The sequence below is a fragment of the Zophobas morio genome, unplaced genomic scaffold, assembly GCF_036711695.1.
Source record: "Zophobas morio isolate AGI-343-1 ecotype UQ-CSIRO unplaced genomic scaffold, CSIRO_AGI_Zmor_V1 ptg000019l, whole genome shotgun sequence".
Lineage (NCBI taxonomy): Eukaryota > Metazoa > Arthropoda > Insecta > Coleoptera > Tenebrionidae > Zophobas > Zophobas morio.
Genome location: NW_026972124.1, coordinates 284,650 through 356,738, shown reverse-complemented (window position 1 = coordinate 356,738; position 72,089 = coordinate 284,650). Strand labels below are relative to the sequence as shown.

The 72,089-nt window shown below is 35.5% G+C and overlaps 1 protein-coding gene and 2 long non-coding RNA genes across 10 annotated transcripts; all 3 read right to left on the bottom strand.

Annotated features, from left to right (window-relative positions):
- Window positions 1-30,074: 30,074 nt before the first annotated feature.
- On the bottom strand, window positions 30,075-36,092 carry LOC135131190 (uncharacterized). 8 transcript variants are annotated; one of them, XR_010280888.1, is made up of 10 exons: window positions 35,889-36,092; window positions 35,632-35,799; window positions 34,945-35,082; window positions 34,805-34,891; window positions 32,947-34,748; window positions 32,622-32,891; window positions 32,246-32,573; window positions 31,462-32,037; window positions 30,872-31,319; window positions 30,075-30,447 (listed from the first exon to the last, which is right to left on the bottom strand). It is a non-coding gene; the product is annotated as an uncharacterized LOC135131190 (long non-coding RNA). The 8 variants fall into 8 exon arrangements; XR_010280890.1 differs by having other exon boundaries at window positions 32,486-32,573; XR_010280887.1 differs by having other exon boundaries at window positions 31,462-32,573; window positions 32,622-32,785; window positions 32,865-32,891.
- Window positions 36,093-55,829: 19,737 nt separating this feature from the next.
- LOC135131161 (uncharacterized) lies at window positions 55,830-62,064 on the bottom strand. The gene is made up of 7 exons (XM_064058740.1): window positions 61,681-62,064; window positions 61,550-61,605; window positions 59,684-61,468; window positions 58,921-59,588; window positions 58,244-58,875; window positions 56,104-56,241; window positions 55,830-56,027 (listed from the first exon to the last, which is right to left on the bottom strand). The coding sequence occupies exons 1-7, from the start codon at window positions 62,062-62,064 to the stop codon at window positions 55,830-55,832; spliced, it is 3,861 nt and encodes a 1,286-aa protein (XP_063914810.1).
- A 6,203-nt stretch (window positions 62,065-68,267) lies between these two features.
- Window positions 68,268-69,234, bottom strand: LOC135131237 (uncharacterized). The gene is made up of 3 exons (XR_010280901.1): window positions 68,704-69,234; window positions 68,469-68,653; window positions 68,268-68,410 (listed from the first exon to the last, which is right to left on the bottom strand). It is a non-coding gene; the product is annotated as an uncharacterized LOC135131237 (long non-coding RNA).
- Between the last annotated feature and the right edge of the window lie 2,855 nt (window positions 69,235-72,089).

The following is a 72,089-nucleotide window of genomic DNA, read 5'->3' as shown; positions in this document are numbered from 1 at the left end:
TCGTCCATTGTCTCCGGGTATCTGCACCCTCGTAAATCATATTGCACTACTGCCATCAGTAAAATGTTTTGCAATGTTGGTTGCCTACTTTTGTAATTAAAAAAAATGTTAATTGCCGGTTCTTCATTGACAAAAATATAAGTTTAATTTAACACCTGTGTAGATTTTATTCATATAACCAAGTGTGCGACAGCTGAATTCTGAAATATTACTATTTTTACTGAAAACCCGAAAAATCGATTTTACATTTTTTCCAATTTAAAGAAAAATCCTGTTTGTCGGCAAAAAAATAATTTAACTCCTGCTTAGAACTTTACAAATTGCGTTAAATGTGTTAATTTCGCTTTTGCATATTTAAAAATAAAGCCGTAATCTCACATGAAAATTTATATAGAAACAGAATACGTACATCCACTGCAGAGGAGCCTTAAATTTGAACAAATTTTCGCCTTTGACAGAGGCAGAATTGTGGGTATGCGAGATGCTGGTTTGTCGTACCGTGAAATTACAAGACGAATCGGTCGAAGTGCCGGTGGTTACGCTACTGTAAAGGAATTGATTATGACCATATCAATAAAACAGTAGAGGATTCGATGCTACCATTTTACGCATTTACGTCCAATTTCATAACTTTCCCGCAGCGCGTCAAATCTATCAACTCAACCCATAATCTGATTATATCTGGCTACTACTTGTGGACAAGAAACATCAATTCTGGTCCCATTACTTTTCTTCCGTCTCAAATATGTTGTATTACGTAGTGAACAAGAAGTCTAGATTCCTCTAGACTTGTTGTTCACCACGTACACTGAATTATTGTCCATCCACTTCACTAGTGCGACATTTTCTTTTGTGCTAAACATGAATTCGTCACGATTTAATTTTTCCTTACTTTTAACAATCGAGGATGGAAGTCCTTTGCGATTTGAACGTAAGGTGCCTATGGCATAGATGTTGACGCTTTTCAGCTATTTCATTAGTGAAAAAGTTATCAAAGACGACTGGGGTGTTATCTTTGACTATAGAAGTTAGCTTTGAAACTACTCTTTCTCCTAGAAGTTTTCATTTATCAGCTGTATCGTCTTTCTCAATATACATGTCAATCTTCCTTATCTCATCTATAGCCATGCAGGAAGACGGTTCATATTCACGCATTACCGACTCTTTTGGTAAATCTATAAGTGATCTTATCTTGAAAAGTTTATCATATTCTGCTTGGTTTTTAGGCACAACTTTGGTTTTTTATATCTTTTCGAAGACATTATTTGAGAAATAGCTGGTACACCTAATAGAGGACCGTTTGACCAATAATTAGAAACTAGAATCATTACTCCAACTAAAGCTTTCATTTCTTCAATCGTGGTGTCATTCCAATTTTTACTTCCATTTTGTCTTGCGTATAGATTTGTTTGGTCAACCAGCAATTTGAAAATATTAGCATCATAAATTCTAAGAAAATAATCTATTTCCGTGGCCGTATTGGAAAATTGATGTGGAATTTTAAGTAAATCATCAAATTTGAGATCAATCTTTTCGAAGTACATATGTTGTATCCTGAGTCCAGTTTTCGGGAACGTCGAGAAATTCGTCTTCTGTTGGTGTTTATTCTGTCGGTGTTTCTTCTACAGAGTTTACAATGTCGTTATCAGAATAAGTATTTTCTATTCCTTCATAAGACGAAAATACTTTAATAATTTCAAAATAGCTAGTACTAGGAGATGTACTGCTGTTATTTGTACAACTAAATGTACCAAGGCCATTTAGCTCTACATCAGCTTCTTCATCTAAATTTTCTTCATTGTCTGGTAGACTGAAGCAATATTCTAGGATAGCTTCTGTTTGTCTTGGATCGTTCAAGTTCCATTTTTTTTTCATTGAATAATGAATCTAAGAAAATCAAAGACGGTAGTGTTGTAAATATCTGTTATTGACCAAGGCCGATAATTTTTGAGATCAAAAAAATTTAGAACATGGAAAAGGAAGAAAATGTAACAAAAATAAAAGGAAAAATGATTTACGGGCGATCTGAGGTCGGGAAGTGGAAGGGGCTGAGCTTTTAAGGGTGGAAAACGGTTTATCATGATTTCCGGCAAAACTACTAGTCCTGTGGGAAAAAGTTAATGGCAAAGTTCTAGGTAACGAAAAGATCTACAACTTTTGTATTTACACTTTTTTCACATAACCTCAAAATTTATGCGAAAAATTTAAATAACCGAGTTTTTGGTTTTTTATTTTTATCTTCCACAAAAAAATCACCAAATTTGGTGAAAACTTACCTTTTAAACTCAAATCCATAAGGTTGTAACCACTCCCAAGTGTAAATTTAAAAAAATTATTCAGTGTAAATCTGTCTTTTAGTAACCTGGTTACATGCCTGGTGACCTGTCAATATAATGTCAGTTCATTCATGTATTTGCGATCGTGATTACGTTCGGTTTCATTGCAATTCTTGCATTCCTGCACAGGTTATTTCATAATTTTCATTGTAACTTGTCGCAATATTGTAAAAATTGATAAACAATTTTACAATAAAAACACGATAACCTGAGTCTTCATGGTAATTATGATAAAAGAGCAACAATAAATAGAAACGTGTTTTATCTTCCATCTGTAGAAAGAAGAATGCCACCTGCTGTAATTTAGACTTGCAGTCGATACGTTTACGAATTACGATAAAACGAACCCAAAAATATTGTGGTCACGAATGAAATCAGATATTGGGCTGGTAAAAAAACAAGGTGAATTGATTTATTTATAAATCAATTCACCGCTTCATAAAAATAGCTTTAGAGATGGGGAATAACTGAATACCTAATTCAGAATTTGTTTAAATTATTGTACATGAGTGTACGTGATATATGTGTGGCTAACCATGATCAATCAACTAACTGAAATGATCAATCTCGCGAGCAACACCAAAATTGTCTATAATGGGTAGATAACTGTTCACCTTATTAGTCGCAGCGGATGACCAATTTTTCATCAAAAAAATGAGACACCAACAAGTCTTTAGTGTTATGTTTAATAACTCAAATTTGGTAGTACTTATTATTTACAAAATGTACAAGGAATTTGGTTGAAGGTATACTCCTCCGTCGTGAGGATTTTAGTGGTAATAATGAACAAAATGTAACTTCACAAAATTCGGAGGTTAAAATAATATGTATGTTGAAAATAATTTGACGGCTTATTTAAAATTACTGTTACAGGAGTGGTTAGAAACATTGGGAACACATAGATCAAATAACCAAAAAGCAATTATTTTTCTGTTGTTAACTTTCTTAAATCTGAATCCCATGGATTTCTCTCTCAAGTGTTTGGTTTCTTTCCACACCAGATTTCGTACGGTGTCTTCCCATTTAGACTCTTTGATGGACATCTGTTTCTCAGATAATTCGGAGTGTTTACGGCTTCGGCCCAAAAGGAGGGGAGTAGGCCCGATTCGATTAGCAAACATCGAGCCATGTCTAACAGTGTTCTGTGTTTACGTTCGGACACTCCGTTCTGTTCTGGATTGTACGGAACAGTCAGTCTTCTGGAGATACCCTTTTCCCTCCACAACTGATCGAACTCTTGATTGACAAACTCTGTGCCATTATCGGACTGGATGCATTTGAGCCTCAGTTCTTTCTAATTTTCCATGAGGGCAATCACCTCACGTGCCTTCTCAATGGCTTCCCCTTTGGAGTGCAAAATTCTCACCTCGCACCATCGGGAGTGGTTATCTATAAATTCAATGAAATATTTTGCCTTACCAAGAGACTCAGTGCGCATTGGCCCACACACGTCTGTGTGAACCAAATCTACGGGCTGCGATCTTCGCTCGGATATCTTTGGGAAAGGAGTCCGCGTCATCTTCCCTTGGTGACAGACTTCGCAGGAGAATTTGCTCCTATTAGATTTGTTTAGCTTTGGTACGCACACTACTCTGCGGTTGAACGCGTTCGTCAAGTCTCTAGGATTTAAATATCCGAATCGGCGATGCCACAGTTCAAGTGTCGAATTGTTCCCTTGACACGACACGAGAGCCGATTCTCTCGGTCCGCTATCACCTTAACTTTACCGTCAGCGCCGTATACTAACGCGCGGTTGCGCTTAAACACCACTTCGCATCCTTTGTCTGTCATCTTGTTCACCGATAACAACTTGGAGCGTAGATCGGGCACATGCAATGCTTGGTTGAGACTGATGTCTACGATTTGTCCAGAAACTTCGGTGATGAGTGACGCAACACCAGTTGAGGAGATCTTGGCCGACTCGTTGTTGGATAAACTCAACTCTAACCCAGCGACTTTTCCATCTTCTTGAAATCGCGCAAATCGTTGCTCATATGCGAAGTCACACCACTGTCTAGACACTATCTAGGAAGGTTTAGCTTGCCTTTCGAGGCGCTCAGGGAGACGTTTGCGACTTTCGCCCTGTGGCTACGACATTCCGCCGTTTTGTGTCCCTTTTTCTTGCATTTAAAACACCGAATCTCGCTTCTGTCTCTCCGTTTCGTGCCTTCTGTGCTGCTCCCGTCTTTGTTCTCGTTCCGGCGCCACTGGTTCTTGGCTAACATTGCGTCCGAGGAGTTCAGTCGACAGTTGTTATTGCCGCGTCTATTGTTATTGCGCGCGTTGCTTTCTTCAATGATTTTAACACGCAGAACCTCGGGCGTGGAAAGTTCGTCCCTCGATTCGATTGCGCAACGGAACATTCCGAAGTTCGTGGGCAAACTGTATAGCAATAAAACGGCTAGGAGGTCACGATTTATTTCAATCTCCATATCACCGAGCTTGTCTACCGAATCGAAAAATTCCCACAAGTGCTCGCGTACGTCTACATTTTGCACAAAATCAGGTTTTTCAGTAGGGTGGCTTTTCTGGCTGGTCCCTTTGATTGGTAAATCTCCTCTTCTCTTAGCCATATTTCCCGAAACGTACCGCAGTTTTTGATCTGCTTTAATTCCGGCGGACTAATCGACAAAATAATGTCTGATCTTGCTTTAGCGTCGTTCTTTTCCCATTCTACAACTTCAGCAGCGTTCGAATTAAACGCCGATAACTTCGGCTTCGCCGTCTGCCCATTCACGTAATTCCAGGTGTCACCTTTGGAGAGTACCGTCTCCCTCCATTTGCAACTTCCAGGTATCGAAGTTGTCCTTGCCCAAGGCTTCGATTCTGACCGAATTTGATGCGATCTCGTTTTATCCGCCACACATGATTTCGAAAAATAAGGAGAACAACCCGCAAGTGTCCACGCTAGTTTATCACGGCACATACAATTCGAGTTTTCGACTTAACACCGCGTGTTAGTCCTCGATGGCCGACGCGCACGGCTTCCGATTCACAGTTTCGCGGGCGAACATAACCTCGACGTTTCCGCACGTGCAAATCTTTGCATTTTGTTTCGAATTCGCGCATGTAGTCCACTCTGGGCCCATAACCTGTTAGTTATACCAGGCTCGTGGATCGAAAACAGCAGGGTACACTTAATTTTTCAAAATACATATTTAAGCTTTAGCCACTACATTAAAATAACAAAATAAAGTCTGAGACTTTTTAAAACTAAATTAATTTTAAATCTCCTATCAGTAGAACCGCAAACTACCTTTGCACTTTTTGTTCATACCATAAGAAATGCGACAATATACAATCACTTTGATAACTTAACAATAGGTTAAAGATTTAGACAACTCAATGAAAATCTGGAGATTACAATTTCGACCTCCTTAGGTCTCACAGTACAGTATATCTCAGTGGTAATGTTCGAATATTTAACCTCATATAGCCATCATTTTCTTCTGGTATGCACAAAACAATGCTGATTAACAACCTGCAAAATACAAAATTATACAAATGTTCTACTTTATTTTAAAACGTAAATATAATTTTTGCATTTCTGTTTCCAACGAAATTGATCTGTTCGGTTCTTGCCTACCAAATACTATATTACTCAGTTTTTTCATGTATCCAAAGATAAACACTCTTACAAATAAATGAAAAAGTTTAGATTTTAGTTCTTCGGTATGCAAGTATTCCTGAAAATCAAAATCAATTTATGTGTTTCGCAGGTGGCTTATGATCCTTCTAGAAAGAGAAGTTGATCCCGAAGAAGTTTCCTTGCGGAATGTAGGTCATTTCTCCGCTTTTCAGCCTGCTTTTGCAAGCGGCCTACTTGCTTTTGCAGGCGTTTTGCTTCTCGGTAGACTTTTACTTCATTAGACGTAAGTAAAATTGGTCGTTGTCCGTTGTTTTACGCCTATGCGCTCCAAAATTTTACGTGCAAATGTACACAGGTATTAATTAATTGCATCAATTTTACTTTATGTACAGTTCTATTCAATGAAAATTATGTTACATGCAGTTATAAGTTTCTTTATTATCCTTAAACAAATTATTCTTATCGTTATTAGCTCAAAATTAGATAGACAATCAAAAATTATTAGTAAAACGAACATAAGAGTTTTCATTGAATTAAAATACATACGTGGAGTCGTTGTAGTTCTCAGAGAAACATCCCGGGTCTGTCTAAGTGGTGTACTTCTGCTTCCAACAAAATCTAAAAATAAGCAATTTGTTATTGAGACTAATAATATTTTATTAAGATTTATTCCAGTCAATTATATATTTCTTTCAATTAAAATATTGAGTTATTTGTATCAATTTTAAGGTTTATTTAAATTATGAAAGGAGTGTTTTGAATAAAACTAAAGAGTATTTTATATTGTTTATATATAAAAAAGGAAAACAATGTTGATTTCAACACAAATAGGAATGCAAAAAATATACTAACTTAATACTTTTACGTAAGAAAAATAAAAACTTACCAATATAAAATGTATAAAAGTAAGATAAGGTGATTTTTACAGTAGATCTAATAATAAATAATAAATAATAAATAAATTTATTGCCCAACAGACTTTATCCATTTATAGATCTTGAACATATGGAATTTCTAAGTCTGTTTTGGTCTGTATTTTATATATATCAACCACTGAATCAAATACCACACATGCTGGCATTCAAATGGGTATCGTGCGTCAAGAACATGGATAATTTTAAAACAAAAATCAATTGCATCTAACACCGAAATATTTTTATAGATGTTATTGTTAACAACAACATATGCCGCTGAAATATTATTCAAACTAGGTCCTACTAAAATGATATACGGTTGAACAGTTGTGCCTCTGCAGTAATTAGAGTCAATTTTTCCTGTTTTGCTTTTTCAATATCTCCAGGCACCTTTACGTGTAAAAAGAATCCATCACGACTTTCTGTTCTAGAAGGTTTCCAATGTTTTTGACCAATTCTGGTTCTCCCTTTAACTGGTACTAAAGAAAACAGCAAGTAGAGTTTAATGGCATTCTTTGAATCTGAAAATGTTAATATGTATTATATACCGACCAAAAAATTGCTACTTCAACTTTATGTGTATAAACAATAGTTACATTAGATATGGTCATGTATGTATTTAAATACCTGTGGTAATATTCCCAGCAAGTAACTGTATAAACGTTTCATCAGTTGCATTTAAACTACTCCTTCTTTTATGAATTACAGAATCAAAGAATTTTTCAAAAGCATTTTCTAAATCAATTGCGGTTAATTCAAGTTGGAACATCTGTTTGAAGTCGTATGAGACCTAAAAAATATGAACACTTCACTTGAGGATTTCATTTTGTATTTAAAATAATATTCACCAGTTCTATAGCTATCTGCTCATTCAAAATCGGCCATTCATTAACAAAAGATTCTATTTTCGCGTTCTTGTTATTATAAAATTTTCTTATTTCATAAGCATTTTTCCAATGTTGTAACACATCTTCTACAGTTTCACGATTATGCAAAAGCCAAATTTCACTGTTTTTAGCACTCTGTGACGGTTCTGGAATATTTTTAATAAAAATTAAATACCGGAAAAATACTGCAACTCACCATTAGAAGTAGGTTCAGTATTATAATTACTTGGCACAGGTTGGAATTCTATTGTTCTTCTTAAAGCTGTCAGTTTATTCCTGTGTTTGTCCACAAGTTTTCCTCTTGCTACTTCGGGTTTATTAAATCTGGAACTAATTTTTTTGATGGGGCTTACGAAATAAGTAGTTTTTTTTTCAGTAGGCATGATCTTTGTAATTTCATCCGCAATGCGCGACAAAAAATCGTTATTCAGTTTAACAGATTTGTTCAAAAAATAAGAAATTACTATTTCACATAAGCTGTTTCGATTTCTGTTAGTTACTGGGACATTCGTGTTGTGTTTTGTTAAAATTGCTCGCCCAATAACATCTCCCTCTAATATAGTACTCAAATTAAAGTCGTGAATTTCTTGTGCAACAGACAAGAACGATGAGTTTTGACCACAGTCACTATTTCGTAAGTCTGTAACTGTTGAGGCTGACGCGATTCCTGTTTCTGTGCCAGAATTACCAGGACCAGGAGCTTGAGAATTAACGACGGGTAATATTGCTGTTGACCCATCAATTTTTACTTCCCGAGCGTAAGCAAAGGAAGTATTGTAATCGAGTCCGTCGGCCGACTCTCTACTTTCACGTTTTCTCGATCTTTCATGACCCCTAGAAGACGCAGAAATAGGTCTCCCATTTCCGTCTGTCTGTCCGTCTGTCCGTCTGTCCGTCTGCCGTCCCGGATTTTTATTAGACAGATAATCTCCGAAAGTACTCGACCGATTGTTGTGAAATTTTGTACTTATATTAAGAATATCATGTAGATGGTAAAACGCTAACCAAAATTTGTCTAATCATCCCCACCACTAATGCGATGACGTCACTTCAAAATTGTACATAGGAAATGGGTTTTCAATTGTATAAAATAACATAGTCCTACACATGTAGTTTACAACTCCGAATCGACTTTTCACCCGAAACGTCCAGATTTTTAGAAAAAAAATCAAAATTATAAAACAACATTTTGAAATTTAATTTTTAATCTGCTAACCAGAATGCTTTGAAATGTTGCAGATGTTTTAAGGCTATAAAGAGCATCATAAATCTTTAGTCAAAAAATATTTGCTTATCCCCTCCAAAAACTTGATGACGACACCTCAAAAGTTTGTGGAATAAATCATATCTAAAATGTACAAAATATGATGAGTTTGTACTTGTGATCTATCAGTCCATTCATATTTTTTGGATTTGCATATACAGGGTGACTCAAAAGAATTAATGAATGCGTAAATTTATTTTACTGATTTACTCAGAAACTACAAAACCGAATGCTTTGAAATCTTGCAGATGTTTTAAGGTTATAAAGAGCATAATAAATGTTTAGTCAAAATATATTTGCTTATCCCCTCCAAAAAATTGATGACGTCAGCTCGAAAGTTTGCCGAATAAATCCTATCTAAACTGTAAAAATATGATGAGTCTGTACTTGTAATTTATCACTCTATTCATATTTTTTGGATTTGCATATACAGGGTGACTCAAAAAAATTAATGAATGCGTAAATATATTTTATTGATTTAATCAGGAAATACAAAACCGAATGCTCTGAAATCTTGCAGATGTTTTAAGGTCATAAAGAGCATAATAAATGTTTAGTCAAAATATTTTTGCTTATCCCCTCCAAAAACTTGATGACGTCAGCTCGAAAGTTTGCCGAATAAATCATATCTAAAATGTACAAAATATGATCAGTCTGTACTTGTGATCTATCACTCCATTCATATTTTTTGGATTTGCATATACAGGGTGATTCAAAAAAATAAATGAAAGCGTAAATTTATTTTACTGATTTACTCAGGAACTACAAAACCGAATGCTTCGAAATCTTGAAGATATTTTAAAATTATCATAAACATGGTAAATTTTTGATCAAAATGTATTTGGTCGTCCCCCCTAAAAAATTTATGACGTCACCACAAAATTTTGCTGAATAAATCCTATCTAAAATGTACAAAATATGGTGAGTCTCTTCTTGTGATTTATCATTCCATTCAAATTTTTTCGATTTGCATATACAGGGTGACTCAAAAAAATTAATGAATGCGTAAATTTATTTTATTGATTTAATCAGGAACTACAAAACCGAATGCTTTGAAATCTTGCAGATGTTTTAAGGTTACAAAGAGCATAATAAATTTTTAGTCAAAATATATTTGGTTATCTTCTACAAAAAACTGATGACGTCAGCTCAAAAGTTTGCCGAACAAATCGTATCTAAAATGTACAAAATATGATGAGTCTGTACTTGTGATTTATCATTCCATTCATATTTTTGGATTTGCATATGCAGGGTGACTCAAAAAAATTAATGAATGCGTGAATTTATTTTATCGATTTAATCAGGAATTACAAAACCGAATGCTTTGAAATCTTGGGAAGATTTTAAAGTTATTCTAAGCATGGTAAACTTTTGTTCAAAATGTATTTGTTCATCCCTCCTAAAAAAATTGATGACATCACCCTTAAATTTTGCTGAATAAATCCTATCTAAAATGCAAAAAATATGATGAGTTTGTACTTGTGATTTATCATTCCATTCATATTTTTTAGATTTTCTTAAGAGGTGGTTCAAAAAAATTAATGAAGTGCCAATTTATTTTATTGATTAAATTAAAGGCAACACTTATTATTAGTATTACACCCCAGCCAACCCAATTTGGTAGACACAAAATTTGTTAAAGGAAAAACTCGGTTGAAACATAAGGGTAGCACGCTTATTTACATCGACTTTAACATTACAGACCTGCATTTGTTTTATGCGCTCACTTGGTTCCGCGAATGTGGAATAGACATGTTTATAATCAACCAATTGTGAATTTCACCGTCAAGAATTAAAATAAAACCCAATGTTTTATATAATAAGCGGAAGTCGAAGCAATAAAACCGATGGTCGTTTTGTTTACAGTTTCTCTGTTTGACTCTCACGTATGCTGTTACGCTTGTCATCTTAAATTAAGAATGTTTATACATAAACGATTTTCAGTTGCCTTTCATATTAGTAGACAGCGGATTTTTGTCGGGCTACGTCACGATTATAGGTGGGGACGCGCTGGATCGCCGGGACTCAGTAGCGGGTGATAGATAATCACTGAATTTAATTGGTACTAATTCCATAAATATAATTATCGACTTATTAATCAAACGGCTAAGTAAATGAGAACGGGAATTAACAGCAGAGTGCAACGAAACAGCGTTTTTCTAATCTCAAATAAACGAAGTGCAGTCCGCAACCGCAATGAATTCGTATCCCGTACGAGCCGTACCGAGTTTGGCCTTGCCTAGCCCGACAGAAATCCGCTCTCTAGATATTACACACCGGCGCCGTATACGTGAGTAAATTGTTTCGTTATTTTATTGATTATAAGAAATCAATATTCAAAACGACCCAATTCATTTTCCCGAAAATTTGGGAATACAATAATTTTATTCTTAGTATTACACTACATCTATCCCAACTGATATACGTGTCCTTGCAAAAATGTTGATGACGTCATCACAATTTTTTTTTAAATTCCCACTACAAAAATGTAATGAGAAAAAAAAACACAATAGGCATGCAGTCGTCAAGTTTCCGACAGCGAGGGAAGTACTGTCTAAACTCTTTAGACCAATTTTTTTAAATTTAGATTCTGGTTCAGTTTCATCAATACTAATAGGATTATTTTCAAAAATGGCTTGTTTCCTCTTGTTTGAAACTACCAGCTCATTTTCATTATGATATTGCTGCAAAGAAAATAAGTAGGTACTTATTCCATAGTAGTTAAAAATATGTTGGCGTGAAATGCGACCATTGGCCGGGTCTCGAGGGGAGCCACCGGGCGCAGCCTACGTCATACCGTGGTGCGGCGCTGGGACCCGATGGTACCCGAGAACGGCTGGACAACACCACGCGGTGGGAAGTCCAGCATCAGCGCAGCAGCTAGCGAGAAACCTCGAACTAGAGCAGTCACATGTTTCTTAAATAACGCTAAATAAATTTATACATTTGAATTCGGTGATTAATTTCCACATCAGAAGTGGGATTGGATACTGGGTGCCTTGTTGGCCGTATAGTGGAAGTGTGGTGAAATTCTGTGTTGTCTGAGTGCGAAAAACAATGCCTCGAGCACAAGAACGCAAATCCCGTAGACGCGAGAGAAGTCCTAGCCGAGATGAACGTCGTCATCGACGTTCTAGGAGGGATGGTACTGGTACAACAGTCGCAAGGGTTGCTGGTCCAAGCGGCGACGACACCAACACTAGGCGTGACCGCTCCGGTGATGCATCTCGTGGCAGCGACGCCAGGGGAAGTACCGGAGGCACCAGTAGCCAAGGGATGGCCGACATAGGTGCGGCAATCGTGGAGGGCATCCATCAGTTGGTGCAACAATGTAGGCCTCCTTCGCCGCGGTCGAGCGTAAGTACGACGGCGGCAGGTAAGATTATCCCGGAATTTGATCCGCGTGAACAGAGTATTGCGGAGTGGATCGCTGCCGTCGACGAATACGCTTATATTCATCATTGGGACGACAAGACAGTAAGTCATTTTGCGCTGGGAAAACTGCGGGGACCAGCAGAAGTATGGTATCGCAGTCTTCCAACTCGATTGTTTTCATGGCCCGAATGGCGGGAAATGTTAATCAGTAATTTTAAACGCAAACGCAAGCTGCATGAAGCTCTGACAACAATGTTAGCGCGCGTCCCATTAGTCAGTGAAACTTTATACGAGTATGTTTTTCATAAATTAGCCCTTATACAGAAATTAAAAATTTCCCTTACTGGTGAAGATATTATTGATCTGATAATGGGGGGAATTGATGATGATCAGATAAAGTTTTCGGTTGAGACGGCAGGGATAACGGAACCAGCTGTTTTGGCTAATCATTTACGGACCTTTGATGCTAAGCGCAAGCGGGACAGGTCGACGCAAAAAACAGACCCTATAAAAAAAGCAAAGTCAGACGTAAAATCACAGCCACAGTCGTCGTCATCTAAATATGCTGCATCGACAAGTGCTGCGGCCATAACACAACATTCCGAAATCAGATCTGTTTGTTATTATTGCAGGAAATCGGGTCATTTTGCTCGCAATTGTCCCGAAAAACGAAACACTAGGTTGTCGCGACCTGATCGCAGTAACGCGGAAAAATCACACAAGCCTTTGTTAGCACTAGAATACAAACATGTAAATTTTGCGACTCACGGTGGTACTTCTGCTAAATATTTTAAGGACATCGTAATTAACAAAAGTGTCAACCCCTGCTTTATCGATTTCGGAAGTCAGTGTTCATTAATTTCGGAAGCTACTGCGAAAACTTTGAATTTGACTTTACAAAAACCCGACATGCCAATTGTTTTGTCCACCTTGGGTGACCACACCGTCGTACCAGAATTTGTCGTTCGTGCTGGCGTGGTAATTGATGGGATTAACAAAGAATTGGACTTCTTTGTTGTTAAGAAATGCGTCATGAATGTGGGTATCCTTATCGGGCAGAATTTTACGGACCTGCCTGATATTCAATATTTCAAGGCTGGTGACGTCTTGCAATTCTCGCAATCTCAAGTGCAAGAAACCGTCAACAGCGTTATCTCAAGTGGCGTTAATGTAGGTGTGACTGATCCGGTGGCTGTTAACGCACTTCTTCAATTGTTACAAGAGTATCCAATGTGCATAGTTACTCAAATGTCGGAAGTGGGTAAAACGGATACTGTAAAAATGAAAATACAATTAACATCTACACAACCAATTTCTTGTCAACCCCGGCGGTACGCTGAGTCGGAAAGACAGGAAATTCGCAAAATTATTGGCGAATTGTTGCGATACGGTATTATTCGCGAGTCCAACTCACCCTATGCGTCTGCCGTTTTACTGGTCGGGAAAAAGACTGGCGACAAAAGGTTATGTGTGGACTATAGGGCTCTGAATAAGATTACTGTTAAAGACCGGTACCCACTTCCCCACATTGAGGATCAATTGAGTCGATTAGCGGGACACAGGGTTTTTACAAATTTAGATCTCTTCGCTGGGTACCATCAAGTACCAATGTCGGACGAATCCATTCAGTATACGTCCTTCGTTACCCAGGACGGACAGTACGAGTACTTACGGATGCCGTTTGGGTTATGCAATGCTCCGGCTGTTTTTCAGCGAATGGTTAATAGTGTTTTGGGCGAACTTCGTTTTTCAAAGGTTTTATGTTATCTTGATGACATCCTCATCCCTGCACCATCGTTTGAGCAGTCGTTAGCCGTGCTCCGAGAAGTTCTCGACATTTTCAAAAAAACGGGATTGACACTTAAACTAAGCAAATGTTTCTTTTTACGCCTGGCAATCCAATATCTGGGGTACATAATTAGCGAATCATGCATTCAACCCTCACCGCAAAAAATTGAGGCTGTAGAGAACTTTCCCGTACCGAAAGACGTGCATAATGTTAGGCAGTTCCTCGGACTGACCGGTTATTTCCGAAAATTTATTTTCCACTATGCTATAATCGCCAAACCCTTAACAATATTACTACGTAAAAACGCCGCTTTTACTTGGGGCAAAGAACAAGTTGAGGCCTTTAATGCATTAAAACAACACCTTATTTCGCAACCAGTGCTTGCTCTGTTTGACCATCAATTAGAGACGCGTCTTTACACCGACGCTAGCCGGATTGGACTAGCGGGCATTTTGGTTCAAATTAATAATAACAACAAAGAATGCGTGGTCTCTTATTTTAGTCGACACACCACCCCTTTAGAGCAGAAATACCACTCGTTTGAGCTCGAAACATTAGCGATAGTAGCATCTGTTAAGCGATTCAGGCAATTTCTTCTAGGGATACCCTTTGTCATTTTCACGGATTGCGCAGCTGTGCGAAGTACCTTTCTCAAGAAAGATTTAAATGCTCGCGTAGGTCGCTGGGTCTTGGAGCTTAGCGAATACCAGTATGAAATCAAACATAAGGGCAATCAACAAATGCGCCATGTAGACGCCCTTAGTCGCAATCTGTCCGTTCATGACTGTGGGGTACATGCCGTCGTTATAAGCGATGAAGATTGGCTTCTCGCGGCACAACAAGCCGATAAAAGCATAATGCAACAAAAAGCGATCCTAGAGACTGGAGATCGGCAAGGTAACAAAGAGATTTTTACTAACTATGCGCTCAAAGGCGGAAAAGTCTATAAAATAACAAGTACAGGTTTACGCTGGGTCGTGCCTAAAGCAAACAGATTTCAATTACTGCGAATGGTGCATGATGATGTAGGGCATTTTGGTTTTGAAAAGACGTACGAACTTCTCTCGAGTAAGTTTTGGTTTCCTAAAATGCGGAGATTTACTACTAAATATATTCGAAATTGCTTGAACTGTCTTTTCTTTAAGTCTCCAGGCGGAAAACCGCAGGGTTACTTACATCCGATCAAGAAAATTCCTCAACCGTTTCATACGGTTCATACAGATCATTTGGGTCCATTTGTTAAAACAAAGCAAGGAAACACTTATCTCTTAGTAATTATAGACGCATTTACTAAATTCATTCTACTGTACCCTGTCAAAAGTACGCAAACAAAATATGTCGTCTCCTCGTTTCGTAAATTCATCAAAATCTTCGGGGTCCCAAAGCGCATTATTAGTGATAGGGGTAAAGCGTTCGACAATAAAACTTTTCGCGCTTTCTGTGCAGACCTTGCGATCACACACCACTTGAATGCAACTGCCATGCCACGGGGCAACGGCCAAGTGGAGCGGTATAACAGAGTAATCCTTGATTCATTAGCGACCATGGGCGGCGATGTCGACGACGACGAATGGGACTCTAATGTAGATAATATTCAACTGGGCATAAACGGGACACTTAATACTGCAATTGGCGTCCCACCAAGCGAAGCGCTTATGGGTTATAGAGTATGTTCACAGGGTGTCATGCAAACTGAGGGCGTAGCTGCACGTCCAGTGGATGTTACCGAGGTGCGGAGACAAATGATCGAACGAGTAGAGCGGTACCAGGCTCAGCAGAAAAAGCAATTTGACAAAGGGCGGAGTGTAGCCAAGACCTATCAGGAGGGAGATCTGGTTCTGATCCGTGTAACATGTAACGCTGCCACAGGAGTCAGTCAAAAGCTCCTGCCAAAATGGAGAGGCCCTTTTCGGGTGGTGAAAGTCTTGGACAACGATCGCTATGAGGTCAGAGATATCCCAGGTGCTACCAGGAGTCGAGTGGCGTACCAAGGAGTTTGCGGCGCTGAGAATATGCGTCCGTGGATTCGTCTTGGTGATGACTAAACAAGAGTAGCAGTGGGTAACGTATGAAGGGGTAACTTGAGGACTGGCGGGTGCGATGCCTGTGTACTTTTCTCTAGTTACGTGGTCGAAGTTGTGCAGGTAGCGATTACCAAGGCTTAAAATTGCGGGTAGAGATTACCCGGCCGGCAAACAACCAGCGGTAGGGCAGGTGCGATGCCTGTGAATACTAACTTACCCTGTGTTGATCTCGACCATAAGTAAGGACTACTTTTAAGACATATGGGGCCCCACAATATCTCGTATTATTATCTTGTTTTGATTTATGTTTTCGTTGTTCTTGTTATGTTTCTGTATGTTATGCTCTAGTATTTAATTCGAGAGGCCGACGTCAGATCTGCAGCGTTTTTGTCTTATGTGTTATTCGCCTGTAGGTTACATTCTATTTGATACTTAGACGTGTTGAAGTTCTAGCTCAAGAAATACCCTAAGTGAGGACACTCAGGTTGTCAGGAAGGGCCGTGTTGGCGTGAAATGCGACCATTGGCCGGGTCTCGAGGGGAGCCACCGGGCGCAGCCTACGTCATACCGTGGTGCGGCGCTGGGACCCGATGGTACCCGAGAACGGCTGGACAACACCACGCGGTGGGAAGTCCAGCATCAGCGCAGCAGCTAGCGAGAAACCTCGAACTAGAGCAGTCACATGTTTCTTAAATAACGCTAAATAAATTTATACATTTGAATTCGGTGATTAATTTCCACAAATATTTTGTTGTAAAATGAAATTACTGACAGCTGATAGTACTTTTTAGATTTTATTGTATATACTAAAAATAATGTTAAAGTATATAAAGGTTGTTACTGGCAATATACGAAATTTTGGTTACCTATATTAGAAACTTAAAAATACTGATAGTATTATTCATGAATGTTTCCCTGTATACTGATATCTACAGTTACCTTTGATTGGAATTCAAAACTTTAATCTAGCTGTGTAAAATTGGTAGTGGTCAGTTCAGTTAAAATGTGGTAACTTGAATCACGGAGGCTGTGGCAACGCTGAATCGTGGAATTTTCTGAATTTCTAATTGATAGATCGAGAGTTTGCTAGCCAATTCAGTGCTTGTTCAGCTTCATAGTAGATACTTACTATCTTAGAACGGCAATGCTTTACAGCTATAATAAATACATACCTGGTTATTGTCAATGCAAGGATTTGAATTGATTCTTTTCACAGCTTGTTTAAACCTGATTTGGTCTCCAACTGCTGGAATAAGTAATTTAATTTGTTCTTCACTGATCAACGACAACAAATCAACTGAGTCAATATTTTGATCTGGAACAAGATTATACGGATACTTCAGTAAATCGTTTTGTACGTAGCAGCAGTAATAAAAAAAATAGAAATATCCTAACTTTAATTGTAATCTAAACATGCAAAAATTGCCTTGTATTGAATTAAAATTTATAGCTCAATTACGGAGAATGTTTTGACCACCCAAAATCTGCATCCAACTTATATAAACAATTTTAAAAGTGCAGAATCCCGTGCGTCACAATTTTCAAGTATACCAACTGTAGATTTGTTTACTGGCGGGACATGTACACTTCCTAGAGTTTCTGCACTGTATCACCGGTTCGGTCCGGTTAGGAGAAATTTTATAATCGACACTTTGTTCACTTCGCTGATAATTCAACATTACCAGTATTACTATCTAGTATTTACCACATGCGAATACACATTCTTCAGTTTTTTTTAAGTCCCATCAATATAAGATATACGAAAATTGCCGTACACCATGCATGCTAACTGCATGAATTCTTCCATTACTAATCATTTATGTACCTACCTTTAAATGTTTGCAAAATGTGTTGCAAGCCGTTTTGAATAAATAAATCTTCCATTTTTTACACAGCACTTCCACATCTTTTGCCAATGCATGCGTTTTCATAACAAGTTTCACGGCGAAATGAGAAGCTGCATCATGATTGGTTAAAACATATCACGTGATGCACAGTCCAATTAAATATTTATTTGATTCAAATAAAATGCAATATTATTTTCGAAAAATATTTATCAAGTCTACATTTTTTTGAAGTAAAGAAATCGTCACATTGTCTTAACATATTTGAATTGTTTCTGAAATCTAATTAAATATTTTTTTAGTGTGATACTCTATCGTCTTGGGTGAAAGATGGCCAATTTTTTAAACACAAAAAAACAAAGAATATAAGTCAAACAAACTCATTTATTCCTATCAAAAATATTAATTTTCATACAAAACAAATATTTTTCCCTCGAAGAAATGAAATTCAAATAAATTAAAATTCTTATTTCAAGAAAGTGTTTTTCTCTGGGTACCTTGCCTTTTGAAAATCCGCGCGAATCAGCGTTTACAGGTTTTTTTCCATGCGACCCCTTTGAGTGGGGAAGAAAATGCGCAGTGAAAGATACAAGCGCAGTCTATATCACATTAGCTTCTATTGTAGGTTTTTCTATGGTTGTTCTTCTTAGCCGTGCTCGCGCACGCGCCCGATCGGTTCTGCCGGAAGTGTCACCGGTACCGCCTACGTTATTGACGCTGTCGTCGTCTGCGTTAATACATCAACGCAGACGACGGACGCTGTTACTCGTACACTATACCGTCCACTTCTAACATGTCCCAAACTGACTGTAATTTTTTTTATTCGGAATATTTATTTTTTCCCCCTATTTTGATTTAAAAAGTACCCTAATTTTCAATCGAAAATTCTCACGTCGAAATATCTGCTTTAAAAAAAAAAATTGGTGTGCTTTTTGTTCGCTGAAATCTGTACTTTCTGATGGTGTAAAAAATGATACATTACTATGGCAAATTTTCACAGGAATCGCAAAAAACGAAAAAACTCGAATTTGAAAATTTTTTTTTTACATCGTGAAAAATTTTGAGCCATTTATTAAAATTTACACTTTAATTGGTGTAAAAAATGATACATTACTCTGGCAAATTTTCACAGGACTCGCAAAAAACGAAAAAACTCGAATTTGAAAAATTTTTTTTTACATCATGAAAAATTTTGAGCCATTTATTAAAATTTACACTTTAATTACTCGAAAAAAGTAAGATTCCATGTTACAGTGATAAACAAAAAAATTGCAAATCTATGAATCAAACGCCTTGCGTTGGTGGGAGATTTGCCAATATGAAAGATGATTTAATTCTTGCTAATTGATTTTCGAAATCTTAATTGATACAGTGTTATGTTGTCATTTCGACATTTTTAAATCGATTTGATTAATTCTAATCCATTTTTTGCGATATCTTCTTTGTTTGCATGTTTTTTTTTATAAAAAATATTGGCCAAATTTTATAAATTTTTATCGTCTAACTAGCAGACCCGGCATACGTTGTTTTGCCATATAAATATTTTGGTAGTTAAACAAAAAATTAAATTAAAATAAATAAATAAATTAATTATAATTAAATTAAATTATAAATTATACATAAAAATTTATCGTACAATGTTTTTCTTTTCTTTTCCGGAAAATCCAGATGTTGTATCGCAACCAAAAAAACAATGCAGAAATGCAACGATATTTTTGAAGGATTCATATTTGAAACTATTGCACGTGAAAAATAGATCTCTTACATTTCCAGAATGTGGCTTGAGAAAATAAATGTCATAATTATTTGAATTCAATTGATTCAAAAGGACCAAAAGTTCAAAATCTTGACCTACAACTATGACAGTTTTATTAGTGTCTCGGCAGTTTCTACTGAGGTCTTAATTATGTCAGCATCAGCATTAGTGTTGGGCATAATCGACATATTTCACTAATCGAATGAATCGAAATAATCGTTTAAAATAATCGAATAATCACTCGAAAATTCGATTATTGTCCAGTGCGCATGCGTGGCTTGACGGAATCTAAATCGAACATTCAATTACGATTTATTTATTGATTGAAAATTGTTTCATTGTCAGTGGCCCGTATTCTTTTCCCTTAATTAATATTTAGAGATGTTCGTTATTTTTTTTTCTCTTTGATATATGCTTTTATCGTAATTCTTTTCTCACTCATTGTAATCGAAATTTTAGAAACCGATTGGCTTAACAAAAGGGAAATCATACGGCCCAATATGTTTGTAAATTATTATATTATGTAGTTAGTTATAACACAGAATATCATACAGTAAGGACAGCTCGTCAAATATTGGAACAACGTGTCCTTACCCAACCGTTTTGATTAGGCGGGATTTTTGAAACGAAGTGGAATATTGGTTGCCTAAATTACAAATACAGCTCGTCCGTAAAACTATGTAAAAGGAACGGATATAAACATCGGATGAATATTAATAAACTGAAACCAATTTTTGGAGTGTGGTATGAAGACTACGAAGAAAATACCATTTTAAACAATAAAAAAGAATTGTACTTATATTTATTTTATTCATTAATAAAAGTCACTTTACCGAGTTAATTTCAACATAAACGTATCAAGTACCTTCAATTTTCGCCAAGTGTGAACCGTTTGAAGAGTCAGAAAGTGAACGCTGTTGTTTTCATCGTCCTTGGGAAAAGTACTTTGATGTTTTTGGTTGAAATTTTGTTGTTAGTTACATTAGTGAAGTGATTCTGAGAACCTTTTCATAGTAACATGGACTACAGTGGTAGACCATCTCGTGATTGCAGGCACAATGAAAAAACCTGCTTCAGGGGCTTCTTTAAATTTCTCTTGGAATCTGTAAGATAAGAAATATAAAGAAGTATATTATTCTATAATCAATAAAAAATTATTTGTTATGCAAGTTTTACAGCACAGTGAAAATTCCAATAGTTGTAATGATTTAGGATCTATTTTACTAGCAATTGAATCTAAGGAAAGTAACCAGTGTCAAATTATTAATACAGTTTTAAGCTGAACAGCTTTTGCACATAAATCTGTGGAAGTAAATATGACAAACTACAGACATCTGGACATGGGGGAACAAAATTCTTTAAGTTATGTCTGTGGATACTTAATGAAGAAATGCTTGATGAAATATACCTGTGAAACATGTAGTTATTTTGCCGTTGCACGTAATGTCATCATATATGATAAACTTCTCTGTCACTTCAACGCCTTTGATGATGATCCACCATTTTGGTAATCCTAAAGCTGGCCATTCACGTTCCAACGTCCCAGTACGATTGTATTGGATGCAACTATTGTACAATTCTGTTAAAAAGCAGCAGTACACACACACGTTACGACCTTGCAGTTAAAAATTTGCGATCGTGATGACAACATGTCTGACGAAATGACGAAACACGAAAATGTACTTTTATAGCTGCTCTCACGGTTTGAATAACATACACTGTCGAGTCATGTCCACACATGATCAAATTTCCATCCAATACAACACGATTGCTGCTGCAGACAGACTTGTTCACCAACCGTCCACATCCAACCGATTTGCTTGATCGCATACACAGACGTTCAAAAACACTTCAATTTCGTCGTATCCAAAACAATTGTACTGCGGCGTTGGAACGTGAGTGGCGGGCTTTAGATGCTACATGAAGCATTCACCTTTTATGTTGCAGCCCTAGAAAAACGATTTGCTTCACTATTTTCTACCAACTCAATTTTACCTTCATGTGGCCGACATTATAAAAGCAGCCCTCGTAACTGTGTCCAGACCAGCATACCGCACCCCTGTGCCCTGTGTACAGTTTCCACAAGATTATTTATCCTATTTATTTGTTCGAACGCGCATTTTCTATTCAGTAAAAATAATAAATCACAGTTACAATATTAAATGCCAAACATCTAAAATTTCAAATTTGACGCACAATTTTGACATGGTGGTAAATTTTATTTAGTAACCAGGTTTGCCACTACAGTTTCAAGCCAAAATTCAAGGTCATGTCCTTACCCAACGGTCGATTATTGTTGTTCTGGTCCGTTACATGTATTTCTTATGGGGCTTTCAAAAGCTGTCCTTACTGTATGATATTCTGTGGTTATAATCAGTCACACTTGTAACACACTACCACCAACCTAACAAATGAAATTTACTAACGATTTCGATTATTTTCCACGCTTTGTTGCCTGAATTCGAATGAATTATTTCGAAATCTCGAATCGTAATCGGTTCGTGTACTCGTGCGCAATCGAAACGAAAAACGAAACGAATAATCGAATAAACGAATGATTTCTAAACGATAATCGAATGATCGATTATTCGGGTATAAGCGAGATATCTCGATTATATCATTCGTAATCGCCCAACACTAATCAGCATCTTCTTCTGCTTGTTTACAGGAAAATCCTTGTGACTGTAGATTCTAAAAGTTTTTTTTTAAATAAGTCAATTCGTCACGATTCTCCTCAAGGAACTCAGCGTGCACGTGTATTTTTATAAACGATGTTCATTCTTCTCATGGGCTAAAATTTTCGCTAACTGAATAACTGAAATGTGGGAAATTTTAGGATTTAGAAAAAAATGACATTCAAGTTGAATATTTCAAAAATCTTGCTCTGAGACAATATAACATTTATATTTTTTAATTTGCACGTTGAGAACACATCACAGAATTTTTTGTATATTCGTTTTTGGTAATTTTTCGACAAGGGTGGAAATACAACACGGATTCATAAATCACAAGTGCAGGAGTATACAATTTTATAAAATTTACATAATATTTATTTGGGCATATTGTAAGATGATTTGGGGCGGGGGAAGGGAGAGATAAACTTTATTAATGATTTACCATGTTTGTGATAACTTTAAAGGGTTTACAAGATTTCAAAGCATTCGGTTTTGTAATTTGTAATTTAAATTGTAAAATATTGTTACATATTTTTGATTTTTTTCAACAATATGGATATCCAGGGTAAAAACTCAACACGGATTCATAAATCACACACACATGTGGAGTATGTAATTTTATAAAAACTGTATTCGACAAAATGGTCAAATGACAATAATTTTGGGGAAGCATAAATTAAAAAATTTTGATTAACTATTTACTATGCTAACGATAACCTTAAAACGTTTACAAGATTTCAGATCATTTGGTTTTGTAGTTTCAAAGTTAAATTGTAGAGTATCTTATTTTATAATGATATAATAAGTATATGATTATCCAAATTTTGGTTAAAGTTTTACCATCTACACGAGATCTGCAATACACATATGAAATTTGACAACAATAGTTCCGGAAATTATCTGTCTAATAAAATTCGAAACAATTTTTTTTTCATTATCGTTGTCCTAAAACAATAAAATGTACTAAAAAGCGCATTGAATCAGTAAAAAGTTTAAGATAAATTCTAGGGATTTAATTAGTGTAATTTCATACTTGACACAAAACTTCTATACTTGGAATTAATGGTATTATACGATTGTCCATATCTTTTATGTTATTTTCCCTTTCATTTTTTTAATTGCGTTCGAACATTAGTTTCGAACTTTAGTTTCAATTGGACAAACGTTAGTTGTTAATATCGCTATTCTACTTCCCTCAGAAATTTGGATCACTAAGTAATCACAGTATTTTCTAGAGGAATATGTATTTCGAACTTTAGTTTCAATTGGATAAACGTTAGTTGTTAATATCGCTATTCTAATTCCCTCAGAAATTTGGATCACTAAGTAATCACAGTATTTTCTAGAGGAATATGTATTTCGAACTTTAGTTTCAATTGGACAAACGTTAGTTGTTAATATCGCTATTCTAATTCCCTCAGAAATTTGGATCACTAAGCGATCACAGTATTTTCTAGAGGAATATGTACTTCGAACTTTAGTTTCAATTTGACAAACGTTAGTTGTGATTATCGCTATTCTAATTCCCTCAGAAATTTGGATCACTAAGTGATCACAGTATTTTCTAGAGGAATATGTACTTCGAACTTTAGTTTCAATTGGACAAACGTTAGTTGTGAATATTGCTATTCTAATTCTCTCAGAAATTTGGATCATTAAGTGATCACAGTATTTTGTAGAGGAATATGTATTTGGAACTTTAGTTTTAATTGGACAAACGTTAGTTGTTAATATCGCTATTCTACGTCCCTCAGAAATTTGGATCGCTAAGTGATCACAGTATTTTCTAGAGGAATATGTACTTCGAACGTTAGTTGTGAATATTGTTATTCTAATTCCCTCAGAAATTTGGATCATTAAGTGATCACAGTATTTTCTAGAGGAATATGTATTTCGAACTTTAGTTTCAATTGGACAAACGTTAGTTGTTAATATCGCTATTCTAATTCCCTCAGAAATTTGGATCACTAAGCGATCACAGTATTTTCTAGAGGAATATGTACTTCGAACTTTAGTTTCAATTTGACAAACGTTAGTTGTGATTGTCGCTATTCTAATTCCCTCAGAAATTTGGATCACTAAGTGATCACAGTATTTTCTAGAGGAATATGTACTTCGAACTGTAGTTTCAATTTTACAAACGTTAGTTGTGAATATTGCTATTCTAATTCTCTCAGAAATTTGGATCATTAAGTGATCACAGTATTTTGTAGAGGAATATGTATTTGGAACTTTAGTTTTAATTGGACAAACGTTAGTTGTTAATATCGCTATTCTACGTCCCTCAGAAATTTGGATCGCTAAGTGATCACAGTATTTTCTAGAGGAATATGTACTTCGAACTTAGTTTCAATTGGACAAACATTAGTTGTGAATATCGCTGTTCTAATTCCCTCAGAAATTTGGATCACTAAGTGACCACAGTATTTTCTAGAGGAATATGTACTTCGAACTTTAGTTTCAATTGGAAAAACGTTAGTTGTGAATATCGCTGTTCTAATTCCCTCAGAAATTTGGATCACTAAGTGATCACAGTATTTTCTAGAGGAATATGTACTTCGAACTTTAGTTTCAATTGGACAAACGTTAGTTGTGAATATCGCTATTCTAATTCCCTCAGAAATTTGGACCACTAAGTGATCACAGTATTTTCTAGAGGAATATGTACTTCGAACTTTAGTTTCAATTGGACAAACGTTAGTTGTGAATATCGCTATTCTAATTCCCTCAAAAATTTGGATCATTAAGTGATCACAGTATTTTCTAGAGGAATATGTACTTCGAACTTTCGTTTCAATTGGACAAACGTTAGTTGTGAATATCGTTATTCTAATTCCCTCAGAAATTTGGATCACTAAGTGATCACAGTATTTTCTAGAGGAATATGTACTTCGACCTTTAGTTTCAATTGGACAAACGTTAGTTGTGAATGTTGTTATTCTAATTCCCTCAGAAATTTGGATCATTAAGTGATCACAGTATTTTGTAGTGGAATATGTACTTGGAACTTTAGTTTTAATTGGACAAACGTTAGATGTTAATATCGCTATTCAACTTCCCTCAGAAATTTGGATCGCTAAGTGATTACAGTATTTTCTAGAGGAATATGTACTTCGAACTTTAGTTTCAATTGGACAAACGTTAGTTGTTAATATCGCTATTCTAATTCCCTCAGAAATTTGGATCACTAAGCGATCACAGTATTTTCTAGAGGAATATGTACTTCGAACTTTAGTTTCAATTGGACAAACGTTAGTTGTGATTATCGCTATTCTAATTCCCTCAGAAATTTGGATCACTAAGTGATCACAGTATTTTCTAGAGGAATATGTACTTCGAACTTTAGTTTCAATTGGACAAACGTTAGTTGTTAATATCGCTATTCTAATTCCCTCAGAAACTTGGATCACTAAGTGATCACAGTATTTTCTAGAGGAATATGTACTTCGACCTTTAGTTTCAATTGGACAAACGTTAGTTGTGAATATTGTTATTCTAATTCCCTCAGAAATTTGGACCATTAAGTGATCACAGTATTTTCTAGAGGAATATGTACTTCGAACTTTAGTTTCAATTGGACAAACGTTAGTTGTGAATATCGCTATTCTAATTCCCTCAGAAATTTGGATCACTAAGTGATCACAATATTTTCTAGAGGAGTATGTACTTCGAACTTTAGTTTCAATTGGGCAAACGTTAGTTGTGTTAGTTGCATTCATCCTAAAGTGCCCACATTATAAAGAAATTATGTGTATTTATTAAATTATTACCATAAATTATTACCATTTTTGTAATAGAAGTAGTCTCTTCGCTTAAGTTTTTATTGGAGAGATGGTAAGATTCCTTATTACGTTTAGGAGACTGAAATAAGAATTAATACAGTTGCCGGTAAAACTATATTACACACAAATTTATGAAGAGATTTTATATTTACGATGTAAATAATGTACTCCGTATTATCATTTGAAGATTCATCCTATAAACAGAATAATCCATGTAAATAGGTACAATTCGATAGTTAATTAGGGTGTTAAACATTCATTACTTACAGTACTTGGAATATATTCATCTGAAGTACCTCCGGGACTAAACGGGGCTGATTCGACATCACTTAAAATTTGCTGTTTTGTCTCTGCAATTTATAGTATTGATGGTGTAACATTGCAACGCTCACATTGTAAATGCAGTTACATAAAACAATAATTTTATCTGCTAACATGTCATAATGACACCCTTATGAATGTCAACTTCGATCCCATAACGATGAATACTGAAGTACTACGACCATAATCATTTTCATTATAGTCATAGGACTATAATGAAAATCCTCATTCAAATTTGTAGTTGCAAGAAAAGTCAATCCAAATTTTAGTTGTTATATTAAACAATGTACAAATATTATTTACTAATATTTATAACAAAGTTACTATCTACTAAGTTTTCATCAAGAATTTTGTGGTAAATAAATATTTTAACTAAAAAAAATCTTTTAGTTAAAATTGTAGATTTTTCACCCTTATATTCATCAAATTTCCTTTTCAAAAATGCGCTTTTGCTTATGTCTATAAGCATTTTTTGACTGATAAAACACTTCTTAGCATGGAAACATATGTCCACAGGGACGATCCCTTTTTGGTCTCGGACAATTTTTCAAAATATACCAGTAAGACTCTTGTTTGTTATGATGTTGACATTTTTTTATGCATATGCATAAACGATTTCATGCTAGTAGATAAGATTTTGGATGTAATTCGGATCGTAACGCGTGCACCATAGGCCGTGCTATCAGACTCGGCTAAGCCTCGTCCAATAATAAATCACGTTTTATGTTTCACCTTAAATTAATTAAACATGCAACGTCAAAATAACTATGACGTTTGTCATTGAAAAAAAAAAAATCATGAGCGGGCGTTGTATAATAGAAACTAGGGACAACGGGTGTTATACTTTCATAACAACCATGGGCATTACGGGTAGCTTAATATAACTCGTCTCCAAGGCATTAACTGCGGGTAATGATTAGGTGAAACATCAATATTTTTTTGTGTGAAAGATGTGTTTATAGAGTTAATTTTCAAATGTAGGTAACCCTATTATTAAAACTAACAATAAATAAACATTTTATACGAGTTATAGATATACTAAATCTGCTACTGTTATAATTAAACTTTGCATCATTACAACCACTTCCAATTTAAATCATAGCCTTAAATTCAAGCAAATAATAATTTACTTTGCCTATACGCTGTTTTATTAGATATTTTCTTGAAAGATAACACTAGTTTACAATACATTTGTTGCCGGAAAAATTTTAGCTGCTGTTGAGTACATATATTATCCTAATTTCAAATACATAAGTAAATTTTTTTTATCAGCTTTAGTTTTTCAGTTTCAGCTATGTACGTTTAAAACAGAAAAAAACAAGTATTTATTAAGAAAAAAATATCAAAAAATTAAATTAACCATTGAGTTCTAAGAAACTTCGCTTTAAAGCTCTTCTGTGATGTGTTGACTTAGGAAAATGGCGGCAATAAGTTTTTAATGTCTGAACAAAAGACAATATTGTTTTCTTCTGAAAAATACCGACGCAAATCTTTTTCTCTTTCAGGATAAAAAGTTATTGTAGTGCCTGGAGAAAGTAATTTTTTTTTCTTTCAGCCTTGATGCCAACAATTCTGAAGCTTGTTTAGAAAGATTCAAATCTCTTACAAGATCATCTAACTCGTTTTGGGAAAAGCGTTGCGGCTCATTTGTTATACTTTCAAAATTAGCATCACTTTGTAATGAGCCTGGTGTTGTAGTGTCAGATGATGTTTAAAGGTTCAGATATATTTTCAGACAGTAAAAAGTCAGGTGAATGTTGCAGTGGAAGCTGAACACAAGTAGGACTTGGGTGTTGCCATTTGATTCTATTTTTCGTGTTTGTGCCATTTATGTTCACGCTACAAAAGTAACAGTCATCGAGATGATTTTGTGGTTCTCGCCAAATAGTTGGTGTTATAAATTTAGACGCACTTCTTTTACCACTTTTCCATAATCTTAAATATTCAACACACGATTTACAAACACAATTAGGTGCCCAAGACTTGTCATTTTTATCCAAGGACATTTTAAAATACAGAATATAAGTGTTTTTTACCAACTCTGATATAACTTTCCGACAATTCTTAAACACATACTCTCCGCAAATGTAGCAAAAATTATTTGGATTATTTAAACAGCGTCTCCTTGAAGTACTCATGTCACAAAAACTTCAGATATTAATCTTAACACAGTAAAATATGCACGTTATGGAGTAATAAATAAGAAACGCAGTTGTGTTGAATTTTCCATTGAAATTTGCACCATGGAGTTGCGGCACCTCTAGTAGGCAGTGCAAGTTGGCGCAATTTATCTCGAAAAATTGCGTTTGTTTATTCCGTCACCCCTAGCAACCAGCATTTGATACCCAAATTAGCATTATAAAGTTGCGCTGCACCAGTGACTTGCGCCACCAACTTGGAATTGGCCCCTGACCCAGTATTTATGTGAAGCATTTAAAAACAAGCGGCAAGTAGATGTAATTTATACAAATTTTAAGAATGCCTTTGACAGAATAGATCATGCGAATCTCATAAAAAAACTTGGTAACTTTGGTTTATCCAATAATATCATCAGCTTATTGCACTCATATTTGTCCGGGTGTACTCAATGTGTCGTTATTAATGGAATGTTGTCTAGATTTCTGTTCTTTCTGGTGTCCCACAAGGGTCTATACTGGGACCATTACTGTTTAACTTGTATATTAAAGATATTGTTGATAATTTATCGGTTCCTTGTCTACTGTATGCTGTTGAAACTATTTTTCAGAATAACTAATCCGAGTGATGTCAAGCAGCTTCGAGGTGTAATAAAAAAATGTATATCAAATCTGAATATAAAATGAATGGAGTAGTTTTAAAAAAACTGAATTATATTAAGGATTTGGAAGTAACTTTTGACACAGAATCAATGTTCAAACTTCATTATACAGCAATTATTTCCAGAGCGCTTAAAGCATTGGGATTTATTATTAGAAACGGTCGTGATTTTAATCAATTATCAATTACAAAAAAATTATATGTCTCCTATGTAAGAGCGAAACTAGATTATGCAAGCATAATAATATAATATAATAATAATAATAATAATAATAGTTCAAACAACCTTAAGCGAGCACAAAAATCATAAGAATTTGGGACGCTCGTTTAAACCAAAAGTGAATTTTATGTTAGAAATATTTTCGGTAGATGGCGCATGGAATTGGGATCTATTAAAGTCCCTAGATTACTAGTAGTAATCTAGGGACTTTAGGATCTATTTTTTTGGGTTGATATCTTAACTTTTAGATTATTTTTTATTTGTTTTATTTAACAAGGATAATTTTTATAGACTTGACTGGCAAATAGGTTTTATATTTCAGTTTTTTTTTAATTTGATAAATGGTCTGCACACAGCGAATTAATATTCGAAATTACTTTCATTAATTGGTACAGTTCTACATAGCAATCTTACTATATTAAAATAGCAACTTTTAAATTGACGTGATCAGTTTTACTAAACTCTTAATAGTTGGAACATTATCTAATTAAAACTCATGGTATTTTATTCAACACTTTATTTTATTAGATCTCAACAACATTTCGGACTCTATTTTGCACCCACAGATCGCCCCTTATGAAAAATATGGAAATATTTTCTTTGAATAAGCCTGCGAAGAGAAAGTTGTGGCAATCTTTTATTTTTTAAATATTCCTTGAACTCTCTATGCATGATATGTATATCTTCTGTAGTCCACTTTAACTTTCTTCCCCTCTTACATAAAGAGCTGTGATATAAACGTAATGACAGATTTGTTAACTGACTTTCAATTTCTTGAGTTGTTGGATTTCGTGAAGATGTCGAACTAACTACTTTTAGAGGACTTCGTTTCTTCGGCGGTGTTTTAACAAGTAGTGTGCTTCTTTTTTCAATACCTACATAAAAATTAAGTAATTTTAGTGCATACTACATGTGTATTTCAGGAAAATATAATTATATGTATGATAAATTTCCGGAAAGCAGATTTTTGCTAAAAAATTCGGTTATTTTAATTTATTTGTAAGACCTGGAATTATCTTGTGAAACAATTTTATCTGCACTAATAACGTACGTGAAAAACAAAAAATTAATCAAATTTTTATAAGTTGCAGAAAAGCATTAATTCACAGAATTATGGTTACAATTCATAACTATAAAACAGACGAAAGAGTACCTATACCATTATTCATAAGCAATTCTCGTTAAGACTAACTTTATAAATCCGAAATTATTAGTAGGAAAAAAATTCTAAGAAATTAGTATGTACTAAATGTATATCTTCCACTATTTACTTGATGGTAGTCCAGAATCTGAACTTACTTGGTTCATCATTAATCATATGTCCAACGTCATAGTCTTCATGAGGAATAAACGGTTCTAAGTCTTCTAATCTTTTTCCTCGATATTTCTCAATATCATCTTCTCCATCAATAACACTCAAAAACCTTGATAACGTAAAAATGTTAACTGAAGCATCATTCAGTCTACAGTTCGACAAATGTATATTTAAATCATGTGCTATGTAATCTGCCACGTGCTGCATTTCATTATGGGCTAGATCTAAGATCTGTGCCTGGGTAGCTACTTGCTTCCTTAAGTAAATACCAGGGTGCTCTATCTGGGTGTTCTAAGGTTAGCGTTATGAACAAATTTTCGAAGGGCCACTGACGCTTAGAGGTGACCATTATTATTATTGAAAGCAAAGAGAAATACATTATTTTCTTGAATTTGTGCTTGCTGTCGAAATGACATATAAAATTCGAGGGCTCTAAAATATTTACTTTTAGTTAAAAAATATTTTAAAGAGTAGATAAAAAATGCGAAACATCAAATTTACAAGAATTCTTCAGCAAAATATATTTATAGAAAATTTGACGTTTCGTGAAAAACAGCATGCACGAAATGCTTACTTTATATGGTTTCAGCAGCAGATTAAGAGGTGTATGTCGTTTACCCAAGATGAACATAAATGAAAATTTTTCGGCCAATATACGTTGACGGAGATTAAGATGTTTATAATTTTTATGTTAGAGCTGTTTTCTTGTTTTGTAATCTTCCAAAAGCATGCGGGAACTTTCTCCTTCCTAATCGTCTACGATTATATATTATTATTTCGCATAATATACATTCACCCAATGTCTTCCAGGATCTAATGTCCAAATTTCCACTTTTCAGTTGTCCTGTGCTTTGACTCAAAATATTTTTAACGTATTCGTTGAACACTTTTACAGCATCCTGACTTGGTATTTCCTTTGTGGTTTTAACACTTTTAATGTTCGCCGTTTTTAAAGCCGTTTTAGTAATTTCATTTTTAAATTCTTGTTTATGTAACATTTCAAAATTTCTAAGCGTTATCATTCGTGGATCTTATTCAGCTACATTATTTTCAAGAAGCCGAATTTTTAAACGAGAGGCAATTTTCGTCAATAATGGACCGAACTGTAAAGCAAGAGATGGAGTGGTGATAACCTCTTCATCTTTAGAACCTGTAAGAGTACGTATGGCCTACATTATTAATTTGTATTTCGATGGCATAAAACAGCTGTTTAATAATCAAAAACAATTTTGCACATCGCCTCATCTGTGATCTAGTGTTATCAATGAGTTTAGCTTGCGTAAATGTATTCCAAGCAAAAGTATTGTTTGATCATTTTTTGCTACTACACCAATATCATCATTTATCATGTTGCTTACGAGTTTAATATGAAGTTTTTCCTCTAAACTTTTTGACATCTGTCCCTGATCTAAAATAAAGCATTTTGCCGCCGTCGCCTTCTGTCTGGAGCTCTTTTTGAACATCTTAATTCATCTTTGGCAAAATTTCGTTTTGCAAACAAACCAGAACAAATGGGGCAGTGAATACTTTCACTTAACTTTTGTCTTATCGGTTTTCGTCTTTGATGTAAATTAACTTGCAATTAAATTTTTGATCACCTTTCAATCGAAGCTGACGTAACAGTTTGTTTTTCTCCTTTGTTGGCTTGAAGCACATGTTTTTCACTTCAGCTTCTTTTGCATGGACCTGCAAAACCATAACATCATGAAGAGAAGCGAAATTTATGATCATTACCTTTTGCAAATGGCGACCCATGCAGGTTCTTAATTTACCGCAATAGTAACAATAGTGTCCTTTCAATTTTGTAGAAGGTTTCCGTTCAGAATCTACAGGCTGCATTATTAAAGGTGTTATTATTTGATTTATGTGATCTGCTTTTGTTTCGGTAGCTTCTAATACTATATTGGATGGAATACAAAATAGTATATCACATATTAAATTTTTTTCTTGTCTATATAAAAAAACCAATGTTCTTACCATACGACGATTCTAAATAACAGTGCACTGTAAAAAACAATACATTATTACACTTACACAGTAATGTTCGGTTATAACGAACCTCATGGGACTGGGAAAAGTAGTTCGTTATATCCGAAGTTCGTCATAAATGATCTCAAAAAAATCAATACATACTTTCATAAACTGAACTATGTATTTCAGGATGCAACATTTAAAAGTATTACAAAAATATTAACATGTAAAGATAATAATACAGTAGTACATATAAGAAAAAAAAACTTGATTAATAAAAGTTGATTAAAAATAAAAGTTGTTACAATAATCTCAAATTTTACGTTGCTTCTTGTGAGAAAGATTAATTTAAGAGGGTTTTGGGATCGTTCCCTCTTTTTCTTCTTCTTCTTCTTCGTTATCATCATCGTCTTCAGTCTCATCTTCTATTTGAATGTTGCATTGAACTAATTCTACAATAGCAGCATCATCCAAAATTTCAGACTTCACTAAAATATTCTTCGAAGTCGATATCAAATTCATCGTCAGAATTGCTTTCGTGCTTACTCAGCCATTCAGCCAATAGTAGTTCGTCTTCTAGGGTGGGATTTTGTTTCTATAACGATAAAATATCGGTACCGATAAAATGTCGTCTTTTTCTTTCGCATCTGAAATTTATATTTTCGTCCTTGTCATTTATCGCTTCGTATCGTATCGTATCGGTAGAAACAAAATCCCACCCCTGGTTCAAATTTTTCCTCACACTGGAGAAACCCAGCATGTCGAAAACAATTAGCAATTGTTTGTTCTGATACTTTTTGCCATGCTATACTGATAAAATTGACGGGATCTAATAGATTCACACAAAAGTGTTCCTGTCCATTGTCGAGACTGGTGAAAAAGTTCGTTATAAACGATTTTTTTTTCTTAAATATTAAAAATTTGGTTCATTTTATCCGAAAGTTCGCTATAAGCGGGTTCGTTATAATCGGAAAAAAATAACACTTATCTTATAGTACTTCAGTTCGTACTTTGCAAGTTGGTTCGTTATATCAGGAAGTTCGCTTTAACCGGGTTCGCTATAAGTGATCATTATTGTACTTGCTTCCAAAATAAGAGAGTAAAACTACATGTAAAACTGACTTGACTTTTAGGATATCATAATAAGCTTAATCCATTATACCTGTTACAAGCTGTCAATCATTCCTATTGGCCCACCTACCGCTTAGGGTTGGAAATCCCTAAAAGTCAAGTCAGTTTTGCAGGTAGTTTTACTCTCTTATTTTGGAAGCAAGTATACCTACATTTACAATCGTGATTAATACTTTGGTCGAAAACGTGACAACTCAGATATCTTTCATCAGAATGACACAGTCCAGCACTGAACATACTGACATTGTATACTAGTCCAAAAGCTATAAGGTTATATGACCATCATAAAAGTAGTTGACCACAAATAAATATCCCCTTTATGCGGTTCGCACTAAGCTTACCGGTTGGCAATAAATCGTTTTCTAAACATTTCTTGCTCACATTTAACAGGGCCAGCTTTCAAAGCGAGTGGTTATTTTGGAACCCTCAGCGGCTGCAGGTAGTAAATAAATAATGGAATGGTGGATTTACATATTTAGTGAAAGCCGCCCCTGAACGAAACCACAACAGCCGGTCGAGCTGCAGTGGACACGTTATTTACGACCCTAAACCCTTTTCTATTGTAAACAACTTAACTTCGACACAATGGGATAATTTTATGATGGCCATATAACCTTATAGCTTTTGGACTACTATACTTCCCTTCATGAAATGTGTCTGTAGTTTCAAGAATAACTTTACCAGAGTTATAAATTTTTATCTTACTACAAGCTTTTTTAATTTGGGTGATGTGTGTTTGTTCCCCACCACACTCGCTGCCTGCAAAATTATACTAAATGATTTGACAATATTACAAAGTAATTACCTAAACATACCTTCTTTAGTAAATAGTCGGCGCTTAACTTTTGATTTGCTCACTCTGGTGCAAAGAGGCTCAGACGGTATTGGGGTTATTGTCCGTCCTGTAATGTTGTTAATAAACGACAGTTACTTGATTTAACTTTTTTTGACTTACGTGGTATATATTCGTCATCTGTAAATTCTGCATCCGCATAAGGATCGTCTTCGTCAGAATCTTCGTGTGATGATATATAGTAATTCCCAGATCTCTTGTTTTTTATAACATCGGTTAAATGAACTCCTTTGTCTCACACTATAAAATGAAATATTAAATTTAAAATCATGTAACTGATATTTTAAAATTTTGCTGTGACATCTCCAAGATTTCGAAGCATTCGGTTTTGTAGTTCCTGATTGATTAAATAAATAAGATAAATTCACGCATTTATTAATTTTTTTGAGTCACTCTGTATATGCAAATCCAAAAAATGTGGATGGAATGATAAATCATAAGTATTGTCTCATCATACTTTGCATATTTAAAATGGGATTTATTCAGCAAAATTTTCAGGTGACGTCATCAATTTTTTAGGGAGGATGAGCAAATACATTTTGATTAAAAATTTACCATGCTTATGATAACTTTGAAAACATCTCCAAGATTTAAAGCATTCGGGTTTGTACTTCCTGATTTAATCAATAAAATAAATTCACGCATTCATTTATTTTTTTGAGTCACCCCGTATATGCAAATCCAAAAAATATGAATGGTATATATTTTGATTAAAAATTTATCATGCTTATCATAACTGTAAACCATCTGCAAGATTTCAAAGCATCCAAATTTATAAAATTTACTTACTATGTGTATCTGCCGACGATTCTGACGATGATGTACTGGTGTTGAATTCCATTTGAAAGCATTCAGAGACGGGTGTTAATTTATAAAATTAATTAAGTAACTGCACAACGACATGGGAAATCTTTCTCCTTCTGCATTCCTCTTTTCGCCCTGGAAATTTAATTGTGTCTACAAAATAAAATAAAAATGACTACGCTGTTATGTAATTCACTTGTAAATTTCATTAAAAAAAATAAATCATTTTAAAATTTACTCACCGAAGATGAAAAGAAACAAACGCTAATATAAGTTACCGCTTTTGTATTGGTTAAATAATTCACACCGTAAATGAACCCCAACACACTTTCCTTTTCGCACTCGTTGATAGATGTTACAAACGCCAGTGGAGCACAAATAGTGCTAACCACAGAACAGCTGCTAACGCAAACAGGAAAAGACAATGACAACAGCGTTGGTTTCAACGACTGCGATCTAGATGAAACTGGATCTGTTTTCTCCGCCACCGCCGATGACAAGCAGCCAGAAAAATGAAACAATAAGAATTGTCGATATGAGCAATTTTTTTATTTCGCATTTTTTTTTTTTAATTAAGACGATATTAAAGAAGGTGTTTTCAAAGCATGTTTTTCAGAACTGCTACACCAACAGATCAGAAGGGGGCACCGTTTTATTTAAGTATTTACTTTTTTTCAAAATGGTTAATGGCAATAAATCGTCTTAGGAGATATTTTTGTTTGGTTTTTAGAGTGAAATGACCAAACATTTTTTAAATATAATTTCGGACCATTTAATATAGTATTCCACGGAAGTTTTAGAAAAGCGCTTGAATCAAACGTTAGATATAAAGCATTTACCCAAACTTTCTTTGTCACTTCCATAATAAAAATTTCAAAATTCTCTATGGTAAATTTCGATGTAATTTGCTAACATTTCTATGAAATTACGACTTTACAGAAATTTAAATGGCGCGCTCGAGTAAAACGTTGTGGTTCCGCATTATCCAAGCACTATGTGCAATTTTCGTATTTAATGTTGCGAATTTTTTCTGTAGGAAACTTCAATATGACTAGTTCAAAAATTTTGCAAGATTGTGTACTTGTACCACTGTAAAATTTCCACAGGAGAAATAAATTTACTTTTTGTTTACTTCACTTAACTAATCTGAAATTATCATATTCAAAGTTTTAAAATAATCTATCCCAATGGTCGATATACCGGGTGTTCAGAAAATGGTAGATTAACTCTTCAGTACGTTATATACGGGGGTTTCTGGAGTCCCACAAAAATAATAAAAAAATTCTTCAAGATGTAAATTACAAAAAGAAAACTTACTTTTATAAAAGTAAATTTGACAACAGTTCACGTACCTAATGCTTGAACATCTTCGAATTACCTGATTTTTTAGTAATGTACCAAAAGGAGTAAGTACTAGATTTTGAATAAATGGAGAACCGAAAAAGGAAGAAATCATCGTTCACCTCGTTAAGGTAGACGCAAGTATGACAGTGATGAAAAGACATGGGTATTGGCCCTCCAGGTTAATGGTAGAAAAATACATTCTAGATTTCTTCGGAAATAAAATTCAAATTGATAAGAAAATTATTGGAGGGAATATTCATATTTCATCCGATGCTCAATGTAATATTATTTGTTCCCATAATTCAGGTTATGTGTCTTCCATTTCTAATGAGTTTCAAAATCGTAGTTTGAATGTTGATAGTTAGTGTCGTTCACTAGTATGTTAAACCGTGCTTGGAATTATTTCCTCTATTGCCCAGAGTAACGAAAGCACGAATTTCTTGAGGAACACTTACTTATTCACTTATTCACTCCATCTGCTAGCGCTTTCCAAATTTTGTAATATTGATTTAGCGCCGTAGTAACGCATAAGCAACATGATTTGGATGAAGGGAGGTATCCGAGTTGCGCCCGCTACCTGAGTTGTCGAGCTGAAAAAGTCCGATGGATGTGATGGACTTAGAACCATGAGATTTTGTTCCAAAATTTAAGATACAATTGAATTAAGTCAGAATTTCTTGTCAACCAAATTCTATTTTCTTCCTTTAAATTTGAAATCACCATGAATCTTAAGGTGTTTTATTTACATTTCGATTTTGATTGCAATTGCAAGATCGATGTTCAAGTAAACAATCGAAACAAAGAAATGCTTTGTTTCGAGTTGTTTGATGTGACATCGCCATTTCGTTACAATTTTTCGTTCCGATTGGCTTGATTCACAATTTGACAATGAGCTGTCAAACGACATTTGAGTATGTAACGAAATAAATTAAAGTAATAAAATAACTATATTTTTCTTCATACCTTCGAGATATTTTTTTAATTGAAAACATGCAATTGAGTTATTTTCATCCCAGCCAAATATGTCGTCCCTATCGTCAGTTATTATCGACAGTGCATACACAAATGATGATTTTTGCAGTTTGTCTGAATTTTCTGACTTTCTTACCTTCATCCATCGTTCGAATGGTAAGTTATAGTCTGAGTTCATGCAAAAATTCTATTGAAAAAGGCACTTTCAGTTTTTCTAAAATTTTCCAAATTTCCGGGCAGCATTTCCCATTTTTCTCTCTCTAAAAACCTTTTTCAACTATTATGAGCATTAAAAAAAAAAAACAAATCGGTCCAGCCATTCTCAAGTGATGCGCTTTCCAACGAACGTCAGATCAAATCATAATACCAGTGGTACATACAAAATTTTAAGTCTTAGTGTTGAGTTTATGATATTTGCAAAGAAAAAATTCATCTTTGCATATATTTTATTGCTTGCATTTACTCCAGAATAACTAAGTTATTTCCTCGGATTTAAACAGCGAAATAACCACAAACAAAGAAATTAATGTACTGATAAGCCACAAATATAGATCCATAGTGTTTTATCCACTTTGAACACGATTTGTTTCTTCGATTTTTTAGATTTTTACTTCCCGAGCGTAAGCAAAGGAAGTATTGTAATCGAGTCCGTCGGCCGACTCTCTACTTTTACGTTTTCTCGATCTTTCATGACCCCTAGAAGACGAAGAAATAGGTCTCCCATTTCCGTCTGTCTGTCCGTCTGTCCGTCTGTCCGTCCGTCTGGCCGTCTGTCCGTCTGCCGTCCCGGATTTTTATTAGACAGATAATCTCCGAAAGTACTCGACCGATTGTTGTGAAATTTTGTACTTATATTAAGAATATCATGTAGATGGTAAAACGCTAACCAAAATTTGTCTAATCATCCCCACCACTAATGCGATGACGTCACTTCAAAATTGTACATAGTAAATGGGTTTTCAATTGTATAAAATAACATAGTCCTACACATGTAGTTTACAACTCTGAATCGACTTTTCACCCGAAACGTCCAGATTTTTGGAAAAAAAATCAAAATTATAAAACAACATTTTGAAATTTAATTTTTAATCTGCTAACCAGAATGCTTTGAAATGTTGCAGATGTTTTAAGGCTATAAAGAGCATCATAAATCTTTAGTCAAAAAATATTTGCTTGTCCCCTCCAAAAACTTGATGACGTCAGCTCAAAAGTTTGTGGAATAAATCATATCTAAAATGTACAAAATATGATGAGTCTGTACTTGTGATCTATCACTCCATTAATATTTTTTGGATTTGCATATACAGGGTGACTCAAAAAAATTAATGAATGCGTAAATTTATTTTACTGATTTACTCAGAAACTACACAACCGAATGCTTTGAAATCTTGCAGATGTTTTAAGGTTATAAAGAGCATAATAAATGTTTAGTCAAAATATATTTGCTTATCCCCTCCAAAAAATTGATGACGTCAGCTCGAAAGCTTGTGGAATAAATCCTATCTAAACTGTAAAAATATGATGAGTCTGTACTTGTAATTTATCACTCCATTCATATTTTTTGGATTTGCATATACAGGGTGACTCAAAAAAATTAATGAATGCGTAAATATATTTTATTGATTTAATTAGGAACTACAAAACCGAATGCTCTGAAATCTTGCAGATGTTTTAAGGTCATAAAGAGCATAATAAATGTTTAGTCAAAATATATTTGCTTATCCCCTCCAAAAACTTGATGACGTCAGCTCGAAAGTTTGCCGAATAAATCATATCTAAAATGTACAAAATATGATGAGTCTGTACTTGTGATTTATCATTCCATTCATATTTTTGGATTTGCATATGCAGGGTGACTCAAAAAAATTAATGAAGGCGTGAATTTATTTTATCGATTTAATCAGGAATTACAAAACCGAACGCTTTGAAATCTTGGGAATATTTTAAAGTTATTATAAGCATGGTAAACTTTTGTTCAAAATGTATTTGTTCATCCCTCCTAAAAAAATTGATGACGTCACCCTTAAATTTTGCTGAATAAATCCTATCTAAAATGCAAAAAATATGATGAGTTTGTACTTGTGATTTATCGTTCCATTCATATTTTTTAGATTTTCTTAAGAGGTGGTTCAAAAAAATTAATGAAGTCAATTTATTTTATTGATTAAATTAAAGGCAACACTTATTATTAGTATTACACCCCAACCAATCCAATTTGGTAGACACAAAATTTGTTAAAGGAAAAACTCGGTTGAAACATAAGGGTAGCACGCTTATTTACATCGACTTTAATATTACAGACCTGCATTTGTTTTATGCGCTCACTTGGTTCCGCGAATGTGGAATAGACATGTTTATAATCAACTAATTGTGAATTTCACGGTCAAGAATTAAAATAAAACCCAATGTTTTATATAATAAGCGGAAGTCGAAGCAATAAAACCGATGGTCGTTTTGTTTACAGTTTCTCTGTTTGACTCTCACGTATGCTGTTACGCTTGTCATCTTAAATTAAGAATGTTTATACATAAACGATTTTCAGTTGCCTTTCATATTACTAGACAGCGGATTTTTGTCGGGCTACGTCACGTTTAATCGGTACTAATTCCATAAATATAATTAACGATTTATTAATCAAAAGGCTAAGTAAATGAGAACGGGAATTAACAGCAGAGTGCAACGAAACAGCGTTATTCTAATCTCAAATAAACGAAGTGCAGTCCGCAACCGCAATGAATTCGCATCCCGTACGAGCCGTACCGAGTTTGGCCTTGCCTAGCCCGACAGAAATCCGCTCTCTAGATATTACACACCGACGCCGTATACGTGAGTAAATTGTTTCGTTATTTTATTGATTATAAGAAATCAATATTCAAAACGACCCAATTCATTTTCCCGAAAATTTGGGAATACAATAATTTTATTCTTAGTATTACACTACATCTATCCCAACTGATATACGTGTCCTTGCAAAAATGTTGATGACGTCATCACAATTTTTTTTTAAATTCCCACTACAAAAATGTAATGAGAAAAGAAAACACAATAGGCATGCAGTCGTCAAGTTTCCGACAGCGAGGGAAGTACTGTCTAAACTCTTTAGACCAATTTTTTATTGTTTTCGACCGGTTTTTGGTTTTTTGAATTTTTTGGATTTATTGGATTTTTTGAAGCTTCCTGGATTTCTTCATTTTTTGGATTTTTTGAACACTTTTTGGACTTTTTGCTACCTTTTGTGACTTTTTTGAATTTTACTAGTTAGTACTTTTGGGACTTTTGTAACCATTGGAACTTTTGGATTTTTTGGACTTTTGGGACTTTTTGGAATTTTGGGACTTTTGTAATTTTTGAGATAATTGAAACTTTTGGGACTTTTTGACTTTTTGGAGTTCTTGAAATTAGCACTGTCGGCGTATCTACACAACAAGCAACGCACCAAGCAATAGTCGGTGTCCAGCCGATTGCGTTTCCTGTTGACGTTGGTTATTATGACAACTACAACTAATTCCCAAAAATATTATTTGGTCAATAATGAACCTCAAACCGATGTGGCATAGATTTTAATGGACACTCGAGTAAAACATTGTAATGCAGCAATGCCCCAGCAATGTGTGTAATTTTCGCATTCAGTGTTACGTAGTAAACTTCAATGCAGCCAGCTTAAAAATTTTGTAAACTTATGCATTTGAGCCAGTTGTAAAATTTCCACATGAAAAACAAGTTTACTTTACTTGACTAATCTCAAATTTTCATATTTACAGACATTTTTCACTAACCGAGAATGGTGTCCTTTTAAGTTTTTTTTTTAATCATTTAAACCGAGTGTAGAAAAATTTTAATTTTTGATACGAAGTAAATTTAAATTTTCTGAAGACATTCGATATCCATCCATATCGTTGGAAGTATCATAAGTTCTGATTTCAACAAATCCAAATTACTTTGATAAAAAGTGGCTAAAGGAGTTAAGGCGTCAAAATAAAAAAAAAAGTATTGCTAGGATGCAAAACTGCAACAGCATCAATAATAGGTTTCGTCTAGCCAAAACGATTTTCGAGTTCAGAAATTATGAGATGGATAGCTGGGAAAAATATATGGATCCTAAAGTCATCTTTTGAATTTAATTGTATGTCTTGTATGGTTTGGTCAACAATGTACTTTTCAAATTTTTTTGGAATTTTTCTTCTAGATTATTTCCATATTTCTTCATTGCCTGCTAAGTCTATGTTATTTTCTTGACATATTTTTTCTGAATGAAAATTCAGAGAAATCCTCTTCTCTCATTTTTTTAAAAGTGTCAATTAATGAACAGCAAGGCTATTAGCATAACGATAGAATTTTCGTATACATACAAATGTTGAAAACACACTCAAAATTTATTTGATGCAGCAACCCCACAGCTTCAGATGATCTATTACACTGTTCATTAATCAAAGTATTTAGTAAAATTAATATTTCTGGAAAAGCTTTCTTCACTGCAAAGCATACGAATACTTGTGCAGTCCATCGTGTATAGCAAGTGTGTTTTAATTCAGTTGGTTTTTGTTGTGGTTTTATGTCTGTCTGAATTTTTAAAAATTTTGCATGAACAGCCGACCCTGATATGAAAAGGTATAAGTTGTCCAATAGATTAAAGAAACGATGACCATTAATATAGTTTTTACAAACGTCCACTAACACCAAGTTTAATCTATGATTATAACAGTGGACATAAATGGCTTGATTAACTTCATCTTTAAAAAGTTTTTGGACTCCATTTAATCGGCCACTCATCACACTTACCCCATCATAAGTTTGGCCAACACATTTTTGAATATCAATATTGCACCGAATAAGTACGTTTTTTATGTAATTAAATAGAGACGCTGCATCCAAATCGCTTGCAGCATGATATCCCAAAAAACTGTCATAAATGACAAAATCTAGATAATAACGTATGACAACCGATATTTGTTCTACTTTACTAATGTCTTTGGTTTTATCACACATAACTGCAAAACATACCGTTCTTTCGACTTCGGACGAAATTTGCTTTAAAATCATTTTATACAATATCTGGAAAATTTCATTTTGAATTTTTGGGCTTGTATATTTTGCTGTTTTGATGTTTTCCTCGCCAGAAATTTTCTTTTTAACAAGGAAGGTCGTTGTATTTCGGAAGCAAATTTAATAATACCAAAAAATTCCCTCTGTTAACGCTAGTTTCATTTTCACGATGCCCACGTTGGGCTATTCCTTGCGAAGCTGTGTAAAGTAAAATATCCACGATTACTCCTATGTACGTTCTGTTTTCTAATGCCAAATGGGCTTCATCTACTAGCGATGCTACACTTACATTTGAAGATTTTGACTGTTTTAACTGTTTGAATGAAATCCATTTTACTAGATTGCTTTTATGTTCTAAACTTGCTTCATGTCTTTTAAAACCTGCGACTTTTTCCAAAGCTCGTTTCCAGTTTTTAAAACCTACATTCACAAACGCGGTATTATCATCACTACGCACAGAAACAAAATGCCGAATCGGTTAAAGCACTGTACTCCAACCACTCGTCTTTAAATTGTCGGGAACGATCACCGAATTTCGTTTTTTTGAAAAATTTTAAATGCGGTTGATAAGGTCCATCAGACACTAGTTGTGAAATATCAGCTGGTTCCGGTGCCTTGAGAGTCGTAGATGGTAAAGGCGCCGGTAATGTTGGTTCTGATACATCGAGTTCGTCTTCAGATTCCAAATCATCTTCGTCCCCTTCATCGATTTCCACATGACTCAAAAGAGTTACGTGTTCTTCAGTTTCATGCCGTTCCTTGTCCTCATCTTCAATCTGTATTTCGTTTAGTACAGCTTTTAAAGTTGAAGGCCATGGGCACTTCCGCTTTTGAGCTTTGACTGATGGTATCGAAAAATAGTCAGTTATGCTACGTTTCATTTTTAAGATCTTCACGGGCACGTGGTATTCTATTTCTAATGTGAGCCCCGTTTCTAATCATTTCCGCCCATAGCCCTTGGGGTAGGTTTCCCTTTGCAAGTTGACACCGCACCATTTCAGTTAATGTCTTGTTAGATCGTTCGACCCGCCCATGTTGTTGTGCACAGTACGGTGTGGTCAGCTATTGTTTAATAAATTTCTTAGTTAACACGGCCTTGATTTCACTCCCCAAAAATTCACCTCCATTGTCCGATCGCACGCGTTTTATTTTGTGTCCATGTACTTCTGCATCGGCTATCACATCAATCATCGCGTCTACGACATCGGACTTGAATTGTAAAAGACAGTGTCGTCAGGAATCAGACATTGCGAATTAATGTAATATTTCGATTAAAAGAGAATCCCTAAGTGCTTCGCCTCACAGCACGACGTTTGGCAGGTGATGTATGTATGTACACTCAATTGTCATTCGTCTCCCAGCCAAGTGCGGGTTTTTGCTGCGCGATAAGAATTATTTATCGGTAAATGACTGCAACTAAAGCGGCCCCTAGACACAGATGCAAGTTTGTCAGATTTGTATGTACAAACAACTTGTACACACAAAAGTTGCACCTATACGTAAAGTTCGACTATCGCTATTTGGAGGTGACTTCACTGGGGATTAAAGCTTAGTTAGCACTTGGGATGATTTATTACTTGGACCCTGTTGTAAATGTGTCGATCATTGCCCGGATTACTATTTCAATGAAAAGAAACGGTACGCTGCGGGCCACGGTGGCCCAGTCCAACCCTGCAGATCGTCGTCTTGATGGACACATTTACAACAGGGTCTAAGCAATAAATCCTTCTAAGTGCTAATTAGTCTTTCATCCCCAGTGAAGTCACCTCCAAATAGCGATAGTTAAACTTTACCAGCTTCGTTCTAAATATGATTGTCCAATCAAAATCATCCAAACTTCTTGAGGATAATTTGTTTAATGTAGGAACGTAACTTGTTGAGGACTAAATGTTAGAAGTTTGAGATACATATTGTGCACCTAAATGCTATTAGTGATCGCTGCAAACAAACGTGTATCAAGTCTTTGGACAATCATGTTTGCTGGTCTGGTTTTAAAGCAAGTTGTAGCGATATTGTGCGTACGCAGATTTCTGTAACACTAGTTGGTTTGATTTGTATCGACCCTAGACGTTATTATTAATAATTTGGATCATTATAATTAATATAATAAAAGATACTGTGTGTTCCGATTTACCGTCATGTCAAGAGAAAAAAACGCTGCTGTTATGATTATTGTTTTATTGCAAGAAGAAAATCAACTAAAACGCATGTGGTGCAAAGAGTAGCACAACAAAAGACAATAGTTTCCTTGTATGTGTTTACTGAATGAGCCGCGGGTGTCGTCAAAATCCGATCTGCAAAATAAAGCAAGTTGTACGTACCATGTTTAATGTTTAATGACCATGTCTTTGTTTGCATCTGGCTCTATGCCTTTTAATTTATTAATTAATATCATATACCTGATTTCTCAAATTGCGATTTGTATATTATTTGCTTTTAATTTTGCATAAACCTGACAAAGGTCTATACTTCTCAATAAATTCTTCAATAAATTATTTCGAATAATTCCGTAAATCACTCATTCTTTCGTATATGAAAGAGCTTCCATATTACAACTGCCGATGATCGTCTTTCGATATTTCTGCAGTGAACAGTGGTTACCTGCGTCCTCACCGAAGTCCTCATCCCAGAAAAAACGCATTGAAAATCAACAGCTGCAGATTCTTCAAACAATGTTTGTGTGATAAGTTTGCACATACATATCCCTAAACTATGCATAAACACATTTGTCCATACATATGTGATGATTTGTTGTAACATGTAGTCTGAAACCATGTTGAGCTATACCTAACATTACGATCAAACATGTACAAAATTACTTTAACTTAATTGAACAAATCTGTTTGACACAAACATTTTATTATGTGTAGGGATGATTTATGTAAGCACATACAATTAACTCAAACTATTTAGTCATATTTGTTGTAACATGTAGTGTTGTAGTTGTTTTGTATGTCCATTTTGTTGGTACATACAAATACAGCTAACTTGTTTTTACGTCTACGGGGCCTTTTAGTTTGCAGAAAAACACAATAATCAGAAAAATTTGAAGCACCCAGCTGAAACAAATGCGTCTAACTAAGCACTGACACAATATTCATAATTAAAACGCTAACTGATACTTGAAATTATGGTAAATAAGAGAGCGAAGTTAAATCGTGTTATCACTGGGTCAAGCGCGAAATATTCTTCATTAGAAATTACTAAGATAAGGTATTTTGATTTCTATGTTTGTCCTATAAATGGATTTTTTTTTCTGTTGGGCAATAAATTGTATTGTATTGTATACACTATCTTTCGAATCCATAACTTTCATGTCAGTTATCGCGTCACTTTTGGCCATTTCGCGAACCACTTTACATGCAACATGTCCAAGCCGTTCATGCCACACTCGAACATTTTGAGCACTTGCTCTTGCGATCATAGCCTCTGCCGTTGCCCGCGTGCGAATATTCATTTCGAATAAACCGTGTTTAGCCAATTGTCCGGTGGCTACCATTTTACTACGACTAAGCAATTCTAACGTGTGTTTGCTGAATAATGCGTTGACACCATGATTACTAGCTGCACTTATTGAGAACAGATTTTTCCCAATTTCAGGCACGTACCACTTCACTCATACCTTGCTCCAGTACTTGTCCATTAACGTACGATGTAATCATTACATCTCCTTCGCCTTCTGCGTAGATGGTTTCATCGTTATCCACTGTGATGGATTTTCTCTCACTTGCACTAAACTCCCTATAATTTGTAATAATGTCTCGCCGAAAAGTCATGTGTTTACTCGCACCAGAATCCAATTCGCCCGCGTTACCGACAGCCATCGCTTCGGCTGTATACATCATCGCACTGTTTGATGCTGCAATCGCTTGGCCATTGTTTTGAATGTTTTGGGGTTTGTACCAGTCAATTTTTCTATGACCCGTCTTACCGCAATTATAACACTTGCCACTAAATCGTTGTTTTGAAGATTGTTGTCGCTGCTGTTGTTGATGACGACCACCTCTATTTCTTTGATGATGTTGGCGTTGTCCCCGATTGCTGTTGCTTGTGTAAAGGGCTGAGTTCTCTTCTTCGTCGTTTTTAATCTCGGCCATTCCATTTCTCATTGTTTCCAGTTTTAATAGTCCAGGAAGAAGGTGACCATGGTTTGCTCTTTTTCTGGAAGCATATCAAAAGCCGCTGCTATATGCTGATACTGTTGTGGTAGTGCGTAGCGTAGGGCGGGGCTAGTTGAGCAATTTTTTAATAGCTTTTTATGCACACTGATGGATTACTATCTTAGGCCTTTGCAAAAGTGTCCATAGTAATTTATTTCAAACAAGTCAGGTTTAAAAGGTACAGCAGTTAAATGTAGAAAATCAAGAACGCTCAACGGACCCCATAGGTGAGGTAAGTTGAGCAAGGGTATGGGGCAAATTGAGCCCTTAGAAAGTCTAGTCAAACCATGGGTTCAATGTTAACTAGACTTAAAATAAAATTTCTGTTTCACAATCAACTTTTTATTTATAGTTTTTTTGTAACAAAGCAGCAGAACTAAAAGTCATGTGTTTACTCGCACCAGAATCCGCGACCCATAATTCGCCGCATTACCGACAGCCATCGTTTCGGCTGTATACATCATCGCACTGTTTGATGCTGCATTCTTTGGTCAGTGTTTTGAGTGTTTTGGGGTTTGTAGCAGTCAATCTTTCTATGACCCGTCTTACCGCAATTACAACACTTGCCACTAAATCGTTGTTTTGAAGATTGTTGTCGCTGCTGTTGTTGATGACGACCACCTCTATTTCTTTGATGATGTTGGCGTTGTCCCCGATTGCCGTTGCTTGTGTAAAGGGCTGAGTTCTCTTCGTCGTTTTTAATCTCGGCCATTCCATTTCTCATTGTGTCCAGTTTTAATAGTCCAGGAAGAAGGTGACCATGGTTTGCTCTTTTTTTGGAATCATATCAAAAGCCGCTGCTATATGCTGATACTGTTGTGGTAGTGTGTAGGGTAGGGCGGGGCTAGTTGAGCAATTTTTTAATAGCTTTTTATGCACACTGATGGATTACTATCCTATGCCTTTGCAAAAGTGTCCATAGTAATTCATTTCAAACAAGTCAACTTTAAAAGTTACAGCAGTTTAAATGTAGAAAGTCAAGTACGCTCAACGTACCCCATAGGTGAGGTAAGTTGAGCAAGGGTATGGGACAAATTGAGCCCTTAGAAAGTCTAGTCAAACCATGAGTTCAATGTTAACTAGACTTAAAATAAAATTTCTGTTTCACAATCAACTTTTTATTCATAGTTTTTTTGTAACAAAGCAACAGAACTAAAATTTATGTGTTTACTCGCACCAGAATCCGCGACGCATAATTCGCCGCATTACCGACAGCCATCGTTTCGGCTGTATACATCATCGCACTGTTTGATGCTGCATTCTTTGGCCAGTGTTTTGAGTGTTTTGGGGTTTGTAGCAGTCAATCTTTCTAAGACCCGTCTTACCGCAATTACAACACTTGCCACTAAATCGTTATTTTGAAGATTGTTGGCGTTGCTGTTGTTGATGACGACCACCTCTATTTCTTTGATGATGTTGGCGTTGTCCCCGATTGCCGATGCTTGTGTAAAGGGCTGAGTTCTCTTCTTCGTCATTTTTAATCTCGGCCATTCCATTTCTCATTGTTTCCAGGTTTAATAGTCCAGGAAGAAGGTGACCATGGTTTGCTCTTTTTCTGGAATCATATCAAAAGCCGCTGCTATATGCTGATACTGTTGTGGTAGTGTGTAGGGTAGGGCGGGACTAGTTGAGCAATTTTTTAATAGCTTTTTATGCACACTGATGGATTTCTATCCTATGCCTTTGCAAAAGTGTCCATAGTAATTCATTTCAAACAAGTCAAGTTTAAAAGTTACAGCAGTTTAAATGTAGAAAGTCAAGTACGCTCAACGTACCCCATAGGTGAGGTAAGTTGAGCAAGGGTATGGGACAAATTGAGCCCTTAGAAAGTCTAGTCAAACCATGGGTTCAATGTTAACTAGATTTAAAATAAAATTTCTGTTTCACAATCAACTTTTTATTTATAGTTTTTTTGTAACAAAGCAACAGAACTAAAAGTCATGTGTTTACTCGCACCAGAATCCGCGACCCATAATTCGCCCGCATTACCGACAGCCATCGTTTCGGCTGTATACATCATCACACTGTTTGATGCTGCATTCTCTTGGCCATTGTTTTGAGTGTTTTGGGGTTTGTAGCAGTCAATCTTTCTATGACCCGTCTTACCGCAATTATAACACTTGTCACTAAATCGTTGTTTTGAAGATTGTTGTCGCTGCTGTTGTTGATGACGACCACCTCTATTTCTTTGTTGATGTTCGCGTTGTCCCCGATTGCCGTTGCTTGTGTAAAGGGCTGAGTTCTCTTCTTCGTCGTTTTTAATCTCGGCCATTCCATTTCTCATTGTTTCCAGTTTTAATAGTCCAGGAAGAAGGTGACCATGGTTTGCTCTTTTTCTGGAATCATTTCAAAAGTCGCTGCTATATGCTGATACTGTTGTGGTACTGTGTAGGGTAGGGCGGGACTAGTTGGGCAATTTTTTAATAGCTTTTTATGCACACTGATGGATTACTATCTTATGCCATTGCAAAAGTGTCCATAGTAATTTATTTCAATCAAGTCAGGTACGCTCAACGTACCCCATAGGTGAGGTAAGTTGAGCAAGGGTATGGGGCAAATTGAGCCCTTAGAAAGTCTAGTCAAACCATGGGTTCAATGTTAACCAGACTTAAAATAAAATTTCTGTTTCACAATCAACTTTTTATTTATAGTTTTTTAGTAACAACGGAACAGAACTAAAAGTCATGTGTTCACTGGCACCAGAATCCGCGACCCATAATTCGCCCGCATTACCGACAGCCATCGTTTCGGCTGTATACATCATCGCACTGTTTGATGCTGCATTCTCTTGGCCATTGTTTTGAGTGTTTTGGGGTTTGTAGCAGTCAATCTTTATATGACCCGTCTTACCGCAATTATAACACTTGCCACTAAATCGTTGTTTTGAAGATTGTTGTCGCTGTTGTTGTTGATGACGACCACCTCTATTTCTTTGATGATGTTGGCGTTGTCCCCGATTGCCGTTGCTTGTGTAAAGGGCTGAGTTCTCTTCTTCGTCGTTTTTAATCTCGGCCATTTCATTTCTCATTGTTTCCAGTTTTAATAATCGAGGAAGAAGGTGACCATGGTTTGCTCTTTTTCTGGAAGCATATCAAAAGCCGCTGCTATATGCTGATACTGTTGTGGTACTGTGTAGGGTAGGGCGGGGCTAGTTGAGCAATTTTTTAATAGCTTTTTATGCACACTGATGGATTACTATCCTATGCCTTTTCAGAAGTGTCCATAGTAATTTATTTCAAACAAGTCAAGTTTAAAAGTTACAGCAGTTTAAATGTAGAAAGTCAAGTACGCTCAACGTACCCCATAGGTGAGGTAAGTTGAGCAAGGGTATGGGGCAAATTGAGCCCTTAGATTGTCTAGTCAAACCATGGGTTCAATGTTAACTAGACTTAAAATAAAATTTTTGTTTCACAATCAACTTTTTATTTATAGTTTTTTAGTAACAAAACAACAACACTAAAAGTAATTTTCTTTGAATAATAAACTGAAAATAGAATGAACAAAACATCAACGCATCTTAAGCTTAACTTTAGGGTTAGATCCAGTCTTTTTGTTCAAAATCAGACTTGAATATTTATGTAATTATCAATATAACTCATATCATCTCGGAAACTGAATCGTCATTGTCACTGTTGCAATTGACACAAACGAAAGTAAGACCAGCACCTGGCGCACATTTTGTATGTGCCCGTTTCCTGCAAACTTGACACTGAATCCATGTTTCTCCTAGTAAACTTTCAGAGGAGCCTTCGCCACAAATTAGACATGAATAATCATCATCGTTGCTTTCGTCACTTGACTGGAGTACTTTTTCAGAAACACTCTTCTTTCTTTTTTAATCGATGTTTTTCTTTGTTTTTTTAGCTTTTTTAGTGGCTTTATTTTGTTGCTCTTGTAATGCGTTCTTTTCGGGGGTGTCTGTTAGAACAGCAGTTTTCCTCTTTCTTCTGTTAGTTTTGGTTATTTTTCTAGGCCGTGCTTTTGGGTATGGTCGAACAATTTCCGGGGAAAATATATCCGTTAGATCGACCAGCTCGTTTTCTTTGTTGCGTATCCCAGGTTCGGATTCAGCTTGGCTGGTGGAGGCAGAAGGAGTGGAATTAGGTTCAGTGTTGGACATTCTAGCGTGCTCTGGATGACCCTTTTCCAGCTCGACAGTTTCTGGATCTGGACGGTCAGTTATAAATGATGGTGAAAACTCATCCTCACAAAAAATATTTGCATTATACGGAAAGATGCCAGTCTTTCGGAAACCGTTGACAATATTTATACTTGTTTGAGCAACCGGCAACGAATCAGCGACAATTTTTTGTTTTTGTTTCGTAGCCATATATCTTGAGCAGCAGCGCAATACTTTTTGAATGGTCCAAATACTGAGACATCCAAAGGTTGTAATTTGTGGCTACAATGCGGTGGAAAGGACAATATTACAACTCCGTTTTCTTTGGCCAAATTTAGTGTCTCCACATTCAAATGGGAGAAGTGATTGTCTCATACTAACAAAACACGGTGCTCCATGGATGGTTTCACATGTTTTATGAAATGTTACATAAACTGATGGAATTCTTCATCTGTAACCCATCCACTAGCATTGCCTGCTCCTATTCATCCAGGGGGACCACCATTAAGAGAGTGGCTCTTAAATTGTTTTCTGTTAAACACAAATAAAGGAAGTACTGTATTTTCATAAGCAGATACAGCAGTTACTACTGTAACATTAGTCCCTCGTTCCCCAGAAGCCATGGCGCCGATGTTACGCTTACCTTTGGCAGCTACAATTTTATTCGGCTTTAACACAGTGGACACTCCTGTTTCATCCACATTCCAAATGTCTGACGCACTAAATCCATGTTTATCCATTACTTCAGCTAATTTGTCAAAAAAGACTATAACATTCTGAGCATTAAATGATGTTGCTCTACCAAGGCTGGTGGGTTCAGCATACTCGTAGGCAAGGCGACGAACGTCTTTTGGGGAATACCCATAGAAGAGTGATACCATTTGTAGCAAGTATTTTTTGGAAGAGTCCTCTTGCGTGGAAGAAAATACTTGGCGTGGTGATTCATCCATGGGGTATGCAACACCGAGGCAAGTATTTTCTTCCACGCAAGAGGACTCTTTAAAATACCCCATGGATGAATCACCATCTTCATTTGATTTCTTCAAAAATCTTGTCAGTCATTCTTTTAATATTGAATTTTTCTTTGGCGGCGGCATTCACACTTTTTCCCTCGTCGTTGACAGCCTCTGCAGCATCATTTAAATCTTGAGTAGAGTAAGAACACCTTGTGGTCTTTCTTTTATAAGTCCGCATCCTAAAAAAATATAAAAAACATATACAGCCTGTTTGCCTGTTACAGAAAAAAGTACATTAATTTTAACTGGTAATAGAACTAATCCAAAGCAATTAAATTTGTAAATAACATTTTGTCGGAAACCCTTTTGTGATTGAGTTAAAATTAGTCAAAGATCTAATACAAATTCACCTACCCGCCCATGGCTAACAAAGCAGTTTCTTGCGGAGAGGGATAAGAAATGAACACAACACGGAACAAAAAATGTAAACATTTGAATGCAAGGCTGTAATAGGTAATGGATACCTACCTTGAAATCGCCAAAAACTTCATAATAAATGTTCAAAGTGGCCACCATTATTGTTTAGACAACACTGAAGACGGCGACGAAATGAGTCTTTGACTTTTTGTAACATAATTTCATTGTTTCGAATTGGTTCAGCAGCACGTATCACTTATTCCCGCAAAATTTCAAGAATATCAAAATTCTTTATGCTTGCTCTGCATTTCCTTGGGCTTCTCCATACACTAGCACCATGTCCGTGTATTCACTGTTTGAATAGCGGGGGATAACTTCACACAACGAAAAGTGAAAACACCACAAAGGAAAGTCGAAAAGGAACTAACGTAGGCTGGTAAAACGTTATATCGCTAGCCAACTCGCCAAAAAATTGGGTAAAAACAAACACTTTCCACCTGATGCATCGAAAGTGAAATTCACGGTCAACAATTGAAGAAATGCATGGCCGGCTCGTTAAAAAATTGGGGGGGGGGGTAAAACTGTGACAAAAAAATTCGTTTTTGAAAAAATGACAAATAGAAAAATGTTTTCTGTTTACGTGTTCTGTTCGTGGTTAAATTTAATATACTTTTTTCTGTAACACGTTGTATCACTTTTGTTCTGAGTTGTGGGGTTAGTTGAGCAACTATATCTCAACTAACCCCAACCCAACATATTAAAACAAAAGCGAGGTTATCAAAAAAACAATTATAATTATACCCAGAACCTTTATACATATCAAAAGTATTACAAATTTATGGAAGTTTTAATATTTACCTGATTGAAAACGAATAACATTTGACTATTACAGACGAAATATTCCGTTTTAATTGAGCTTTCTCGTCTTTTCTGTCCCATGCTTCTTGTTCCTTGGACGTATCTCCCGAATCAGGGCGAGCTTTCATACCTTCGACAACATCTGACAATTCGTGATGCCGCAGATAGGCGCGCATTTGAAATTTCCATACTGCAAAATCGTTGCCGTTAAACTTAGCTATCGCGAACTTATCTATTTTCGATGTGTCTGCTACTATTGGCCGCGAAACCGAACTTGAACACTGACCAACTACAAATTACAACTTCGAATAGGAACCAACCGCTGATATTCCACTAATTGCACTTTTTCAAAATACTAACTGCACAGTACTCGATACGTAATCTGGGCCCAAAACCTGTTAATTTATGTGCGTATTAAAAGTGCAAAAATAAAAGGCCACCGATGTTAACACTAGCGAAGGTTAACTGACTTAGATATGTACAATATGTGAAAACTAAATTGGAAAAAAAAGCTCTCAACATCTGGACGTCGATTTGCCATGAAACGCCGACAAAGACAAAAGAGTCCAGACTTTCAACCTCACAAGTGTCGCACCGGCACTGGGCCAGAGCGTATCTAATTCTGACATATTGCAACAAATATAATTAATTATAATATTAATAATTATTATTATTCTCATTTTACTTCACAAACATGTGCCCTTCTGGAGAGTATATTGCCCCTATAAATAAAATGCAACCATACTTCTTTCCGTTGTTCATTCCTTGTTCCTTACGGTAACTGAAACAATCGGTAACCATCCTCTGTGCGATTCTTGCAATTCGTCAACGAACAACAAGGCATGATTTATTAGAAATCATAATCAACCGTATAAGTTCGGAGGTTGGTTCACTCAAAAACTTTGGATCATTTTGATAAACACAAATGAACTATAATTTAACGCAGAGACTTTGATTGATCACACCAAATAGTCCAAAGCGGAATTAACATTAACCTAAACTGGAAAACAAACATATGAACAACTGTCAACGGTACCCAATCATATTGAATAAACAAATAAATAAATTTATTGATCCCAACAGGACAAACCCAATTACAGGAACCAAAAAGATAACTCAAAAAAAAAAAAAACAAATTAAGGTAAATAAAGCTTAAACATTAACTTAAGAATATTAACCCCTACGATACTGTACATACCGACATATTGTCTTAACGGAGTCGAAATATATGTCACATTTGTATGCTATTCTATTAAACAGTCTACACATTAAAGCTATCGGGGACATAACAAAAGCATTGGTATTATAATTTAGCATCTAAAATAAATTTTGTTAGCGTATGTTTGCACGTGGCCCAAAAAAAAATAGTACGGATAGAAGCTCTGGACAATCCATCTTGTTTTTGAGCAATTTGTATATAAAACGAATGACTACAATATTTTTTCGAACGGAAAATGAACTAACATCAAATCTAGCTTGCTTTATAGAAGGCGGGATATTAAAAATTCTGTCTCAAAATACCATAAATGTTGTCAAGGTTACAACCGCCGCCATTTTCACTCCTATTTAACGGCGATACCAATGGCTGTACTCTGTGTACATAGAAACTCTATTGGAACATTATTCGAGGCGCCCCGCCCCCTGCTGTACGAGCAGCAGACTGCTCGACAATGGCGGCTCTCCTTTATGACATTTCAATCAAAATTTAAATTTTCAAATTTAAGAAAGAGGAACAAACAAAAAACTTTTAATCAAATTTATTACAGTGTAATAAATTCTAAAACTACTAATATTACAATAAAAAATGATTAAAAAAAAAACGTGAGAATAAAAAAAGTTTAAAAATACATTATAAAAGAAGAACATTAACAACATAAAATAAACAAATGAAAATATATTCCTGTACAAATAGGGAAATAGAATTTTTAGAATAATCTATTTACTTATTTTTGCACACGTTTTTTTTATTTTTTTCGTGCATGTTAAAAACACATACCTTGACAAGATCTGTTTTAGTTTTGGCCAGCATTTTTTTTATATGACAAAGCAAATCTATCGTCTTTCCCATAGACAATGGAATTTACTTGCCTAAACTAAAAATGCGTTACACATTTGCATAGTTTTTCTATATAGGACAATCGAGCCTAAAGAATCTCCTATACAATTAAAAACCCTGAAATTAATTTGGGAACCTACACACGTTTTCAGCATTTTCAAAATATTAAAATTGGCACAAACTCTTGAAAGAACATAAAATAATCTTCCCAAAGCTTGGTTGACCGCAAAAACTAAGTAACTCCCTAGTTTTTGTAATTATGCGTTGGTATACTGCTTAGCTTCAATGAATTCCATTCCGCCTGGACTATCACGAGGAGTCAGTGAGGCCAAACAGTCTTTGCAATTATGTGTCTCTTTGAGACACACTCGTACAAGATATCCAGCAACATAAGTAATGTTGATATTTCTGTCCTTGTTCTTCTTATTCGAAAGAGATAGGGTGGTAAGGATGTACTTTTATTTTCAACTTCATCACTATCATCATTAATCACTTCGCCAGTAATTCGTAAACGTAAAGTGGTGAGGGCACCTTCATGGGAATCTTCTTCGCAGTTGGTAAAGGTCTGGCAAAAAAATTATTTACGACCAGAGACTTCAAGGTGCCGATAAAAGCCGACAGGCTTTGTCGAACACCCACTCTGACCCCTGACGCATGAGAAGAAATTCTCTGTGCAGTCTTGGTTTAGCGCTCTTGTCAGAAAATACGAAAAGTGATGGTCGTTGATCAAAATATGTATTAATATTTGTAGTCTTTTAATTGATTTAATCAAATTTAGCACAGATGGAATTGAAACCAAGTTTTTCCTTTTAATGTCATAAAATTTCACTGTCTGCAACACCTTCATACAATTATTCCAAAATTCTGTGTGCGTAGAACTTTTTGTTACCCCTCCTTTCAACTCAGTGTAATCTAAACGTATTAAAATGATGACATATAGATAAACAAATTTAAATGGCCGGGGGTTTGAGTGATCTTCCAACATTTAAAAATCACTAGCTTGAAAATTTTCTACTTATATCATAATTTGCATATCAAGCTCACATATTTTTTAAACTTGAAAGCTGCATCCGTAGCAGTTCCAATCCATATTACAAAGGTCACTTTGAACGGGAATGTTCATTCAAAAATACAATACTTACAATTACCATCATGCACATGAAAAAATGCTTTTGCATCCGTCTCCCTGTGGGTTTTAACCTGAGATGCATTTTTATTTTTTAGAGATTTATTTACAAGCAGCCAAAACTTAATGGTTTTACATAATTGCGCAGTTGTAGAAACCGAAAAACCTAATAGGTAGTCGGTTGGTTGGTTGTGATATTTCCATGTTCGTTAACATTTTACAAGGATTGTACTTTCTTTTTCAAGTTACATAGACGATTTTTGGTAATAAAGTTACTCCAATTTTTTTTCTAATACGCGCTTTTCAACATGTGAAACATCGCTCTTAATGTCTAAATTTTAGTTTCAGCACACTTCACAAGTTACTTTAAACTAGCGTAAGTGTCACTGCAATTATCGTCAAGTTATAGGTATCAACATACCTAGGTCATGGCATCCTTTACATCCCTGGTGTGTTCAAGATTTTATCGGTTTCTGCCATTGATCTAAAATAAATAAATTTGGTTGATCACGTTTTCATGATATATTTCGGTGTCATAGTTACATTTTGTTGTTTATTAAAAAAATGTTAAGAACAGAATTAGAAAAATGATGGATTTAGGTGACGTATTGCCCGAAAATGTTAAAAATGCAGCCAGTTAAGCATTAAACAGTTTAAATAAAACCAGTAAAGTTACTTACATTCATTACTTTTCAATTCCTTGACAAATGTTGACAATTGACATTTCGGTAAGGTTATTACCCTACCGACTTTACATATGGAATACAGATATGGCTTTCCTACCAGCCAACTTTTATAAATGTAAACAGGCATTTAATAGACAAACCGGTAATCATATTTACACAAAACAGCAAAATTTGAAGCTGTATTTTTCAATTCAACAAATAAAGAAGGGATAAAGTAGAAAGCACAAATTTTCACAAACACTAAATCGGTAACTGCTAATGAATTATCTCCACAATTAAAATCATAAGTTTGTACTTTGTAGTAGTGGCGGTATATATACATATATTAAAGAAAACTACAATATTCTATTAATATGTACCTACCTTTATTTAAAATTGAAACACTTCAAACAAGCACGGCACAAATTCTGATGGTATGCATGTGCAAATGAAAATTCACACTACAAAATTAACTCACAAAATTTAAGCGGAACATTAGAATTTTAACATTATTCGGATTTTTATTGTGCAGGTGGTGTTTGAGTACACATCTTAACCTATCAATTTTGAATGATTTTGTACGAAGGTACATCCCAAAAAATACTATTCGTTGAATTATGTATCGTTGTTTATTAGATGGTGGTTGCAGACAGACTCGTAGTCCGTTCGAAATATACATTGAATTGAACAGTGAAACGGGTGGGGGTAGAAACATGGGGTTGGTACCAGTGGTACCAACATGCTCCCCCACGTTGAAGCCAATTCTTCGATAAAAAATATATATACAATACAATAAAATAATCGTAACAAAATTATCAAATTAAAGTCCTTGAAAATAATAGTGCTGACGCGCTTATGTTTCCAGCGGTATCGCACACACCTTTTTCACAGATCGCTTAAACAGGCCATTCGCGGTTTTTACGGTCACTACGCGCACCACACTATCTTCACCAGGATGAAGTTCTGCAATTCGTCCCAGTTTCCATTGCATGGGCGGTAGATTTTCCTCCATTAGCACCACCAATGTGCCGACGTCGATGGCTGTTGCTGGACCCCGCTGACCCTTTGGTCGGCATTGTAGCTGCGATAGATATTCCTTACGCTTCCAAAAATGTTGCTGTAGCTGTTGAACTCTTCTCCATCGAGATAATCGGTTGCTTGGGATCACTGTGAGGTCTTCCTCAGCATGGGCCGTAATGGGTGCCCCAATTAAAAAATGACCCGGCGTTAAGGCGTTGAGATCGTTAGGGTCACAGGATATGGGTGTGATAGGTCGTGAATTCAAACAAGCTTCGATTGCTGTTAAAACCGTGTAAAATTCCTCGTAATTTAAGTTAGTGTCACCTACTACCCTTTGCAAATGCTGTTTAACACTTCTGACCGCTCTCTCCCACAAACCTCCGAAATGTGGGGACCGCGGAAGAATAAAATGAAATTTTATGTTTTGGCAGGTCAATCGCTCGGTTATTTTGTTTTGGAAGGCTTGGGCACGAAAGAGCTGCCGCTCGGCTCCTACAAAATTCGTGCCGTTATCGGAAAATATTTCCGCTACCTTACCTCGCCGCGAAGTAAACCGTTTTAAGGCCGCTAAAAAACCCTCGCTAGTTAGATCTCCTACCAGCTCCAAATGTACTGGCTTGGTACTGAAGCATATAAATAGAGCGATGTATGCCTTAACCTCTTTGGCGTTGCGAGTTTGACCTTCCTTTATCAAAAAGGGTCCGGCGTAATCAACGCCCGACACATGAAATGGGCGCGTTAATTGTACTCTTTGCCTAAGCAGATTGCCCATTTTCTGAGTAAATGGCTTGGGATTGACGCGACTGCATTTCGTACAATGGTGAATTATTTTCTTAGTGGTATCCCTAGCCCCCAATGGCCAGAATTTTTGTCGTACCGCTGTCACTGTCCCGCTGGTACCTGCGTGCAATTCCCGCTCATGCATATGTCTTATTATTGTTTTTGATACGTGATGATTACGCGGCAGAAGTATTGGGAACCTTTTATCAAATGAAATTGGGGCATTTTTTAAACGTCCCCCTACTCTTAAAAACCCGTTGCTGTCCACAAAAGGATCAAGTTTTGACAGCTTATACTGTTTAGCCTTAATGGGATTACCGGTGAAATATTCAGGAAAAGCTCGTACCTGAATATGTTTAAATATTATTGTTTGAGCCTCGTTTAATTCTTCTACCGACAATGCGCCTTTGATTTTAGTTTGCTGCCTACAATTTTTAATAAATCGTAAGCAGTATGATATGACCCGTTGCAATTTTTCAAATAATGAATATTTGGATATAACTGGTATAAAAAAAATAACTCTGGATCTATATTAACGACATTAATAGTAACTAACGACTTCCTTTCTGTGTTAAGCGCAACTTCTTCGTATTCGTTATCTGAAAGACTAGGCCAATTATTTGATGTTTGGCGTAGCCAAGTCGGCCCGTGCCACCACAAAGTAGATTGATTTAATTGCCGTGGAAGTAGACCCCTAGAAACCATATCGGCGGGGTTATCCTTAGAACAAACATGATGCCATTCTGCGATTAAACTATGTTTTTTCACGTACGCTACTCTGTTGGCAACATATGGTTTCCAATTATTTGGAGATTCTGCTAGCCATGCGAGGACAATGGTAGAGTCAGTCCAGAAATATCTACGATCTACGTTTAGATTCAAAATGCTATTTACCTTGATAAACAATTTAATTAATAATACCGCGGCGTTTAGTTCTAAACGAGGTAAAGTCACTGTGTTTAATGGTGCGACGCGAGATTTTGCACATGCCAACCTAACTGAAACGTCACCTGATTGATATATAACCCTTATATAAATGGCTGCGCCATATGCCTTTGTTGAAGCATCCGAAAAACCGTGGATTTCAACAGCCATATAGGGATAGGAGATTATTAATTTGCGTGTTATGTTATAATTCCTTAGATCCTTCAGCTCGTTAACGAATTTTGTCCAAGCATTTTGAAATGTGGGCGGTACCGGTTCGTCCCAATTCAATTTTAATTTCCATAAACCCTGTAGCAGAATTTTGGCCTTTACAATTACTGGATTAACTAGCCCTAAAGGATCAAATATTTTGGCCACGCTTGACAATATGTGCCGTTTTGAAATTTGTTCAGATTCAATTAGTGGAATGTTGACTTGATATCTTAATTCGTCATTTTGACAATGCCAGAAAAATCCTAAAACCTTAACTTCGCTTTCTTTATTCCAACTAACTGATGTTAAGGGTTCCGATTCAGCCACAACTGATTCGGCCGGTATATTTGACGCCCATTTACAAAGCTTAAATCCCCCCTTTATTAAAATCTGTGAAAGTTGATCCCTGATTAGAACGATTTGCTCTACTGAATTACTGCCTGTTAGAAGGTCGTCCATATAAAAATCCCGATTTATTATTTCGCTGGCTAAAGGATAAGTATTTTGGGCTTCCGCCGCTAGCTGTTGCAGACAACGTACTGCTAAATATGGTGCACAGGTTGTACCGTATGTTAACGTTTTCAACATAAATGTTTGAACTGGTTCATCGTTACTAATTCTCCAAAATATCCTTTGATAATTTGTGTCCTGTTCGTCAACAAGTATCATTCTATACATTTTTGTTATGTCCCCGGAAAGGACGTACTGGTAAGTTCGAAACCGACAAAGGAGTGAAAACAAGTCCCCTTGTATTGTAGGGCCCGTCATTAAAACATCATTTAAGCTTAAGTTATTGTAGGATTTTATGGACGCATTGAATACCACTCTTATTTGGGGACCATCCTGTGTTTGTTTAAAGACCGGATGATGGGGCAGGTAGAAGGTTTTGGGAATTCCTAATTCTTTCGTTGGGACAAGTTCCATGTGGTTTAACGCTAAATACTCCCTCATAAAATTTTGGTAATTTAACTTGAGTAAAGGATTCCTTGCCAGGCGTCTTTCAAGACTGTAAAATTGTTTGAGTGCTAATCCGCGCGAATGACCCAAAGTAGCCTGGTCTTTGAATGGCAGCCTTACCATAAATTTGCCCTGTACATCCCGATGGGTATTTTCAAGGAAATGAGATTCTATTGTATAGTGGTCCAACTCTGACTTCGTTTTTATGGCACTGCAATCTCAATTACCGCAAGTATTAGGAACTCTATTGAAAATGTAAATAGCCGTACCATAAATCATCTTAAAGGTTTACGGGCGCATACGGCCCTGTGTAGTGTAGACAGTTGGTTCCTTGACGGTTTGCGACCGCTGAATTACTTACGGCAGAGGGCTATTGTGGAACACTTAACTCCTTCACAATAGGATAAGGTCATAAAAACGAACCAGCAGTTGGAGCACTATACACGATTCGCCGAAGTTGGGTTCATCGACACTTTCTTGTTGCCAAAAATTTGCTACCTGTTCATTTAGTTGTAAATCGGCAGATAATGATAAAATATTACAGGATAAATTTTGGTTGCGATTTTCAACTGTAGAAACCTTCCCGCTGACTATATGCCCAAAAATAGTTTCTTGTAAAAATGGTTGATTCGGTTTGAACCGAGTTGGACTACCAATCAAAAGGCTCCAAAATATTTCAGCACCGATAAGTAAGTCTACTTCGCGTGATTGTTCGAAATCGGGATCCGCTAAAATGATATTTGGGGGTATACGTATTTTACTTTTATCAATTGACAGTGCTGGTGTGCGTTCCGTAATTTTAGACATAACTAAACAATTAAAGGAGATTTCAAATTCATTAATCCGAGACTTAACAGTTATATTAACACGCTCAGTAACAGAATTTATTGAGCCATTGATTCCCGATATGAAGGTATTTATACCCCTTGGATTTAGATTCAATTTTTTGCACAAGTTTTTAGTTATCACATTAGCTTCTGAACCTTGATCTAGTAAGGCACGACATGGATGCAGTTTGCCGTTATTATCTTTAATTAACAAAAGTACTGTTGATAAAAGGACTTGACTAGGTGTCGATACATGCAATGCGGAAGTAGATGGCTGGAAATTATTAATGTGCAGTAAAGTATGGTGTTTTTGACCGCAAGTTTTACAGAGTTTTGGCGAATTGCATTGTGTTACATTATGATTGGTTCTAAAACAATTAGGGTAAAGTCGGGAGAGTTGGACCACCTTTTAAAAAAGTCAATATAATTCCTTTATTGAACAACTTAAAAAAATATAAAATTTACAAGAACATAGCTGAACATTTATTCTTTAAGGTACAAGTAATTTTTTTGTTCCAACACAATATGATAATCCATCAAAAAAAAAATGGTAAACGCTTGCAACGGTCCAACTATCCTGTCAAGGGTAGGACAGTCGGACCATTTTAGGTAAGATAGATAAACCACCAAATTTTTACTTTTTCTTTTGTTAATAGTGTTTCCATAGGTTTGACAAAGGGCCTCATAGCTCGTACATCTCTTGTGTAACCATCTTTTGCATAGTACACAATATTAAATCCAAAAAAGAAGCCAACCATATTTTGCCCGCTAGACCTAAAAATTAATAGCCATAGAGATGGAATACAAATCTACCTTGCGTTGGTTTTTCGTATGTAATTACTTGGCATTTTCTAAAAAATGGAACATAAGTCCATCTCTCTGTCACACCGTTGGACCATCTATCCTTTTATGTTAGGACAGATGGACCACTACATTGCGGCACAACTAGATGATAAAATCACGTAAAGTGAGGTTAAAATCAAAGACAAAGCTTCCATTAATTGTACTGTCTATAACTTTTATATGCAAACTTACCAGACTTCCAACAAACGTTATCGCAAAGTAAGCGGCTGAAATTTCAGGCCCGCAAGAAAATTTTAATGTTGAATAACGCAAAACATTTAATTGGAACAAAAGTATTTTCACATGTCCCGACATGAATGCAGATAGATGCAACTGTAGTTCGCGGGAAATTTAAATTGTTCCAATAGGTTCAGAGTTATTGCTAATGGACCGTCTCTCCCACTGGTCCAACTCTCCTGACTTTACCCTATGACAAAGTTTTAATTCATCTACTTGTTTCATTCGATCTGTGACCGATTTACTCAAAAATTCAGTACATTGGAAAATGCCATGCGGACTCTTGCAAAATAAGCACATAATTTTTGTCACGACATTTGTTGAAAATAATTTTTGAGCTGGCCTTTGAGAAAATTTAAACGGTTGCTTCACTTGTTTAGAATGAGTCGAACTAAATTTTGGTTCACTATTGTTACTTGAATGTTTCATTGCATTTAAAGCCTCTAATACCTGATATCTCTTTTCTAAAAATTCATTAAATTTTTTATAAGTAGGAAGATCCTTATCCAAACCGATTTGCCATTCCCGCCTGGTCGCGAAGTCCAATTTTTCGGTAATTATAGCGATTAAAAGCGAATCCCATGTTTCTACCGGTTGGTTTAACACCTTTAACGCTGCGATGTTATTATTAACTGTATCCAGTAATTGACGGAGATCTGAATATGATTGTTTTAATATATTTGGAATATTCAAAATATTGCTTATGTGTTCTTGGACAATAATTCGTTTATTTTCAAACCTCTGCCTTAGTAATTCAATTGCACTAGCATAATTATCGCCTGAGACTGCGAGACATTCGATGGCTCTGAACGCTTCGTCTTTTAAACACCCGCGGAGATAATGGAATTTTCTGATATCAGAGATACAATTATCATCGTGAACTAGTGACTTGTATGAGTCATAAAATGTAAACCATTCACAGTGCTTACCTGTGAATATCGGCAACGGCAATGGTTTTAAATTTGCAATTAACTCTGACCTATCCATGGAATTAGAACTATTGAAATTAATAACGGTCGAGTTTGTTTTATGCGACGGGTTTGATGAACTAGGTTTATTTTTCATTATTAACGATTTAATTTGACCTGCGGTTTTATAAAACTGATTCTCAACTTGGGTACTGTTACGGTTCGAAAATAAGGGGTTGCCTAGATAACAGCGAGTCAGGCGCAAGTGAGAGACTGCGGTGAACGAGTGGCATTTTGAGCAGGGAAAGCGCGATTGGTCGCCTAATCGGGAATTTCCGCAACTCATCCGACGAGATCGTGTTTAAAACAGAATCGAGTAACGGTCGGCAGCGGACGCACAAAGAAGGGGTTGTAACTTTTGGGGGAGCGACAGCCCGGAAAAGTTACACCAGGGGTGCGAGCGAGTGTGAGAGAGAACCGTAAGTAAGTCACCCTTGCGAGATCCCGTATAAACCAGGTTTTCCTTTGCACAGAGACAGCCAAGTTTTCGATTTCTTTTCTGTTTTTTTCTACAACTTTTTCCTCCTCGACGTGGCGTTACTCATTTCTTTTGGGAAGAAGAACGAAAAACCTTTGGGGAGACCGTAAGAATTCCTCAGGCCTCCACACCTCCCGACTCGTCCCACGACGCCGACAAGGGGGCGTCACGAAAACGAGAGGAACCGCCGTGCCAGATTTTTCCTCCCCACGAATCCTCCTGCAGGACTTGCCTACCAAGGGAGGGAGGAAGCAACCCTGTAGGGTGGTAATTCGTATCGAAAAGGGCGCTGTGTGCGACCCACTGTGGTCATTGTTAAAATAAGGTGTAGTTGGTAATTAATCTGTGATTTGAAGGGCGCTGTGTCGCGTCCAGTGTATTTCTTGTTTCATTAGATTTAAGTAAGTTACCGTCTTTTTTGTATACCCCATCTCCACCAGAGCATAGGTCGGTCGGCACAAAAGGTGTCGTAACAGTACGTTCCCTATCATTTTCTACGTCCCAAGTTTCTTCATCTTTACTAATATCTTCGAGTTGCAACACCTCAATTTGCGCTTGAACATCATTATATTTCTGTAAATTGTCCGTAAGATTATTTAACCGCATTTCCAGTTCCTGAATACCGTCTTGTTCGCTGATACTGTTCTGAATTCGCGTGATCATCCCTTTTAAGATTTTACGTTGATTTTTCAGCTCTTTTAAATTGTTTGCCATGCTAATAGTGGGATAAAAACTGCCAAAAATGCCGACGATTTGCAATGAGTAGCAGGCAAACGTATCCAAAATACCGTACCGAATACAACGGCGAAACTTGTTTGAATACGAATAATGTGAGGGAAAAAAGCAATTGATCTGACCTTACAACCAAGTGGATGCTTCGTCTGTCCTCTGAATTTCGATGGTTCGGTCTTCCCTCGAATGAATTTTCGCCTTGAAGCAATCACTGCAACGGTGATCGTATATTGTTGATTGATTTCTTGTTTTGACCATTGCAATGGTGATCGTATAACGTTGAAGATGCGTATACTGAACTAACGCGAGTTTTACGACTATCTGCACTAAACGCGAGTTTTGCGAATTACTACACTAGCCGCGAGTTTTACAAATAACTGCACTGGTTATCGTATCCGGCTCGAAGGACCATAAAATGTACGAAGGTACATCCCAAAAAATACTATTCGTTGAATTATGTATCGTTGTTTATTAGATGGTGGTTGCAGACAGAGACAGACTCGTAGTCCGTTCGAAATATACATTGAATTGAACAGTGAAACGGGTGGGGGTATAAACATGGGGTTGGTACCAGTGGTACCAACAGATTTAGAAAGATAAGTTAATTCCTAAATTGTTGGCAATTTATCTGAAGTATAGGACTTCATAAGACCACCTATTTGGAGCGTTTCATCCATTATTTTTTAATAAAAAACACTTACCTGTTCAAACGAAATTCTCAACAACGGTTGCTTGCCACTCTACAGAACTCATACATATCACTTTTTCAGCGTTTGCTATTAAGCACTAGATGTCACTAGCACATTTAAATTTGAAAGCGAGAATGTGCGACTCTAATAGTAATAATAACACATCGGTCCGAATTAACACCATTTAATGGTAATCTTGCCCCCTAATGTAAATACATCAACAGCAACCTTTGCAAATGGTATTTCTGAAGGTTAGTGTTGTATGGGGGTTTTTTTTAACCACTATTACTAATTTTTAGACAAGTTTTACATCTCAACAAAGTTCTCAATGTCTGTATTTAATATTTATGGGTAATAGAAAATTTTTCTTGCTCTCTTCCTTGTGCTGTCCATTCCCAAATGACCTATATGTACATAGTTTGTTTTGTATTTGTAGTCATAACGATTTTGGACGAGTTTATCATTATAAAAAAACTAAATTGTCTTTAACCAATACGTCGTTTTTAATGTTGTAAAAAACTTTAGCCTCATTCTGTATTAATTTATTTATATTTTCTGGTCAATTTTCCTCACAGAATTTTGTTGCTTCACCTAGAACTGGATGTGTAAGCGTGGCATCTTTTAACTCTTTGACTCGGACTTTTGACATTGGAAGTTCAACGTCAATCGAATGAATTCTTTCCTCCAGTTCTAGGCCTTTTTCCATTGTTTTCTTGCCAAAACAACACGAGATCAAATCTGCTATGTACATGTACTTTTCAGATAAGTATTCTGCTGCGAAGTCGTACTTTAAGACTTTCAACTTCATTTTTTGCAATCTATTGTTAACTCTATGCATATATTTTTGATAAATTGCTTACTAATGGTTTATGATCTATTTTTACTATTATTTTGCGACCATAAATGAAATGATGAAACTTCGTTAATGCAAAACAAATTGCTAACATTTCTTCCTCGCACTGAGAATACCGTGTTTCTGTTTCTGTCATGCTATGTGAACAAAAAACAAAAGGCTACTGGCTGCCCTTTTTATAACAGGCATCCTCATGCCATTTTGACTGGCATCTGTTCGTATTTCTACTGCTAGATTTGTATTAAAAATTTGAATTAAGTGTTTTTGTTATTATCTCCTTGAGTGTTTAATATGCTTTAGAATGTTCTAGAGTCCAGTACCACAGGACATTCTTTTTTATCAAATTTTTTAACCCACACAGATAAAAAAGATTGTTTAAGGCGAATAAATTTTGTTTAGCCCAAAGAAATATGTTATTTCTATACGGGGAATGAAATATTCATTTGTTTTCCCATTTTTATTTCTTTGATATATTCAAAAAATTATTTCTTTATAATAAAATAACATTTGTTTGTAAATCTCTCCAAAGTTAAATAAATATATGTTTGAATTAAAAAACAGTTACTTTATACTTTATAATAAAATTATTTGAAACAACATTTACATTTATTTGTATTAACACAATTTTTATTTGTCTCAAATATGTACTAAGATTATTTAACGTATAAATATTATTGTATTAAAAGAATGTTTTTCATATTATTTAACAAGACTTATTCCAGTCAATTATATATTTCTTTCAATTAAAATATTGAATTATTTGTATCAATTCTAAGGTTTATTGAAATTATGAAAGGAGTGTTTTGAATAAAACTCAAGAGTATTTTATATTGTTTATATATAAAAAAGGAAAACAATGTTGATTTCAACACAAATAGGAATGCAAAAAATAGCCTAACTTAATACTTTTACGTAAGAAAAATAAAAACTTACCAATATAAAATGTGTAAAATTAAGATAAGGTGGAAAGGAAATATTTTTATAGATGTTATTGTTAACAACAACATATGCCGCTGAAATATTATTCAAACTAGGTCCTACTAAAATGAATACGGTTGAACAGTTGTACCTCTGCAGTAATTAAGTCAATTTTCTCCTGTTTTGCTTTTTCAATATCTCCAGGCACCTTTACGTATAAAAAGAATCCATCACGACTTTCTGTTCTAGAAGGTTTCCAATGTTTTTAACCAATTCTGGTTCTCCCTTTAACTGGTACAAGAGAAAACAGCAAGTAGAGTTTAATGGCATTCTTTGAATCTGAAAATGTTAATATGTATTATATACCGACCAAAAAATTGCTACTTCAATTTTATGTGTATAAACAATAGTTACATTAGATATGGTCATATATATATTTAAATACCTGTGGTAATATTCCCAGCAAGTAACTGTATAAACGTTTCATCAGTTGCATTTAAACTACTCCTTCTTTTATGAATTACAGAATCAAAGAATTTTTCAAAAGCATTTTCTAAATCAATTGCGGTTAATTCAAGTTGGAACATCTGTTTGAAGTCGTATGAGACCTAAAAAATATGAACACTTCACTTGAGGATTTAATTTCGTATTTAAAATAATATTCACCAGTTCTATAGCTATCTGCTCATTCAAAATCGGCCATTCATTAAGAAAAGATTCTATTGTCGCGTTCTTGTTATTACAAAATTTTCTTATTTCATAAGCATTTTTCCGATGTTGTAACACATCTTCTACAGTTTCACGATTATGCAAAAGCCAAATTTGACTGTCTTTAGCACTCTGTGACGGTTCTGGAACATTTTTAATAAAAATTAAATACCGGAAAAATACTGCAACTCACCATTAGAAGTAGGTTCAGTATTATAATTACTTGGCACAGGTGGGAATTCTATTGTTCTTCTTAAAGCTCTCAGTTTATTCCTGTGTTTGTCCACAAGTTTTCCTCTTGCTACTTCGGGTTTATTAAATCTGGAACAAATTTTTTTGATGGGGCTTACGAAATAAGTAGTTTTTTTTCAGTAGGGATGATCTTTGTAATTTCATCCGCAATGCGCGACAAAAAATCGTTATTCAGTTTAACAGATTTATTCAAAAAATAAGAAATTACTATTTCACATAAGCTGTTTCGATTTCTGTTAGTTACTGGGACGTTCGTGTTGTGTTTTGTTAAAATTGCTCGCCCAATAACATCTCCCTCTAAGATAGCACTCAAATTAAAGTCGTGAATTTCTTGTGCAACAGACAAGAACGAAGAGTTTTGACCACAGTCACTATTTCGTAAGTCTGTAACTGTTGAGGCTGACGCAATTCCTGTTTCTGTGCCAGAATTACCAGGACCAGGAGCTTGAGAATCAACGACGGGTAATATTGCTGTTGACCCATCAATTTTTTTAAATTTTGATTCTGGTTCAGTTTCATCAATACTAATGGGATTATTTTCAAAAACGGCTTGTTTCCTCTTGTTTGAAACTACCAGCTCATTTTCATTATGATATTGCTGCAAAGAAAATAAGTAGGTACTTATTCCATAGTAGTTAACAATATTTTGTTGTAAAATGAAATTACTGTCAGCCGATAGTACTTTTTAGATTTTCTTGTATGTACTAAAAATAATGTTAAAGTATATAAAGGTTGTTACTGGCAATTTACGAAATTTTGGTTACCTATATTAGAAACTTAAAAATACTGATAGTATTATTCAGGAATGTTTCCCTGTATACTGATATCTACAGTTACCTTTGATTGAAATTCAAAACTTTAATCTAGCTGTGTAAAATTGGTAGTGGTCAGTTCAGTTAAAATATGATAACTTGAATCACGGAGGCTGTGGCAATCGTGGAATTTTCTGAATTTCTAATTTATAGATCGAGAGTTTGCTAGCCAATTCAGTGCTTGTTCAGCTTCATAGTAGATACTTACTATCTTAGAACGGCAATGCTTGACAGCTATATAAATACATACCTGGTTATTGTCAATGCAAGGATTTGAATTGATTCTTTTCACAGCTTGTTTAAACCTGATTTGGTCTCCAACTGCTGGAATAAGTAATTTAATTTGTTCTTCACTGATCAACGACAACAAATCAACTGAGTCAATATTTTGATCTGGAACAAGATTATACGGATACTTCAGTAAATCGTTTTGTACGTAGCAGCAGTAATAAAAAAAATAGAAATATCCTAACTTTAATTGTAATCTAAACATGCAAAAATTGCTTTGTATTGAATTAAAATTTATAGCTCAATTACGGAGAATGTTTTGACCACGCAAAATCTGCATCCAACTTATATAAACAATTTTAAAAGTGCAGAATCCCGTGCGTCACAATTTTCAAGTATACCAACTGTAGATTTGTTTACTGGCGGGACATGTACACTTCCTAGAATTTCTGTCCCATCAATACAAGATATACGAAAATTGCCGTACACCATGCATGCTAACTGCATGAATTCTTCCATTACTAATCTAGTACATCATTTATGTACCTACCTTTAAATGTTTGCAAAATGTGTTGCAAGCCGTTTTGAATAAAAAAATCTTCCATTTTTTACACAGCACCAAACCACTTCCACATCTTTTGCCAATGCATGCGTTTTTATAACAAGTTTCACGGCGAACTGAGAAGCTGCATCATGATTGGTTAAAACATATCACGTGATGCACAGTCCAATTAAATATTTATTTGATTCGAATAAAATGCAATATTATTTTCGAAAAATATTTATCAAGTCTACATTTTTTTGAAGTAAAGAAATCGTCACATTGTCTTAACATATTTGAATTGTTTCTGAAATTTAATTAAATATTTTTTTAGTGTGGTACTCTATTGTCTTGGGTGAAAGATGGCCAATTTTTTAAACACAAAAAAACAAAGAATATAAGTCAAACAAACTCATTTATTCCTATAAAAAATATTAATTTTCATATAAAACAAATATTTTTCGCTCGAAGAAATGACATTCAAATAAATTAAAATTCTTATTTCAAGAAAGTGTTTTTCTCTGTGTACCTTGCCTTTTGAAAATCCGCGCGAATCAGCGTTTACAGGTTTTTTTTCATGCGACCCCTGGTGAGTGGGGAAGAAAATACGCAGTGAAAGATACAAGCGCAGTCTATATCACATTAGCTTCTATTGTAGGTTTTTCTATGGTTCTTCTTCTTAGCCGTGCTCGCGCACGCGCCCGATCGGTTCTGCCGGTAGTGTCACCGGTACCGCCTACGTTATTGACGCTGTCGTCGTCTGCGTTAATACATCAACGCAGACGACGGACGCTGTTACTCGTACACTATACCGTCCACTTCCAACATGTCCCAAACTGACTGTAATTTTTTTTATTCGGAATATTTATTTGATTTAATATCGAAAAAGTACCCTAATTTTCAATCGAAAATTCTCACGTCGATATATCTGCTTTTTTTAAAAAATCGGTGTGCTTTTTGTTCGCTGAAATCTCTACTTTCTGATGGTGTAAAAAATGATACATTACTATGGCAAATTTTCACAGGAAACGCAAAAAACGAAAAAACTTGAATTTGAAAAATTTCTTTTTACATCATGAAATATTTTGAGCCATTTATTAAAATTTACACTTTAATTACTCGAAAAAAGTAAGATTCCATGTTACAGTGATAAACTAAAAAATTGTCTACATTTTTTTGAAGTAAAGAAATCGTCTAATTGTCTTAACATATTTGAATTGTTTCTGAAATTTAATTAAATATTTTTTTAGTGTGGTACTCTATTGTCTTGGGTGAAAGATGGCCAATTTTTTAAACACAAAAAAACAAAGAATATAAGTCAAACAAACTCATTTATTCCTATAAAAAATATTAATTTTCATATAAAACAAATATTTTTCGCTCGAAGAAATGACATTCAAATAAATTAAAATTCTTATTTCAAGAAAGTGTTTTTCTCTGTGTACCTTGCCTTTTGAAAATCCGCGCGAATCAGCGTTTACAGGTTTTTTTTCATGCGACCCCTGGTGAGTGGGGAAGAAAATACGCAGTGAAAGATACAAGCGCAGTCTATATCACATTAGCTTCTATTGTAGGTTTTTCTATGGTTCTTCTTCTTAGCCGTGCTCGCGCACGCGCCCGATCGGTTCTGCCGGTAGTGTCACCGGTACCGCCTACGTTATTGACGCTGTCGTCGTCTGCGTTAATACATCAACGCAGACGACGGACGCTGTTACTCGTACACTATACCGTCCACTTCCAACATGT

Excerpts from the sequence above, each read along its gene's own strand:
- LOC135131161 (XM_064058740.1), bottom strand. The coding sequence starts at position 62,064 with ATGTCTAAAATTACGGAACGCACACCAGCACTGTCAATTGATAAAAGT. Across the intron at positions 61,606-61,680 it reads GTATAGTGCTCCAACTGCTG|CGGTCGCAAACCGTCAAGGA; the intron begins GTTCGTTTTTAT and ends TAAGTAATTCAG. Across the intron at positions 56,028-56,103 it reads CGAAGAAGATTCCCATGAAG|TACATCCTTACCACCCTATC; the intron begins GTGCCCTCACCA and ends TGAAAATAAAAG.